Genomic DNA, 71,670 nt, shown 5'->3' on the forward strand with positions numbered 1-71,670 from the left:
ATATATATATACTAGTAAGTACGGTCTCATCTCAATTTATATGACATACTTTTATTTTTCTTTTTTAGCCAGTCCAAAAAAATGATACATGCATTTTTATATTCAGAAATAATTTAACTTTAAAATACCAATTTTATCCTAACTTATTTTAGACCGCAAATTTGAAAAATCTGCATGTCTTTCTTGAACTTTGTGCCAAGTCAAACAATTTGTGAAATGCATGTGACGATACCATATTGATTTTTTTTTTCATGCACTTTAATTATACTCTTTATCTTTTGTTATTTTAATTTGTTTCAGACGAGATAGTTTCATAACACACAGAGCATTCTGCGAGACTTTAGCTGTAGAGAGTGCAAGAGCAGGAAATGCAACAATTTTGTCATCTCAAATGAATCTCCACTTCCAACAACCTCAGTACTTTCATCATGAACAGATTCCAGCCATGAAAAAAGAGCAGCCAATTAGTGATCATTTCAGACATATTGAGATTCCTCCATGGCTAATGACTACTAATTCCCAACCATTTCAGCTTGGACCTGCTAATCCTGCTCCTTCACCACCCAATAATTTTAGCTCATCAGCTACTACTAGGTTAGATCAACAATACACGCAGAGCCATAAAGATTTAAATATTCATGATCACAACCCAAACCCTAATCTCACAGGTAATTATGAACTTCTTAACCATCTCATTTAAAAGTTCACGAGTCTTTTATTATCATGGGCTAAATATGTGATATGATATTACTAATATTTTGCTTTTTTAAGTGATGGTAAGAATTGAGCCCATGACCTCTTGCTTTTTTAAGTGGTTAATTGGGTGACAAGTTATACTGTGTGATTAGTAATGCAGAAATATTTACGTTTAATTAATTGTCTGTAAAAATGTAATTATATATTGGCCTCATGAGCAGGAACAGGAGAATCAGGTGCGGTCTCTCCAGTACACATTTCTGCAACCGCGTTGTTGCAGAAAGCAGATTTTGGTTCTACAATCTTTAACAAAGCAAGTGCTGTCTCTGCTTCTTACACAGGCCCAGGCTCAGCCAAACTACCCCACAATACTCACGTGTCTGTTACTAGTACTGATTCTGCTACCAAACAAACTGGTCAGAATTTGTCAGAGCTGATGACCACTGCAAATATAAGTGGAATGATGACATCTTTTTCTAATTTTGCTAATACTGGGTTCGAAGGGTCAACGTTTGAAGATGCGATATTATTTGGTGGATTTAGCAATTTGAATTCAAAGAAAGAAGAGGATGATCAGCAGCTCTACTTCAACGGAACTAATCTGAATGAGGAGGATCATATGACCAAAGATTTCTTGGGTTTAAGAACTCTCTCTCATACTGATGATATTTTCAACATTGCTGCTCTTGTTAATACTGAAACCCATAACTTTAATAATCATAAAACTTGGCAAAGTTAATTAGAATCATCTCTTTTTGAGCTAGTTAGAAAGTAATACTCCTATGTATTGTACGCACTTTTGAAGCAACTCTATCGGTCCGCGGATGAATTCAAATATTATTTTTTTATTTGGGAAAATGAGGAGTATTCTCACCAATAAGTTGAAAGTTCAGATAATCAATTAACTGAGCTACAGAATTCATGTGTCCAATCAACCCTCTCAACAACCAGGTACGAAAAGATTATTCTGTTAAGTATTTTTTTTCATTATATTAATTCAGTTTTATTATTGATGTGTGCGTTACACATTTGTTTTAGTTTTATAGTTGAAGGAGTTAGTTGGTGAGTATATAGTGACTTCCCCAACCTCAAATTAGAGCCCGTTTGGATGAGCTTAAAAAAAGTAATTTTTATGTATGAAGTGCTTTTAGAACTTTGAAGTGGTGAAAAGTTATTTTTATAAATAAACAGTTGAGTTTTTGGATAAAAGTGCTTAAATGAGAAAAATGATGTGAATTTTAGGATTAAAAGAATAAAAAAGTTAGTTTGAGAATTTAGTTAAAATATAAGAGATATAAAAATAATTTTCATGGTCAAAGAAAATGACTTTAAGCACTTAAAATGAAAAGTTAGAAATCCTAACTTTTCATTTTTGACTGACTTTAAGAACTTTATGGCTTAAAGTTAGCATTAGGTAAACACGTCCAAAAGCTAAAAATGGCTTTAAGTTGGTTTTGACCAATTTAAAACCCATCCAAACGGACTCTTAGTTGTCATGTTTTCATAATTTTTTTGATGTGAATATTTTAATCCATATTTTAATTGATTTTTTAAAATTAAATTGATATAAAACGTTAGTAATAGTATTATTTTTTTGTATAATCTTTAAATATTTAAATTTAAATTATAAAATGTTGATTTGGTATGTTAATCCTATTTAATTAATCAAATGCAATTATTAAGGTTGCCACTTCTAGAGTGATTTTTATGATAGCCATAGTAAAGTAAACGATTTTTATGTGACAAAATACAGAAAAGTAACTTTACATAAATGAATATAAATTTGAATGGCCATCCATAAAATTTACTTGAAAATTTAATAAGATCCATTTTTTTAAAGAATATATGTTGAACGATTTCTTCGATTCCTATTTTGTGTGCATAATAAGTATAGTATGCATCTCGCTCGACAGTTATTCGCAATTCGATTTAATTAGAACAAATCCATGCTATTACTAAAGATTAGTTTGCATCAACGGCAGAGCCATTTTAGGCTCCTTCATCAAAAAAAAAATATTATTTAGCTATATAAAAATTTAATTTTTATGTATTGTATATATGTTATATATTGACTCCACTTATTATTTACGTGTGTTATATTTTTATATTTTGACATCTTTTAATAAATTTTTTGACTCAAAAAAATATCTTTTAATTTTAATATGTATTCAATTATTCAACATCTTATACCAAAGTTAATCTCATATGTAAAACATTCTTTCTTATATTCGACTAGATAATTTACCCGCGCTTTGCGTGGGTGATGACCGCATTAAACTTACGAATTTAAATAATTAAAATAAAGAAAAAACTAAAGATATTAATATACTGGATTAAGTCAGCAATATAGAAATAATTCACCTAAATGCACAATTGCTATGCGGAAAAAGAACAATTCGCCTAAATGAATAATTGCTAGCAAAAAATTGTAATGCATAGGATTATATATATTTATAAGACTTGAGGGTGTATGAACACTGCATGAATAATGCTACAAAGAGCCCGTTTGGATTGGCAACCAACTTAAAGCCCCTTTTTAGCTTTTGGACGTGTTTGCCTAATGCTGACTTTAAGCCATAAGGTTCTTAAAGTCAGTCAAAAATGAAAAGTTAGGATTTCTAATTTTTTTTTTCCAAAGTGCTTAAAGTCATTTTCTTTGACCATGGAAATTACTTTTATATCCCTTGTATCTTAACTAAATTCTCAAACTACTTTTTTTTATTCTTTTAACCCTAAAATTCACATCATAAGCACTTTTATCCAAACACTCAACTGCTTATTTATAAAAATAACTTTCAGCACTTCAAAGTTCTAAAAACACTTCATACATAAAAGTTACTTTTTTAAAGCCAATCCAAACGGGCTCAAAATGCACTGTAAATTGTACTGAAGTGGCACTTAGAAATTCTCAATTCCTAAAATCTTTACATGTATATGTATGAACACAAGTTTTATAAAGTATTATTTGAGATATAATAATATATTTATAGGATTCATGTGAAAATAAGCAAATTTCAACAAAAATATGTTTTAACAGTAAGTTCCCTAGTATTAGATTTACAACAAACCTTCTCTGCATCACCTTCGATACTTGAAGCTCTAGTATTGCTAACTAGAGTTCTTTTTCTTTTTTCATTCATTAACCAGCAATATATATTGTACTACTATCTTGTGTTCTTGCTTTTTTTGGGGGGGTTAAATTGTAGTATTTTATTGATGAATTAATGAGTATAAAATACTATCTTATACCATCTCGTGCAAAACTCATTCCCTACATGGCACACTCGACAAGGAAGAAAATAAACAAACAGCCAAAAACAAAACACCTAATACTTTGAATTTTCCTGTCCCTTCTATCCCTTTGTTGGAGCTACTCTCAAATAGGAACATTTTAGTTTATCACTGTTAATGATCTTTCTTCCTGCTACTTTCAAATTGCTGAAATCTTGATAGTTGCACCCTCCTTTATCGATTGCAATATTTGCCAAGTAGTCTGCTAGTTGATTTCCTTCACTGAGAATGTGCTGGAATGTATGTTGTTTGTCCTGTAATGATGTTTTGATTTCTGTCACCATTTCTGTGATTATCTAGGGACATGACCATTTTCCTTCTAGAATCTTGTACAATAACATAAAGTCTATTTGAATGATTATATTATTGTGTTGTTCCTGCCTGCTATGTTTACATGTTTTAGAATCGTCTCGCCTCTGCTACAGTGTTAGTAGTGTTTTCAATAGTAGCTCTCTCTGCATACAGTAAATTCCCTTTTTCATTTCTCGTAATTTCAACATTCAATGTGTATTCTTGAATAATCTCATTTTTCAATTATTCAACCATTTCATTTTAGCAAGGCACTAACTAGAGTTTGTAACTAATGCCACATGTACATTGAAAATTTTAAATGCTTAAATACGAAGTACAATCTTTGACCAAATACTAGACTATAGGCTTCAAGTAGATGTCCTGTCGGATCACGTAGGATTTGCATCAAGTGTCATATTAATTTTCCTAAAATTGGAAAAATTGAATGGCCTTCTTTAAAAAAAAAAATAGAATAAAATTAATCAAGATTGTTCATATATTCCAAGTTCAAAAGGTGAAAACAAATAAACTAAAGTTATTGAGTAGTTAGTGGATTAATAACTATAAATTAACCTACAAATATTGTGCTAATTATGTTGTTTTTTGTGATAAATTTACTAGAAGTATTTTATTATTTTTCTGTCTAAATATATATGATGCATTCGGACCAGACCCTTTTTTTTAAAAAAAAAAAGGAAATTTGAAACTTAAAATATAAAATAAATTATAACTACTTGTATAAATAATTATACTTTTTTTCTTTATTAATTAACTTTTATTTTATTAACTATATTTTATACTGATTAACTACTCATTAGATTTTTTATATTTTTTTTCTTTTCTTTATTAATTAACTTTTCTTTTATTAACAATATTTTATACTAATTAACTCCTAATTAATTATTAACCACCCATCCAACCCCCGAACCCCAATCGTCTTCTCCACAAAAATGGCGAGAAGAATTCTTCTTCTTCTTAATGGATTTTGAAAGAAAAAAAATTAAGATTCAAAATGAGAAATAAATAGAGGTGGGTGTAAAGAAGAAGAGGGTAGGTGGTGTAAAGAAGAAAGGACGTGGGATGGGGTGATTTTATTTTTTAATGGGTTATGAAAGAAAAAAATCAAGATTCAAAATTAGAGTAAATGGAAGTGGGTGTAAAAAAGAAGAGAGTAGGTGAGTGTAAAGAAGAAGAGGGTAGGCGGGTGTTGAAGAAGAAATGATAGTTACACTGGTTTGCCTTCTGGCTTGACTGAATGGACTGAGATCGAGGAACAACTAATATTTGCTTTAAAAAAAAGAATTATTTTAGGCTATAGGTAGGCCTTTAGGGATCGGAAAGGTCGTCCGATCAAGATCAAAGAAACTTCAATCTTGAAGCATGGGAGCTTCTTAAGATGTGCATGAATAAATGCAGGCACGACTTGTCGTCGAGATTCCTGCCCAAATCATTTTTTTTAGTAAATAACACAAGACAGTGATTGACTGCCAAGTTTATTTCCTTGCCCCCTTTTTTTCTTGAAATAAGTTTATACACTAGAGTGCCCCTTTCCTAGGGTCTCGGTGTGGCGTCGTCTCCACCACGATGCAGTTACTTTTCCTAAGTATCCGAGACAAGACAGACTGGCCAACACTTTAGCCTCTCATTCTAGGACTTTCCTGTGCCAATCTCCTCTGGAGCAAGGAAAAGCAACTCTGCCTTGTATCGGTAACGATTAACATATTCTTTTTTTGCGGTCTTAGTAGTAGAAAAGGAATTAGCAGGGGTACATGCGAAGTCTTCAATGAATACCGAGGAATTGGCCAAGTATTACTTCACTTCCTCTTAAGGGTATATCAGGAAAGGTGAAATTCTTGCCTTAATGAGACCTTCTTATAGTGGAAAAATAACCAGTACCCTATGAAGAGATTTTCCGGTAATAATTTGACTTTTAACTAATTTAAATATGTAATACTGACTTTTAAAAAACCTAAACTTTACAAGGAATTTATGCGTTTTCCCTCTTGCCTAACGCACGGCACAAACGATCGAATTGACTCTAACTTTCAAGGGGATTTTAATTAAAAGAGACTTTTGAGTTATCTACTTGAGGATATAGGACACAAGTTTTAAAAATTAGGTAAAAGGAACTCTAGTATAATTAGGTATTAATGGGTTATGCTAATTTAAAAAAGAATATTTTTATACACCCCAAAGTTTTGTTATTTACAAATAGGTCCAATATATAAGAAGGTTGTAAAAAACACCTAAACAACTTAGGGTTGTTTAAATATCTTCTGGTTGTTTGAACTAAACAACTTTTGGTTGTTTAAACAACTTCTGGTTGTTTGAACTAAATAGCTTAGGGTTGTTTAAATATCTTCTGATTGTTTGAACTAAACAACTTTTGGTTGTTTAAATAATTTTGGTTGTTTAAACAACTTCTGTTGTTTGAACTAAACAATTTAGGGTTGTTTAAATATCTTTTGGTTGTTTGAACTAAACAACTTTTGATTGTTTAAATATCTTCTTGGTTGCTTGAACAACTCATGTTTATATAAATATTTACAACATATCCTCTCTTCTGTTCTCTTCTCTTTTCATCAATTTTTTAATATAATTTTCACAATTAAATCGGAGTGAAGAAAAAAATGAGAATGACAACATCCGAAGAAGAAGAAGATGAAAACACAAAAATTTTAAAAAGAAAGGGAAAAATGGAGAAGAAAAAAAGTAAAGAAGTTAAGGAAGAAGAAGATGAAAGAAAAAGAAACAAGAGCGTTTAAAAAAATGAAGAAAAGAGAAGAGGGAAATGAAGAACATAAGTTTTAAAAAATGGAGTAAAGAAAAGAGAAGAGAAGAGAAGAGAAGAGAGAAATAGAGAACATAAGTTTAAAAAAGTGGAGTAAATGAATGAAAATTAGGGTTTTATTAAAAGTTTTTGATCTTTTAATTTTTACCCTAAACTTTTAAATATTCTAATTCAACCCCATCTCTTCATAATTAACATCTAATTAAATATTTATAATAAAAAAATTAAAAAAAAAATACAAATCTCCTATTCTTCGTTTCAATCTCAAAGGTCCTTTTTACTTATTTTCCCAACTTTTCAATGACTACAACACTGAAGAAGAAAAAGGGCATTTCCAGTCTCCGAGCAGTAGGATTGAAATTCCGAGCGGTGGCAATGGCGAAAAAGCGACGCCTCGGAACGACGATCGTCATGCTCCTCTTAGCTCTCTTAGCTTTCGGAGCTTTTGCACCTGCCTTTGCTCCGCTTCCTTCTCTGTCTTCTTCCCGTTCCAACCTCCCAAGGCTTAATTCTATGGTATGATTGGGAAATTTTTTGCTTATTTTTACCTAAGTTTTTAGGAAAAAGTTAGAGAAGAACACCACTACTTTTGGATGAAATTTTGACTATATACAACATGAACTTGTATAGACTTATTAGGAGTAATTTTTATTTTCAGTTATAATCTATTATTCAGTGTAGTAGTAGGTTAAGGATCAGCATAAGAAAATAGTTTGATTCTAATGAATTTTATTGAGAATAAAGATACAAGGTCTGTGTGGAGTAGTTTAGGATTGAGGTGTAGCTGATTGATCAATTGCGCTTAATTTGTATATTTAGGTTAAAGATCAGCATAAAAATATTCTAATTCTGATGAATTTTATAGAGCAGAAAGTATACAAGGTCTATCTGGACTAGTTTAGGATTGAGGTGTAGCTGATTGATCAATTGCACTTAGTTTGTATATTTAGGTTAAGGATCAGCATAAAAATATTCTAATTCTGATGAATTTTATAGAGCAGAACGGATACAAGGTCTATCTGGACTAGTTTAGGATTGAAGTGTAGCTGATTGATCAATTGCACTTAATTTGTATATTCAGTGTGTTAAAGTAGGTTAAGGATCTGCATAGAAATAGCATAATTATGATGATTTTTTTATAGAGAAGAAAGGAACAAGGTCTATCTGGAGTAGTTTAGGATTGAGGTATAGCTGATGGATTAATTCTACTTCATTTGTATATTTTCTGGAATGCTCATTCAGAAGTCACGTGCTTCTTTGATTGGCAGGGTGATAAGAACAAATTTGAGATTGCGGATGACATGTTCTGGAAAGATGGAAAGCCTTTTCAGATTATTGGCGGGGACTTACACTATTTTCGGGTTCTTCCAGAGGTACTTCAGTCCATGGGTTTATATATTCATAGCTGAATACTTCTGATCATAGTGTATAATCTTGTTGAAACACGCACACACACACAGTGATGTAAAAGATAGAGTGCTCCTTTGAAGTGAAGCAAACTTAATTGATAGATAACTTCATATGGTCTTAGTGAACTCTATGTTAGGAAAATGATGATCAAAACGTAACACTAGTACTGAAGTAATCTGTCTAGATTAAATAATTTTGTATGGTGCAGATTTCGCATAAATCATAGTCTCTCCATTCCAAATTTAAAATATTCATGTGGCATGCTTTCCTTCTTAGTTTACCCTTAATGAGATGATTTATAGCCACACAAATGTCTAGGGCTTGTTTTAGACCACAAATTTCAAAAGCATTCTTTCTTAAACTCCATGCCATGTGAAATACTGCCACATAAATTGAGGCAGAGGGACGGCAGTCATGCATACAGAATTTCACTTGACAAGTTCTCTCGTCTAAAAGGAATTCTGTTCTTTCTATTAAATGTTCTTTGAAATCCATTATAGTGTGGTACAATTTACCTATAAAGACAACACCACAAATGCCTTTCTGAGTTGCTTCTGTTGTTGTACATCAAACGTGTCGACAGAAGTTGTAGTGATAGTTCATGGGCGTACATTAAGTTGAAAGTCAAACTTCCACTTTAAGTCCTTCAAAGAGTGGTGAAAGCTGACACATCTTTTTTCTTTTACTTTGTTTCTTTTTTCTGTAAGTTATGTTTTCTTTTGTAGTTTGGTAATATCAATTTTTAATTGAGATATTGATGTATAAATACTCGCTTTAGTACTGGGAAGATAGACTGCTGAGAGCAAAGGCATTGGGATTGAATACCATTCAAACATATGTGCCATGGAATTTGCATGAACCAAGGGAAGGCGAACTTGTTTTTGAAAGAATAGCAGATATCTTTTCATTCCTCAATCTTTGTCAGAAATTGGATCTCCTGGTGATGCTCCGAGTTGGGCCTTATATTTGTGCAGGTTAGCCACAACTTTGAAGATTTCTAGTCATTTGTAAATAAAATTTTTCCTAAAGTTCATTCGCCGTCAATTAATTTAATATAACCTCAGTTCTGATAAATTATAGTGAAATGTTGGAGGAAGGACTAAGATCCATAAAGTTCATTGGTAAAAAATAAACCTCTCCTGTGTGTAAGAGTGAATATCTCAGTAAGTCTATGTAAATTCGTAGACTGTTAACTTTTTTGAGTATAGGGGAAGTGTAAAATCTCTCTTTATCTACTGCTGCAGTAGGTCTAGGGAGTTCTTTTACCATTTTCTATACAATAACCCAGGAAAAAGCTTTACATGGCTATTTGCAAGTATCTTTAACTAAGCAGCAAAATTCTGTAGTACGCCTTTACAAATGAAAAAAAAAAGACAACCAAATCTGGATGAAGAAAAGATGAGGAAAACATAAACTCTAGATCTTCCAGAAAGGGTTCTCTAATCTGTCAAAGGGCCTCCAATCTCCTTAATTCATATAGACCATAAAAGGCTTACGTATAAATTACTTATAATCAAAAGGGTCAAGGAGAAATTATCCTTTGTATGGATGGACATCAAAACCATATCGTACCTGCTTCATTCTACAGGTGGATTGACAAATTGTCTTTTTTGTTTATTAGCTATTACAATTATCTCCACTGAACTTTCTAATCAAATGTGTGCATGTTCTCATGTATAAACTTCAATAAGCTTGTCCATATGTACTTACATAAATAAGGTAGGAAATTATTGGTTCTCACTGTTTTACTTTTTTCACTCCACGAGGCAGTGGAAAGGTCTGTGTACACTCTACCTTCTCCAGACCCCACTTAGTGGGATTTCACTGGGTATGTTGTTGTTGCTGCATAAGCTTATCAGGAAATCTTTTGGAAAAGTTTATGATATGATTATGCCAGAATATTTTTTACTTCTTGATGCAGAATGGGATTTTGGGGGTTTCCCTGCTTGGTTACTTGCAATTGAACCTCCTGTGAGGCTTAGATCATCAGATCCTGCTTTCATTGATTTGGTATGTTTTCTAATACGACTCATTTCAATTGATTTAGTTGCTTATGGATTTCTTTGTGGTCTTATATGCTGCACAAGCCTTGTAAAATCCCACATCCACAAGTCAGATGCTGACCAGATTAGGCCTATATAGGAGTTCACACTTTTGTTGGGATGAACTGTGCATTGTCCAAGGGATTCCAAGTGTACAATTGTGTCACCAGACAACTTCCATAATTGCTTTTGAGGCCTTTCTGCGATCAATATAGAGTAGCTTTTCATCAACATTTAGTAAGCTCGTAAACTAGGCCATGCACTTGCACTTTATCTTTCTTAGAAAAAAAGAGGAAAGAACAAAAAAGTACATGATCCTGAAGACCAACTGTTCCCTGCTAGTCTGGCTTGGTTATATTCTTGTATTGTCAAATATAAAATCGAATGAATCTTAATCCTGCGTCCAGAGATAATAGAATTAGCCCCTCTCCTATGTCTAGAAGAAAGGAGATAAAAAAGTAGCTTTCAAGCATAATTTTTTCTTTCTATGATTTTATGACTGAATTTTAAGAATTTGTAGATGGCATGAAGTGGTCACTAGTTTTCTGTTTCATACCTTTTTTTCTTTTATTAATGAGAGTCATGCAAGCCTATTCCACTCAACATCAGTGGTAACTTTTTTGCATTTTCAGCTTCATTTGCTCAATTTAGTGATATTATATATACTTATATATTGATACAGGTTGAAAGATGGTGGGGAATTTTGCTGCCGAAGATAGTCTCTTATGCTTACAAAAATGGCGGCCCTATTATAATGGTCCAGGTGAATTGAACTTCATAAAACTGACTTCAATATAACCTAGCCACTAATCCAGATATATGCAACTCCACATCTAGGATAATAGGTTATAGAAAAATGTAACAGTAAAGCTAGGCGCTGTAAGTTCTGACCAAATTTGATCTGTTATCTGCAATTGCTCTGATCTGCCCAGCGAAATATCTCACTTTGACATTGATCAAGGATCATTTGAGCCTGAATATGTTAATAGTCAAGCATAAATGGATATGGAATGTCTTTTACAGTCTAGGAATTGTGTTAGTCTCCTATAATGAAACAATTTTTTTGGCAAAGTTGGAATCTACAGAGCTAAAATATGACATGTATTCTGCCAAATATGTGAAACTCCGTGGCTTGTCTTAATAAGTGGTAGATTTGAAAACCCATCTGTCACACTGGACCTTAATTTTCGAGTAACAATATGAGTATATGATAGGTTTAAGTTTCATTATTCTAATCCACAGAGGAGATATGAAGGGTATGTACTTAAATTTTATCACATGACGAAGTACTTGGCATTCCATGATTTGCTTTCTACCATGTTTCAGCTTTTGTATAAGCCAATAGATGTAGATTACACTGAATGGTGAAAATGGGACAGATAGAAAATGAATTTGGTTCATACGGAGATGACAAGGCCTACCTGCATCACCTAGTGAGGATAGCCCGCAGACACCTTGGAGATGATGTTATTCTGTAAGTTTATATTATGCACTTGGTTGTTTCCTCTCTTTTTTTTTTTTTTGGAGAAAGGTAACATTATATTCATCAGCACCAACTTGGTGCTGCTATCAATATTTGCAATTACAGAAGGTCTTGTTTAACTTTAAAAAAATTCAAAAATGTTTCTGCATCCTCTACATAATTTTCCTTGCACAAGAAATGGAAAGACAAAAATCAACTCATCTTGGTTATTTCCTCTCTTTTGGCTTAAACCTTCTCAGAAGTGTTGTAAAGTTGCTTGGTTGCTAGTCTTTCAATGTTTTTCTTTCCATGTGTGTGCCCACGTACAATCTACCCTCCCTAGACCGCACTTGTGGGATTAAACTGGGTATGTTGTTGTTGCATGTGTGTGTGTGTCTGATTTCTCCCTGAATTTAATGTCACTTCTTCCCTGAACATGTTTGATACAGGAGTTATCTTTTACGGCTCGGTTTCTATATATTATACCTTACATCTATTTTTGTTCTGGAGTTTAGTATATGACTACCTGATGGTTAACAGATATACTACAGATGGAGGTGCAAGAGAAAATCTTAACAAAGGGACTATTCCTGGAGATGCTGTGTTTTCAGGTAGCAGTTAATAACAACCTGTAAAACTTACCGATTCGAACCAAGTAAAGGTGCTATCGTTTCTATCAATATGGTTTGTGCATGTGATATATCTACTTGAAAATTAAATTGATAAAAAAGTAGGATACTATGTAGCATCCTCAAACAACTATACGAGGACACTTTAATTGGTATATATATTAGAGAATTTGTCTGCCTTTATACTATGTTATATTTCTCTTCAGAAGTTTCTTGGTTGGTTGGCTGGCTCGGTTCTAATCACGGATTCTTAATTTCAGCTGTCGATTTTTCCACTGGAGATGATCCATGGCCCAATTTTATGTTGCAGAAAGAGTTCAATGCACCAGGGAAATCACCACCTCTTTCATCGTTAGTGTCTTTTTGTTTGTTCCTTTTCTATCTCACATCAGATGCTACAGATGATGTTGATAAGTTTGGTATCTAGGGAGTTCTACACTGGTTGGCTCACACATTGGGGAGAGCATATTGCAAATACTGATGCAACTGTTACCGCAGCTTACTTAGAAAAAATCTTGTCAAGAAATGGATCAGCTGTGCTCTACGTGAGTTTCTAATTCTTCTGTTACTATAATGACATACCATTTCTTGATACCAAGCTGAATTTACTTTTTCTCCTAGATGGCACATGGTGGAACTAATTTCGGGTTCTATAGTGGTGCAAATACTGGTGCAGATGATACTGATTACAAGCCTGATCTTACATCCTATGATTACGTGAGGAAGTTCCCAATATTTTTCGGTTAAAGCTTCTTGCTCTATCATAATCAAACTGAAAACCATCTTGTTCAGGATGCACCTATCAAAGAATCTGGAGATACAGACAATCCAAAATATCAAGGTATACTAATCTGAGTATATACGCGCACTCTTGCTTTAATTTGTCATGAGAAAGTTTTTCCTCTGTCATCTTTTAACTTAATATGGGAAGCGTTTCTCCGAAATTGTACCAATGGTTAAACCATTGGCCATTGGGTCATGGAGCAACCTGTATATAATATATTAGCAGTTCTTACTTTACTGCTAATTGACCTAATGTGTCTTTGAAGTTTTTGTTTTGTTTGTTTTTTGCTTGTCCCTTCCCATGGAATTAATTTTGCACTGGTGGATGGCTGCAATTTTACTAGATTAGAGGATTAAAGGGGTGTAAGAGACTTTTACTTTTCAGTTTGGGACTCCTTTTCTGTTCTTCTTTCCTTTTTCCTTAGTAAGGAAGAAAGACTTCTATTTTCATGGACAAAAAACTATCATGGAAAGTGAATGATGACTATCTTTGTTCTCTTGAATGATCAAATTGTTTTATATCTCATCAATTGTTTCCTCTTAGTACTGTTTCTTTGCATTCCATTCCCATGTTGTGCATTCCAGTGTAGGATAGGAGAAAGATGAAGAATCTGTTCTCGTTAGACCATGAATTTGCAGGAGAAATATGGCATATGTTCCTATTGCATACACTGCAACAGAGAACTGTCTGGCATGCGCATGTCACTTATGAGAAGACTCAAACAGTCTGAAGCAGAAGTTTCTTCTAACATGTTTAGAGCTATCAGTGAAAAAAAGGAATCAGATGTCTGTTTAGAATATTTGGGTCCATTGGCACCCAAGGGTATGGTCTAGTGATCAAATCCTAACATAGACAAAAAGTGTTGAGTGATATCTTCCCATCCACCTAAGCTACCTGTGTTGGTAGGAGGAAACAAGTACAACAACAACAACAACAACATACCCAGTGGAGGAAACAAGTACGTGGTGGAATAAACGAAGTATGTGTAAACTTGGTCCAGGCACCGCCATTATCTAAAAGAAGAGTTTTTGGGCTCATTGCAGCTTTGACTTTTGTTTGTTAAATTTGAAGTAAACACCAACTTAATATCCCTTATGCCAAGAAAGCATCACTTCAAGGAAATGCATTTTTAAATGTAAATAGTTTGCTGACCTTCTCATGAGATTTTTTTTCCCTTTCCAACTTTTTTTAAAAGAAAATGTCCTGTTAGCTACCTAATTATCTATCATTAATCAACTTTCAGCTCTTCGAAGGGTGATTGCTCGATATACTGCAGCGCCTCTTGCCTCAGTTCCTTCCAATAATGAAAAGAAAGCATATGGACTTATTAAGTTGCAGAGGACTAAATCGTTGTTTAACATAGTTGATACCACAGACTTTGATGGTGTCACTGAATCTGAAAACCCACTTGCGATGGAGTCTTTGGGCCAGGTATAAAACACTCCTGTCATTGTATGCATTTTTGATAGTTCTGAGTTTGTTAAGTGCCTGTAGGATATAATCCACATCTTTCAATGTTTTTGCTTGTTCAGATGTTTGGCTTCATGCTTTATGTTTCTGATTACATAGCAAAAGCTAATGGAAGTTTGTTATTCATACCAAAGGTAAGTGGTTTTGTCATATCACTGGATAGCTTTCTTTCATGTGTGTCTGTTTTCTTGAGCTGGGTTGAAAGTTCCCATTTAATTAGTACTGGTAAAGAGTTTTCACTTAAACAACTGTATTCTTTTCTACTTCTACTTGGAGATTCACTGATGAGAATAGAGCTATCCCTTTGTGTCTCGTTCGTGCAGATAGTACCTGAATTTCTCCTTACTAAGAAGCTGTATCTTTGTGCAATAAAATAATATGTTCAGTATACTTTGGCCATCGTGTAATATGACAGCTAGCTCATCATAGCCGACTGGTAGGGGCGGACTAAATGTGTGTGTTAACCTCTTTGGGTTTTGGTCTGAGCTTGTAAATTTTTTCTTTCAGAAGGAAAGGAAATTTTATGTACTTCTATATTTATTTTTTCATTGTCTCAACTCTATAAAGGAATGACTCAATATAATTTTGCAGGTGCATGACAGGGCACAAGTATTCATTTCATGCCCTTCAGATAACTATGAAGAAAATCCTAAATATGTAGGCACTGTAGCTAGATGGTCAACTACTTCAATCAGGCTTCCTCATACTCGATGTACTTCTGATAACAGAATTTATATACTGGTACATAGTACTCTTTGTTCTTCATTTCTAGCAACGCTTTTGAGTTATGCTGCGAACCTTTCTGGAGATAGACCTTAGTGTAAATTACAAAGACGGGATTTTTGTTGATTTTGGTAAAATTTAAACTTCTTTCAGAAAAATTAGAGCACCGATCCGCAACCAGTTCTGCGTTTTTAGAGGATTGTAATGAAATAGATTGAACTGGTTTACAATGGGTATACAATTGAAAGGACGTTAGACGGAGGAGTTCTTATCTGTAAATTTCCAATCATCACAATAATCTTTGTGGGCTTCATATATAGAACAAAACAATGACACAGTCCACAGGATTAGTAAGAATGTCGTTTGTGTACACATAAGAATTTCCTTTTCATACCAACCAGTAATCTTCTGCTGTTATATTCCCATATTATGAAGAAATATTAGGATTAGGAATAAACAAGATTAAAAATTCAAAAAGGTGGTGGAAAATTGTACCAGCATGCATATGGTGGAATACATGGAATGAGAGAAATAAAAGAATTTTTGAAGGTAGATAAACTCCATACAGAAGATCAAATGGAATTGTATTGCCTCTATGTTTTTGGTGTAAAGAACAAAGTATAGATGAAGAAGTACAGATAGTGGACTGCTTAGGAGTTTTGTAATTATTCCCTTCGTGTAATCACACTTTTCAAGGTGGCCAGCATACCCTTAATTCTGAGAAATACATGTTACCAGTTTGAAAAAAAAACAAAACTTTATCACTGACTGAAAATTCCTCATCCTAGCACCTTTCTCAGTGAATGTTTTTTCTTGAATCAATTTACCCCCCCTAAACACGTCGAACTAGCTTTAGCATGGCTCTCCTTAAGTTTTCAGTGAAGTAACTGATAGAAGAAAGCTCCTTCTTCATCTCTCCCTTTTCCTTCTTGGTGTCCTCAGCGTGTTCCCTAATGTGTCCTATTTATATTGTCAGAAAAACATAAAAGAAAATGATCGATTTTCATAAAATTCTATTGTTTTGTTGGAAACTTGTAAGATAAATATCTATGAGAGATCCTACCCCCAGTAGATTCCCTTTTTTCTTTAATAGTATATTTTCGTCCGAATTTACATATTGATCTCTTTTCTCCTTCTTTCGTGCTGTCTCTACAGTTTTTCCTCATGTGTAGTGGTTGTGAAGAAAAAATTAAGAATAAAAAGGAGAGTGGATGAACAAAGAAATTCCCCTAATTGTTGGTGGAAGGAGATTCTAGCCAGACTGGGGAGTGGGGAGTTTGAGAAGTGCTGATGTAGAAAGAAAAGGAGGGAAATCTCTTAAAAAAAGATGTAAAGGGGAGTTGGGGGCGGCATGGGTTAAAGAGGGAGGAAGAGTGGAAGGGAAGACGAAACAATGAAAAGGAAAAAGGAAAACAAGAGAAAGTAGAGTATGGGTGTAGGAAATGGGGAATGAGATAAAAGAGGAGGAAATATGGTCCATTGTGCCACTGTAACCTGGAAAGATACCATTAATTGTTCAACATGTACATGTAAGTGAACTTCAACGAAAAGGAGCAGCTGCATAGTTTATGTAACTGGGTCATTTCTCCAAAAAGGGAAAAGGAAAAAACAAAACTGAATGAACTGTATCATTTTCTAAAGCAATTGCCATGTCCAATAATTTATTCACATTTCAGTTTGCTACTAGTGAATGATGACAGCAAATCTCATCTTTCTAACTTATTTGATTATTTTCTCTGCTACTTTGTTATTCCCTTGTTTTACAGGTAGAAAATATGGGGCGTATAAATTATGGGCAATACATTTTTGACAAGAAGGTAAGTTCAGAATAGTTTGCATTTACTTCCATAGTCATCTGAGGTATTGGGGGCACATTTTACCCATGAATTCTGGGAACTTTCTAAAACTTGTACATTTGTATAAATGAACTATGAAGCAACTTATCTTATTAATGATCCAATCATGGTAGAAAGACAAAATATGGATCTTATAGTCTTGCTGGATTTGAGATTATGGTTCTGCATGATCAGGTATAAGCATCACCAAAGGGTGCTACTTGAGAAAAGTGAGTTATGTTAACTATTGCATGACTGAGTTATGAGAACACTTATTTTGGGTTCTATATGGTGAAGAAAATGGATGTCGACTTAACGCTGAAAGTCCCATGAAGTGAGAATTATCCTCGACTTTATATAGAGGTTACAACCCTTACCCTCCTCCAGTGGGATCTTACACCCTCCTTACTCCCAGGCCGAACATTTGTAGCATGTATAACATTAACATAGACCATGAATAAGTGAAGTACAAGATGATAGATGCAAATACCATTGGAAGACATGGAGAATGAGAAAGGTGCTGAAAAACACTTGGGTGCATTATCACTGATTAATTTTCTTAATATAATTACCAAATTGATTACAAATTTCAGCACAAAGGCCTTGAAAGATGGAAAAATAACCAACTGTAACAAAATCTATGTTGCTCGGATATGGGTGTAGGAACCTGACACAAGTGCGGATCTCAAAGTTGGATTCTTCATAACCTTAATCTTAAGATTTGGGGATATGGATAAGACCATGAGTATGAGTTTTAAGATGTATATTACTGCACATACAAGCATATGTTTTTAGGAAATTAATTGACATTATTAAATGAAAGCTCGTTTAAATTCTTTGTAATCTTTTATTCATAAATTATCTCGTAAAATTCTAAAGTATTTCTAGTATATATGTGGTGTGTGTGTGTGTGTGTGTCTGTATTTGACTCAAATCAAATACCCAAATAGCGTATACTTCTTGAGTATAGATGTAATCAAAGAACCTAATGTAGGCTGACCAAAGCCAGTGGGCATGCCACACCCACATCTAAATAATCCTTGACAAGAATAATGTAGTGCTTTTGTCATTCCTCTATAGGTAGTTAGGTACTGTTAATCTACTTCAGCACGTCTTTCTTTCATTTTTATAATTTTAACAAGTTGCTTTGCCTTTTTTTTTTTGTCCTTCCTCTCTTTTCTGACTTCTTCCTCATAATCACAAAGGTATAAATTTTGAACTTGATTTGCAGGGTATACTCTCTCCTGTTTATTTAGATGGTGAACCATTGCAGAAGTGGAAAATGTTGCCGATTCCTTTTCACAACCTGAATGAGGATCAAAAGAATAATTCTGTTATTTCAGATGCATACACTGACCTTGGAAAATCTGTGCAGATAAAACTGAAAAACAAAAGAAGTACGTCTGGATTTATTAATAAAAAATGTCGGCGAATAGTAGAGTTTTATGTGCAAGTTCTCATACAGTTGTAAGATTCAACACAGTGCAAGAGAATGCTGGATAGTGACAGTATTCATTCTTTTGCAGATTATCATCCAGAGCCAGCTTTCTACACTGGTCATCTTACAGTTGATGAAGTAAAAGACACGTTTTTGTCTTTTCGTGGCTGGAGTAAAGGGGTTGCATTTATCAATGGATTTAATTTAGGAAGGTTTTGGCCGGTAAATTTTCCTATAGTTTCATAGGTATTTCTTTTAGTGGTCAGATATAAAATCCTGAAATTACTTCATTTTTTAAAATGGAATTTTCTGTTTGGCTCAATTGCAGTCCTTTGGACCCCAGTGCAACCTTTATGTTCCTGCTCCAATCCTGCAAGAAGGGAAAAACCTCTTGGTATGTCATCAAGAATTACTGGAATTCATCTTGCATTTCTTCTCTCTATCTTGTATTAAAGGCGACACAAGAATAAGATGGCAAAAAATATTAGTAGTAAACTCCTGGATATTTTTTTTCGAGAATCAAATGAATTTCCAAATTGAACCTGCTTTGTTGTCCCACTTTAATATTTTTGTCTAGTTAAACTAATTTTTTCAGGCTCCTCTATTTTGTAGATGTTGTAAGATGAATAAACCTCTGAAAGTTCTCATACAATCTTGTCTTATATATAGATCATTCTCGAATTAGAGGCTCCAAATGCTGAGTTATTTGTGACCTCAGTTGACCATCCAGATTTCACATGTGGTTCTTCCGCAAATTCACAAGTGCATCAAATCTGACATCATCACGACTTAGTCAAACCTGGAATATTTCATCATCTTCATCTTATTAGCTGAATATTGTGTCCTTGCATTGGTTCCTAAACAAGACGAGGATGTGTACTGAAATAATGGAAAGGTGCAGCACCTAGTTTGGAGCAAGCATCTTTTGGCGTCGACTGTTATATGTGAGTAGTTTGTATTCTTTAACTTCCCGCCCGGCAATATTAGTCGTAAATTCCTTGAGATGATGTTGAAGAGCTCATAGAATCTTGTGGAGAAACATAAAACTTTCTCCTCCCCGAAATGTGGGTGGAGATGTTGAAGAGCTCAATGAGTTGAGATGATGAGTATTCACAAGTTTGAGTTAACATATGTGTATTTATTCACGATTACATATTGATCCGAACCAGTTTGAGTTCTCACCCGTTGGAAATTACTTTTTCTAATTTGTTAAGCACCTTTGCTTTGGTTAATACTGTTTGAGGAATGACTGACATACATGTTGAAAAGGCGAGTTAAAGTTTTCAACCTTGAGTTATAGAACCAATAAAGCCACAAATATTCTTTATTTGTAAACCAGATTTACACTCCCAGGATACTATTGTACAAAGTGATGACAAAAAGCTTACACTTCAACAATTTGCTACAATCATTTGTACAGAACGAGCAGCCAGGACTCGATTACGTAACCTACTTGATCAATTAGAGAAACCATCCAATTAACAACCCCTCTAACCAATAACTAGTTTGTGTTAATATATACATTATATTGAATGAAAAAAGATCACAAGCTGAAATGTGGATGACCAGCACTATGCCATTTGCATCATTTTGATGACTGCTGAGAAGCTGTTTTTGCTTCTTTCCTGGATCCTGAAATGACAGTTGCTGCAGCACTCATAGCAGCAGTAGCTGCGCCTACTTTTACACCTCTTACAGCTTTAGCAGCACCACCGATTTTGGAAAATGCAGCAATTCCTCCAACAAGGATTGCCCTCAAGACAACTGCTGGCTTTATCTTCATAGTCATTTCTCCTCCTATAAAAACAGGGAAGACTAGTAAAGCTCAAGATCAGAAACAAAACAATGAAGTCGAAAACATTATCACATCTTCAAAAGTTTCTTATTGCCAAACTAGAAGAGCTAAACATCATGAGTTAAACTATAAAGAAGGAAGCAGGTAAGGACGTATTGGATTGAATGTTTGTATGCATAGTTGAAAAATGTTTAATAATATCTGTTCGATCGGTACATGCTGCATCAGTAGTTTTTTTGATGTTTCCCTCTATTGCAACAATTTTCATAATTCAAACTTCAAACAACACCTGACAAATTCCAGGGGATTGGTGTACAATTTCAAAATGAACGTGAATAGGAATACTTGCAAAAATACGCTAATACTCGAGATCATTTTCTTGAGAATAAAGAATTGTATGTATATATTTTGGTTGACCATATATCATAAAGATACCTAGTTTTGACCTTTATGTAATTAAAAAAGTTTAGAATTTCAAACCTAAGCCTTCAACAATGAAGAATCTCCTATTTCAATCTCTCAAAGATTACACTTCCTAGTTTTTTTTGTTTTTTTTTTCAACCAAAAATGTTACTTAGTAGTATTATATATATGATTGTGGGGTGATCATGAGTTAATTCAAACAAAACCACTAGTGTAGAACGTCTTACAAACAACCTCCCTCAACGCCTCTCTTCCCCTTGCGCATGTCTCTCCACACTCTACATTTTTAACCTTTCTCTAAATAAATAAATGTTAAAGAGTATCATATTTAAATATATCTATACTATCTTAAAAACATGAACTTCTAAACTCAAAAGTTAAATTACCGAAATACTCTTTTAAATCCTAAAAGTACCCTACCAAAAGAAATAATGCCCATCGCTTATCAAAAAATTCAAAATAAAAAGCCACAACCTTTTCAACACTGCCAAACACCGATAACTTCTTATATGAAGGGTTGTGTCGATCCCATAAAAGTGGAACATATTCATTGACACACCAATATCGATTTCATGTCATGTCTTCTGGTTAAGACATTGTCAAGAGATCCAAAAACATTAAAGTAAGTGAAAAGAGATGATCCGATATCACGGCATAAGTTCATTCTAACATTCATGAAAGGTTCATACACCAATCAATTACCATAGTAAAGTTTTTATCTTTTCGTGTCTCTCTAAACATAACTACAAACTTTAATCTGTCATCAGTTGGACTATCGATTAAACTATTGGTTATATAGAACGGGTACATGTTATTTTTACAAAATTTAATTTTTTTTGGGATAGAATATATCTATTAGTTTGTTGGCATTCAACGGGAAAGGGAATACCCATTTTTGGTTTACTTTATTCTTTTTTTACTTTTTATGGTGATTGATGAGTGAAAATATTGTTATAGAATACTGATATTTGCAGGTTTCTCAAATAGATAAATTTATTGGGTTATAAAGGTCGATTTTTTATTTGATTTCAGTTAAATCAATGCACAAATTAAAATTATACTCAAAGAATTAAAAAATGTTTGCAATGTGAGCAAGTGACTGATTTCTACCTATTTATCTGTGATTTTTTTGCGCTGCATCTGCTCTAATCCAATTTGATTTTTCATAAAAAATTCTTTTTTTCTTTTCAAATAATATATGTTACTTCCTCTGTGAAATGTGAGCAGGTGAGTGATTTATACCTAGTTAAATGTGATTTTTTTGTGCTGCATCTGCTCTAATCCAGCTTGATTTTATGCTTTTTTTTTCCATGAAAACTTCCTTTTTTGCTTTTCAAATAAAAAATCTCGCTCTCTGTCTCAATTTACGTGATACTGAACAGAATTTTGAAAGTTAGTCAAATATTGTATATGTTTTTTTTAAAAAATATTTTGAATTGTTAATTATTGTAATTTATCGAACTTTTTTATGTAATTTTCAAATATATAACAAACTAAAAAGGAAAGTAAGACAAATAAATTGAAATGTTGAATTTTTCAGTTACCCTCGCCTAGAAATAGGCATGTCGATGAACAACTATCTACTTATAACCACTTATTAACGTAATTTTTGAAACTCATAAAAATAAAATATGTATCTATAAATTAAATTTTAATTCTTTATATTATATTTTTCAGACAATATTTACTTTTTTTGACCTCGACAAACAAGTCATCACACAACATCCATAATGATTATTGAGAGAAATTGAACTTGTACTTTTTCCATTCAAGTTCATTGTTTACTCAAAATATTATTTTACAATAGCGTACATTAATATCTCGACATACACATGTAACACACGTGTCGAGAAACTAGAATTTAAATCTTTTTGAATTGTGTGGTCTTAAATTTAAAATATATAGAATGTACCAAAATGTTATTTAGTATTATTGTCTTAAACATGTCATGTAGAAAGTTAAAATTGAAAAATTCTAAAAAAACAAATGAATATCCTGTTTAAAAGGGACTAAAAAGAAAATTAAGAAAAATAAATTAAAATGAAGGAAGTTTCTACAATCGATTGACGATAGTAGGATAGATATTACATTTTGTTAGCCGGACTTACTTGGCCCATCGACATGAAGTAAAAAACTTCAATGTATTTTGGCTTCTATGTTTAGGACTCTATGCTGGAATAGATGGTGAGGATGTAGAGACTTGAAAGAAATGAACACTAATAATAAGATAAAATAGTCAAAGATTTCAACGTATAAATAATTATATATCATATACTATATATTAGCACACGTACAACGCACGTACCGAAGAACTAGTATTAAAAAAAACCTTTTTCTATCTATAGGCACATAAAGGTAGTTTGTCTTTGGGCAAAATTAAGATTAAAACAAAAGTAGGAAGTATGTGCAATCGATCCATTAATTGGCTGTCAATTATTGAAAAGCGCCAATAGTCCTAAATTCTTCTCAACTATTTATTAAGGATTTTGATGCAAGTATAAATGTTCCACCTAGTAGTAATAAGGACTTCATTGTTTTCACTTACCTAACAAATACATAATGTATCTTCATTCTATTCACAAATGATCTATCTAACCTTAATCAAAATGGAATAACATTAACCCATGGTAATAAATAAAGGATTTTACAACAGTAATTTAATTGTTGTTATATTATTTTAGCGACAATAATATAATATGGTATTTATAACCAACACTCTATATAAATATCGCTAACAATTGTCACTAAAAAAAACTACTGCCACTAAATGTCTCTTTTGTTATAGGAACCTCGGAATAATTGCCTCCACAAAAAAGTACGTATCTTCTCTTCATACAAAAATTTTACAAGAGAAAAATAGGGACTTGTCATTGTTTCTTGAGCCGTTGAGCGTATGGTAATCCAATGAATATTCTTTGTAAGTTTGTAACTGGTCAAGAGAGGTTCTGGTTAGATACCAACTAGTATAAAGAAGAAAATAAACTCGTCTTAAAGGCTATTGACATGAAGGATAACCAAGCTTTTCGAATTAAAAAACTAACTTCATGATATGTATATAAAAAGAGGATTAATTTCATTGATGGTCATTAAACTTACTGTAATACTAAAGTTACATAACTTCTTTTTTTTTTGTAATAGTGAAGTCGCTAACCTAACTATTTGTAACATCAAAATCACAAAACTAATTTTTATATCAGTAAACTATGGGTAATTAGTCGTCTAAAAATACAAATCACTAAAAAGTCAAATGTCTTTTATCTCTTCATCACTATGTACGTGCATGCCACGCGAGAAATTTACTTTGTCATAAGTCATAACTTATCTTTTAATCATAAGCAATTAACGAAACATCAAGGGGCCGTTTAGTTACAGGTTAGAGTTATATAGATATTAGTTAGATAAGATTTAATTATACAAGTATTAGTTATGCAGGGTTTAGATATGTATATATTAGTTATGCAATGTTTAGTTATGTAGAGTTTAAAAAAAATTAGTGAGCTAATTCTTATTTCTTAATTTCAAAATGTTTCATGAGCTAATATTTATTATACTCATTACAATAAATAACTAATCTAAATAACACATTAAAATTTAAATAAATATCAATTGCTAAAACAATAAAGTAAATAACAAATAACTAAAAGCAGGTAAATGTTTAATTTATTATTTTAATATATGTATAACTAATACTTACTTCATTTATTTCACCTTTTATCCCGCATAACTTATACATAGATTCCCTCATAAGTTATTTAAGTATTAATTATGTAGGATTAAAAAAAGACAATCAAACATTGTATAAAAGTAATACGTGAATAACTTTTATCCTATTTATCAACCAAACATGACATAATATTAATACATGAATAACCAAAATTATTCATGCATTAGCTTTGTGTTTATTCCGTAACCAAACGGCGCCTAACAATTAAAAAGAAACAAAACAAAGAAGAGGGGACAAACAGGAAAATATAGCAGAAGAATAACCAAGTAGCAATGAAGGTTTGCCAAAAGAGAGTCCCAACTCCCAACAATTATGAAGAAGATATTATATGGCATAAATAAATGAGAATAGATTAGTCATCGAACCTTCAATAAACCTTATCAATTGGCCACGTGCAACGCATATATACTCATGGTGTAAAGAGAATTATATTTGCAAATATGGAATACTGTTTGTTGGAAATAATAAGGTATTTATGGCAAAAATAAACGAGAATAGAATAATCGTCAAACCTTCAATAAAGAAAAAAAAAGGGAAACTTACCCAAATTTCATTAGTTTAGGAGCTAATTACTTAAATATACATTAGTTTGCAATATGACGAATCTTATTAGATTTTGGTGGGTCCAAATACGTCCAGATACATGTATCTCGGGATACATATGGTCAAAATTAGGTGAAATTTGTTCTAGATGCGCTATATTTAAGTGGATTCGCATGTATCTTGGATATAAAGACAAACTCGCTCGCCACTCTCCAATGTATCTGGTATCCCAGATACATACGAATCACGCCACATACATACAGATACATATATTTAGTGTGATTCATATGTATCTAGGATACATGATCTGCTTGCCTCCCTCCCCATCTCTCGCGGCCTCTTCCTTATTTTTAATGTATCTGGTAGCAAAAAATATATGAATCTAGGTGTATCTTCCTCAATATATGATACGAAATTCTTAATTAGTGATAAAATACATAATTATTTAAAATATAGATAGAATTAATATATATGGTATGAATTTATGTATAAGGTAGTTTCAAAAAAAAAAAAACACACATTTTACCTTTATTATTATGTGTACACATATGGAGAGAGAGAGATTAAACGACATTATTATTATGTTGAAAATAAAGAAGATTTGTGAGCCTCTCATTTAGTGGGAGTTAGTTATATTGGCAAGGAGAAAAGAAGGGAGGGAACTCAAAAAGAAAACTCTCTAATCTAATCCTCTTTCTCCATCCCCGCCGGAGACGCAGCACAAATCTCCCTGACAAACTTATAATTACAATATGCAGAATGAAATGACATCCTTTACCACCCCCAATAATAATAATAACATTCCTATTCACCAAACTCCTCATACATTCATCACTGATCACAACAACCTCAATCATAATAAGTACACTAAACGCGTTCATAACAATAACAACGACAACAAGAAAGTCCTTCTTCGTGTCAGTGGGGCAGGCCAAGCTTGTGCTGCGTGCAAATACCAACGTCGAAAGTGTGCCCCTGACTGCGTTCTTGCCCCTTATTTTCCACACGATCGCCAACGACAGTTCCTAAACGCCCATAAATTGTTTGGTGTCAGCAATATCACCAAGACCATTCGCCCCCTTGATCAACCTTTCAAAGACGAGGCAATGCGGACCATCATCTTTCAATCTGACGTTCGCGCAAATGACCCTGTTGGTGGTTGTTACCGTATCATCAGAGACCTGCAACGCCACATTGATTATTGCAAAGCCGAGCTGGATATCGTTCTTCATCAACTCGCCTATTGCAGGGCACAGGCTGTTGCTGCATCTGAACAACAACAGATATTAACAGATCATCATGCAGCTGAGGAATCATTCAATGATAATAATTGTGATGGTGTTGTGAATCAAGCGGATGCTTTGGTGAACAACAACAATAATGCATCTTCGTATGATCAACAGCCAATAGATCAGTACCATCCTCATGATAGTTATTATAATCATCCTCGTTGTAATCAGCAAGCGGAAGATGATCAACAATATGATGATATTCAAGATGGCCAATTAGATTTCGCAGATATTAACTTCCCTTGGAGCTTGCATGAACAAGAATCCACGTCTACATCGGCTCCCAATTCTATGATGAAGCAACTATCTGTTAATGACCAATGTGACAATGTAAAGGAGCCTATTCTTGAGGGGATTTCAGGTTTCGGAAGTTTCGAACATGACCAAACATTTGATCAACACAGGTCAGTATTGCACTTTGTTCGATTTCTATTCTTTGATTATTTAATCGTGTGATGTTTTGAGTTTAAGCATTTAAAGGATTTCAAAGATCGAATGATAAATTTAAATAATTTATAAATCTTTGATTTTCATTTGTCTGCTAACATAGCTTGCTCAGCATTAGGGGAAAAGAATAGATTATGGCTTCAAGCCTTCGACAAAGATTTGTTTTCTTGAATGGATCTTCATGGCATTTCCAGAGTAGTTTTGCACATTGTAATATAGTCTACAATACATAGAGAAATGTTATTCACAAATATAGAACATAGAACTTAAATGCTGATCTCGCTTTTTAGTTTTTAAAAAAAAACTATTTCAATCTCAAAACCACTCAATATTTATTCCCCAATGAACCATCCATTAAGAAGAAAAGATAATGAAACAAAAAGGAAACAGGTTATAGCAGGGTAAGAGTTGCTCTTCTTTTTCTTTAATTCTTTCTATATTTCGACTATAAATTTGACACTTGTTCATTTCACAATGATGAAGCTATTCAACAAGGGAACAGACTCCAATTGAAGGAAGAGGGTGAATCCTTACACATGCTCGAAGATAAAGATCTAAAGGTGTTGCTACTCTGTTTACCTTCACAAACTGTACTTCACCGAATTTTTGTAGTCGAGATCCACAAGAGGAAATTTCTGAGAGTCAACTAACTTCACAATTCTGCCCAAACTCCCAACGAGCGGTGTGTGTTTTGTTCTTCCTTCCTTTTATGTGTCAACGATCAATCGGTATGCAAAACTAGCTTCCATTCGTCTGCTGAGGCCTTCGCTCATCGTAAAGCTCCAGACGGTTTTACTGGAAAAGCGAAGGTTCAGAATTGTAGACATGTAAGTAATAAATAGGCAGTAAACAAATTAGTTTACTTGTGATTTCATGAGTCACTATTAAAGTGATGGTGTACATTCACTATTCTGATTTCTTGATATAAGTTGGTTAACTAGAATAAAGGCTGAATGAACTTGATATACATTTCACATTCTTCCTTGTCTATGACAAAACCGTGATACATAGAAGGCCAAGCTTTCATCATCTTCACCATTTCCACTTTGTTAAAATCATCATTTCCTTTATGTACAGCTAAAATAAATGAGACTTCAGTTTCAATGGCATTCAATCACCAATTTGTATAAAAAACTAAGGAATCAGAACACTTGGAGCAACCATAAATGATTCCCTACCCAACTTTCCATTGCTTCTTTAATTTCCCAGTTTCTACAAGCTCATAGCTCCTTGCGGCATGGCAACTCAAGCCTGGATAAATCAAACTGTAAAATAGAAATGTATTGGTTCAATCTAATTATTCCTTCTTTTCTGTACAAAAATACAACTGAATCCTATCCATTATGCAGGCTCATCAGACTTCGACCCGATTCAGCAGATTAGCGAACAATTTGTACTTTAAAACATGCATTGAGACTTCAAAAAATAGTAAAAAAGAAATTCTAGCAAGTAAAAACATATCAAGACGTGACACCTTTTTCCTGGAAAATGAAATAGTACATACCTGAGTAATGAAGTGACTGGACAGCTAACTCGTATATGGCTGACCCGTGAAATATATAGATAGAAAGACTGGAAGGGAGGTCAGCTGTTTCACATAAGTTCTGCAAATGGCTTTGGGCAGATCTTTGATTATCGAAAAATGGCTTTGGGCGGGTTTAAAGATTAGATCATAGTTTTCCTGCATCGAGCATAGACACAGAATTCTTCATGATGTCAAATACAAATAATCTTCTTGTTCTTCTGCACATTGCAAAGCAAGGCTCTTTTGGGGTGTGCATCCTTCCTTAGCCATATGAAGGCTTAGAATATTAAGTATTGTATGAACATCTTCCATCTCTGAGTCCATAAATTGTCCAGCTAAGAACATGTACATCTTCTTTTTCACCTCAATCCAACTTTGTCCTGGAGCTTTTTTCAAACCCTGTGTCTTCGCTGATATCCTCACGTTTGCTGAATCCTTCCACCTTCCATTTACAGCATATAAATTACAGAGCAACATGTAACTCCCCATCATCCCAGACTCAAGGTTGAAAATCTGAGCAGCAGTTTCTTCTGCGACTTCCATGTTTTTATGCATTTTACAAGAGTTGAGTAGTGCTCCCCAGACACAAACATTGGGCCTCATTGGCATGTTTTGCACCATTTCACTAGCCCTCTGCAATAGACCAGCACGGCCAAGAAGATCTACCATACAAGCATAGTGCTCCATTTGTGGTTCAATTCCAAACACTTTCTTCATCTGATCGAAAACTTTATACCCCTCATCAACAAGGCCTGCATGACTACATGCAGAAAGAACTGCAACAAAAGTAACTTCATCTGGCTTAGTTCCTGCGCTAGTCATCTGTTCAAATTTTTTTAGTGCAGTAGCACCAAGACCATGCATTCCAAATCCAGAAATTATTGTGTTCCATGAAAATACATCTTTTTTTCCTATTCCCTCAAATACTATGTTTCCTTTCCACAAACTACCGCACTTCATGTACATATTAACCAGCCCATTTCCCACCAAAGTATTTTTATCCATTAGAAACCTTATTGAATAACCATGGATTTCCATACCAAGATGGAAGTTTGAAAGCTCAGCACAAACCGATAAAACACTAGAAATTGTAATATCATTGGCCAGTACTCTAGCAACTTGCATATTTCGAAAGATTTCCAAGGACTCCTCATGCCTCTCGGCCACAGCAAATGCCCCTAAAACAGCACTCCAACTTATGACATTAGGTTTCATCTTTGGATCATCTAACTCTTGCAACTGCAAAAATAAAGAATAGGCCTCGTTACATAAACCTGATTCTGCATAACAAGATATTAAAGAATTCCAGCTCACTGTAGTCTTTAATTGCAATCCGGAAAACAGACATTCAGCCTGTCTAACAGCACCACCTTTACCATACGTACACATTAATGAGTTTATCACAATAGAACTATTTTCAAAGCCCCCCTTGATAACAAATGCATGTACCGTCTCACACTTATCAATCGCATTGTCACCAACACAAACTGATACTACTACAGCAATTGCCTCAGCAGTAGCTTCAACTTGTTTCTTTCTCATCAAAGCATAAAGTTTCCATGTATCCTGATGACGTCTACACCTAGCAAAACTAGATAACAGCGATGTCCAAGTGACAGAATTTGGTTCAAACCCCTGAGGTTCCATCAGCAGAAACGTCTTGTAAGCAGCATCGTAGTCAAAATTCTGCGCAAAACCTGAAACTATAATGTTCCATGATATTTGAGTTCTCACGGACATTCTATCAAACACTTTACTTGCAATTTCCATACGCCCAATCTTCCCATACATATTCATCAATTCATTTCCAACATAAAGTTGATCTCTAAAACCCATTTGTATAGCGTGACAATGCACCACGCTGCAGAGATTACGGTCACCAAACATACCACATGCCCGAATAATCAACGGAAAACCAAACCCATCAGCCAAATTACCATATTCACGCATCTTAATATAAAGCTTTACAGCTTCTTCACATTTCCCATGGGATACGTTAGCCCTCAAGATCGAATTCCACAACAGCAAATTCGAGAAGCACTCAGTTGGGCAGGTTTCAAATACTTTTTGAGCTTCATTGACAAGCCCAAATTTAGAGTAAACGGATATGAGTCTGGCAGCTATAAAAGAAGAATTTGATGAACCAATGATTATGATCTTTTCATGGATTTGCTTCAGTTGTTGAAAATTAAGTCCGCAATGTTGAAGTAAGTGGTCCAAGAAGTCAAGAAGATCATTTTGGGTTTTGTGGGAATGATTGGCTGAGGAGTGACAGTAAAAATGGGTGAAAATTGATGGGAAACAAAGTCTAGTCGAAATTGAAAATGGAAGCTGGGAAATGAAACGCCTTGAACTTGAACAACAGCCTTGAAGCATATCCTCGTCGAAACAATTGCTAAAGATTTGGTCGTAGTAACAAGGTTTGTGGTGGAGCGAGATAGAATGACAAAGTATTTATAGAGCTCAGGTGGTTTACGAAAAGGAAAAAGGATGTTGCATCTAGTAAGAGTTTAAAAAAGAGAGTTTCCTCTATTTATTCATCCTTTAACATAGGTCTAAATTCCATTTGTTAGGAAACTTCACTGGGCAAATTCAAATTTAATCGGGTTTCGTACTGATTTTCGGACACCAAAAAGAAGAAAAATTGAACAGTGGGTGTTGATTTTTTGTGTGTGATTTGTTTACCTGCTTTAGTTATATATAAAAAAAATAACGGCAACTTTAACTTGTTTGTAATTTGATGTTTAACTTGACATGACAAAACTCACTATGGAACTACAAATATACGTTCTGCAAATTGGATTAAATTCGAGAAACAAGTTTTACATTGAAAAGAAAGAAGAGTGATAATCTGAGATGTGAAGTTAGACATCCTCTTATATAACAAGACTTCATATCCATTACTTATGGTAGCACACGTATAATAAAAAAACTTACTTTGCAACGGATGTTTACATGAACTCAATAAACATATGACATGAATCATGATAAACTGATGTAGTTACACCAAGGTACGGGTAAGTTTTTTCCGTCCTAATTACTCTTCTTTTTTGTGGCAAGCTAAACTCTGCAGACTACACAACTGCTTGCCAAAGAATTAAAATAACAAAACTCACACTTATGTCTCAGTTGCCCCTGTAAAAAGGAACTAAAAAAAATGGAGCAATAGAATCTTTACAAACCAGCTGCTCTTCCTAATCTCTCTCTTAAAATCTTTACTCCCATGTACCTGTATTAAAGAAATCAATTAGTATAATTTACTAGTCAATCCTCTTGAGAAAACTTGTAAGGTATGATTTTACCTGCCCATCATCATCACTGTGGCTTGAGGATTGGTGCCTGGCGACTCGTTGAATGTAGAACCATCAATGACCCGGAGCCTGTTGACATTAATAACCCTGTAATCAGGGGTTACCACCTTGCCTACTTGGCAACCGCCGTGATAGTGCCATATTGTGGTCACTGTGTCTTTGCAGAACTGTTCAAGTGACTCTGTATCATTAGTGTGTTTCGGTATAAGATTGATGTTAGCTTGGACACTCATGTTTAACAACTTGTCCAGTGTCTCTTTATCACACTCTGCGTAATTGGTGAAATGTTTTGATTTCACAATCTTCTCCACGATGCGTATGCCATCTACACATCTCTTCAGGTCTTGTGGATGGCTGAAGTAGTTGAAGGTGACGGAAGGACTATCATCAATCTTGGTGCTCTTCAGGCTAATATGCCCTGTTGATAAAGGTGTTGCTAACTTTTCTAAGATGAAACCTCCCCTGAATGCTTCTTGTGGAACATTTTTCTTGTTTCTTTTGTAGGCTTCAATTGCTTCCAGTGTTCTCTGATTTGGAGGAATTGCGGAGAGTTGCCCTATCTGGTTATTCCAAAACGTGTAACGTATGTCAGAAAAGGGCTTGAAGGTCTAGTGCCTTCCATTATGAAGTCACAAGGAGTTTAAGGGAGTGTCATGTGAAAAAACTCGAGCACATAAACTGAAGAGGATATTTCCAACAATACAGGAACTGATTGTTAAAATCTCAACTATGCTTGAAAGAAGTTGGAAGCTGTATGACTAACCTCAGCTGAAACGATACCATGATGGCAATGAATGCTATCTTCGGTTTGTCCATATCCACTACTAGCTTCAATGTAGACCCCCATCTTGGTAATTCCTACAGTCTGGATAAGTGACTGCTGAACAGGCCTATTTGTGGGAATAAATATGGCGTTTAAGGGGTTGTCTGACATGCCTTTACCGACGAATTTATTATCAAGTATCACCGAGATGTTCAATTTTTCCAATTCAGCCTTTGGTCCTATGCCACTGAGCAAAAGAATCTGAGGACTTCCAATTGCACCAGATGACACTATAATTTCACTTCCCTTTCTCTTTGAAAGAATTGCCTTGTGTTGGTTCCCCTTTTCGTCTTTGAAGATGACTCCAACTGCTCTTGGCTTTCTTCCTACACAATTGTAAAGTACTATCATCGTCTCATTAAAGATGGATAGGACTAAATGTATCAGATTTGTTTGACATATAATACCTGATGTGTCAAACTCAATCTTTTGAACTGTCGCGCGCACCAAAACATCAAGATTTTCAGGGTTGGCTGAGGTGAGTAGTTCAGCTGCAGTCTTACGATGACCAAATCTGTCGAAAAGGGTTCCTCCAAACTTGGTTCCATATATGTGATCATAGGTGAATCCATTAAAAGGTGATATACCAACTTCTAGAAGACCATCGCTTACTGCTTTTTGCCATGGTGCTAAGATTGGTCTATGAACAATTTGCTTCTCAATCCAGGGGAATGATTCATTTACCAGTTTAGAATCCCACCCTGCTTTCTTGATATAGCTACAAGTTCAAAGAATCATAGCATCAAATGATCTACCTGCCATCAATTTGTACCTCAATGCAGCAATATGTAGTAAATATGTACCTAGAGCATTTCTATAATCATACAAATAACAAGAATTTACAAGCATGTTAGCATAAGTGAAGACTTCAATTTAGATTCGAACCATGAGAATAGAAAAACTCCGAACAAGGAGCCTGTCCCCTTTAAGTGCGCTCTACGTGACAAAATCGAATCAATAGATTCTGAATACAAATTAAGGAAAAAAAGAACACTACTATTACTCATACACTTTCCTACTCCCCCGTGTCAAAATACTGGTCGCATTTTTCATTTATACGCCTTTTAACACAACATTAATTAGGAGAGGTGTTTGACTACTTTACCTTTATTTTTGTCTTAAGATATAATCTCTCTTCATTGAATATTTATTTTATTTAGGTGTTATAATTGAGTTATTTGTAGTTTTCAGGACAATTACTTATAAGGATAAAATGAGAAAACAAATAATAACTTCTAATATGACAAATATTTTGAGACGGAACGAGTATTTTTGTTTCAACAACCATTAATGATAAACAGTTAGATGATTTATAAAGTGACCATCATAAAGAGGAAAAATAAATTTATTGGCCTCAAATAGTAAATACAATAAATGAGGATAGAAGGCTGGTAGTTGGGATGTTTAGAGTATGCAGTAGGCTCAATTTCTTTGTGTATATATTTGGCTTGACAACCAACCATGTCTGGTTAGTCTTTAAATCATTTGTCCATTATTATATTCCCTGCCAAATCTTTTATTCAAGACAGGTTAAAAGGACCACAATATGGTGATAGATATGATCACTAGCTAGCACAACTATTCAAAGAGAAGCTTAATAAAGACAGTACCCTACAACAGTGGCGGAGCTACCCGTTCAAGAGAAATCAATAAGCACTCCTTTATTGAAAAATGACGTTGTATAAATAGATTAATTTTAGAATTTTTTGTATGCGTTTATACTGTACGTTGGAACACCCTTTTAGGTGTAAATTATACAACTCCATGTTTAGGAAACAAATGAAAGAAAACATACGTACGTTTTCTTAATAGCATATATCAAGATCATTAATGGGGTCTAGAGCCCGTTTAGATGGGCTTAAAAAAATTAATTTTTATGTATGAAGTGCTAAAAGTTATTTTTATAAATAAGCAGTTAAGTGTTTGGATAAAAGTACTTAAATGAGGAAAATAATGTGAATTTTAGGGTTAAATGAATAAAAAAAATAGTTTGAAAATTTAATTTAAAGCCCATCCAAACGGGCTCATAATCGTATAATCGTCCATAGAATCCTATTGATTTAGAAAGTTTATGTACGAATAGTTAGACTGCTAAATGAACAGTCACTATCAATGCCTTCATTAATATAATATACTTAAATTCCCACTTGTCCCTTTCAGTTACTAAAACTATTTTAAAAATTATGAAAACTTTTTTAAAAAAATTAAATGTTATTCCTAGTGAATTCAACTTTCCATTTCAAAAATTTGAATCTAGTCCTAAACAAGTGGCTAATTTTCTGTAAGTAATGGGGATAGACTAGAAAGTCCTACAATTTAAAGACTCTACAAAAAGACAGGTGGACAATTATAAATAAATTGGGATAAAAGAAAAAGTAGACAAAGTAGTATATGCAGTTTGTCAGCTTACTAACCCACACCCCCCTCCCGCCAAAAAATAGTCAAAGTCCTATCCTCTTACCTTCAATGACTTTTTGATTACTCATTTTAAACATGTTTAAGTAAATCATAGAGAAATAATTTATTTAATTATGAAAAGCCATATAGAAGAATTATTTCTTTGAAATCTAGATGACTAATTAATTGACCTTCCAAGAATTATAAGGAGATAAATTTCTCTGTCACAAGTCACAACAGAAGTAGGACAAACTCAATAACCTCGCATGTGATGGATTCACGGGTAGAAACAAAAAGGTTTTCCTACTGTTAATTAGTGGGAAATTTGTGTTATAAAATAAGATTTTTCCACTTAATTTTTATTGAATCAGCTCATTAAAAATATATAGTGGGAAATAGATTTTTATTGAAATAGTGAAAACTTCATAATTTTTTTTTTACGAAAACATTACTATTTTTTTCTTTTCCCACCAATTCAATCTAAATATTAATGAAAAAGTTGTTGAACATTTTTCCAGTGGAAAAATAATCACTTTTTATTAATGATCTAACTCTGATTCTAATACCATGATATAGAATGAATTTTAAGTCTAATTCAACCTCGAAAACTAATTCTCGATTTTTAGTATAAAGGTGGGGTAAAATGAAACGGAGGGAGTACAAATTAGGTACCTTTGGCTAGCGCGACTATAGAAGCCGGCATTGATGCAAGTGCCTCCACCCAAGACTCTAGCCCTTGCATTAAACACCCCATCAGTTGAGGCAAAAATTTGGGAAGCAGAAGCTGGCGAAGTGTCAGCCAAAGAGATATGGAAATTTTGCATCAAGGACACATTTGCATTGGCAAATGGGACTCCTCCTCTTTCCAGCAACAACACACTGAATTTCTGTGATAAAGTTGCTGCTAAAGGGCAGCCAGCTGTGCCTCCTCCCACTATTATGTAGTCATAATTATAACCCTTGCTGCTCCCTCTACTGCTCCAAGCATTTGATGATGAGAATGAACTTGCTGGTTTTATGAATGGGTATTTATCTTTCCATGACTCCCATTTTCTTGCTGATTTACACAAAACATTCCCCACTGTTAAAGAATTAATCTAAAACTTATATTAAGGGATAATTTTATTTTCTGAAAAATTTTACTTTGTGTCTCACATAACTGAATAAGTTACACTAAGATTTTTTTTGTTTTGCAAATTGACGGATCAGATCCAAAGTTTGTAGACGCAAAAGTGTAAGAATTGAATCCATTAATTTGTGAAACAAAAAGAAACTCACACAACATGTGTCAGTCATAAATTTTGTCTTTTTAGCCCATCAAAATAAACAAGGAATAATAGAGTGATGAGAAGAAAACTCTCAATTCTTTCTTCTCTTCATTTTATTATGCTTTCAACTGGATTTCCAAGAAATAAAGACAAGTGATGAAAAGCAAAATAAGTACCTTGAGTGAGAGTGAGAGAAGAGTTAAAGTTGAGGTATAGAAGCATCAAGGAGAGCTTGACAATCACAGGCAGAACTGCACCAGTTACTACTGCCATTGAGCTCAGAGAAGTAAAATTAAGCAGCTCGCTCTTAAATTTGATGTGGCTTTCTTTGGTTGGCCTAATTATATAGTCTGTGCGCTACTATAGCACTATCTACATTCATATGTATATATATATATATATATATACTCCCACTTGATTCGCTTACACCTTATAGAATTTCGCAACTATAACATTAAATGCTCGAAAAATAAATACATAATCCCTCTTGTTTCAAATAAGTCGTGTTTTTAATTTGCAGTAAGCGTTTTAATTAGTAAAACTACTCATTTTTTTACAAACTTATTATTAATAAAAATACCTTGAAAAAGATGCTTTCTTGATTATGAAAATTGAAAAACACTCTTATTTTCTTATTTTGAAATAAAAAAAATAAAAACACCACTTATTATTAAAATAGAGGGAGTAATACTAGTAAGGATTTGATTAATTCCCTCTAGCTCCCCATTTCCCCTACCCCCCCAAAAAAACTCAAGGATGAGGAGAAGATTCACTCTTTTATCCAATGGAATACTTCCTCCGTTTCAAAGTATTCGTCATGTTTTTTAAGAAAAACTTAATTAGAGGGCGGTTTTTTTTACTGATTCACCTTCATTTATGTCATAAGACATAACTTTTCTTTATATATTTATTATTTTGAAGTTTTTATAGTTTTCAAAAATAATTATTATTAAAGATAAATAGAAAAATAAATAATTTTATCTTAAACTTCTAATTAAAATGACAAATAATTTGAAACGGGTGAATTAATAAACATTAATAAGAAATAAATGTGAGGGAAAAATTAAACTCCAACAGGGAGAGTAAGAGTCATTTAAGGCGAAATGAATGCCTACGGTTGGGCTCTATTATAAATGCGTTATAATTTGTAATGAAAATTCTCTATCATCTTCATCTCTGTGTAGACTCTCTAATCAGGTAATTTGGACAACTCACTACTGATAAAGACACACATATAATACTATTATTACTCTACTATATAACCACCATGCACCTCCACAATTTAATAGAATGAATTTAACCCAACAAATCCAAATTGTGTACGACGAGTAACTAATAAATTAAATTTGTTATTCGTAACAAAAGCATAGCTTTCAGCTTAATGTGGAAATCCTGGTTCATTTACTCTATGCACGTTGCCCGCATGAGACAAGTGTAGTAAAACTATACAGTCCAAAAAAAACAAGTAAAGCTATAGTTGTTTCTCAAATTTTCTCCAGCTATAAACATTGGCTAATTTTAACACTATACTATTTTAATGCGATACTTGTAGCACTTTCACCAAACTACTTTTCAAGGTTACCTTCTTTCTTTTTCAATTCATTTGATATTTAGAATTTATGGGTTTGATCAATTAATTTAGATTCATATTGCGTAAAATCTGTTATGATTTTCTCTAATTTTGTAGCTTGAACTCAGGATATTTTTGTAAAGATGAAGTTAATATCATCCGCATAACTCTCTCACAGAAGCGAATCTAAGATTTTAACTTTATGAGTTCTAAATTTGATTCGAATGCAGGCTACTAGCTCCGCCCTTGCTCTCTCTCTCTTACACACATCCCTTTATACTAACCCTCCTTTCTTTTATCCTTATTCTTAAAGATAGATTTTTCTTTTTACTTGTAAGTAACGTAAACACATAAAATACTCATATAGTAATCAAAACTTTGATTTTTAAAACATAATTGATAAGAGAAATTTAATAAAATAAATCTTTAAGAAATAGCTTTTTAGGAAAAGTGTTAAGTCAATCAGTAAAAAGGAATAAGGAGTAATAAACATACATTATATCGAATAGAAATGATGGTACATATTTTGTGTGTCCTAATCAAGCTAGTTTTAGTACCTTCGAATCATTTCAACTTTGATCTTGGTAAGTGAATCCAAGAAATTATAAATTTAAATATCATAACATTCATTAACGTTAATTTATAAAGCAGTAGGAAAATGCATGTCATGCATGTGCATGTGTCCATAGCAGATTATGTTTATTTTCTTTTCTTTTTCGTGTTCACAACTTTAGGATAGTAATCCTCCTCCAACCTCCACTTTTTTTCCCTTCTTTTTTCTAAACGGGAAAGAGGAGGGTTACTCCTCATCGAATGAGCTTACAAAAAGGAAGTTCTAAAACAAAGAACTTCGAGCTATACAAAAGCTAAGAAGGCCAGGATCAAAAATGAAGTTGCCCTTCTTCACTCGGATTCTAATGTTAGGCTTGCCAACTACATCATTCTTCAACGTGGATATAATTTTAGGAGGAAGATTTGTAATCTCAGTGAAGAAGGTAGTCATTTTGGAATGTCACTCAACGTTAGCAAGCATGTCAGCCATGGTGTTACCTTCTCTGAAGAAATGGGTGAAAGTAAAATGGCCAATTGTGCTCATAGCTTGAATTTGTCCAATGTCATCTTTAATTTGCCAGAATGGATTAATCTCACCCGTAATCATCTGAATAACCAATAGCTTGAAAGTTGGATATGAATTGAATATGTTTGTTTGTTACTAGTTATTAGAAAGGAGTCAGAAAAACAAAACATATATAGTTGTACAATCATTGCAAAGAATATTTCTTGGCATTACTGGCCTGCAATAAACAAGAAAATAACTACACAAATAAATATTTTTTAAAAAAAAAGTGGAAAAGTGCATGTGCAGTAAATACGTCGCAGTTGGGAGATTGAGCCCCAACTTAGACTTGCTACATTCATTGTTTTCCCTTTTCTTCCATGTGAATATATTAAACATTTGCTAGCTCATATATAGCAAGATATGCAATATTATAAGGTGCGTTGATAATTGTGAGGTTTCAGATTTAAACTTAATAGCTAAGTCGGTAGGTTTGAACGTTGTTGCTAACGAATTTTTTACTGAACCAAAAAATACAACTAGATGATTTCTTTTCATTTGTCCAAATCTTGGTGGATAGAGTAACCTAATAAATATTTGGTGAGAGATAATAGGTATTTCAAGGAATTAGTCGAGATGCCTGCAAATTGACCTTGTTAACATGGTTATCAAAAACAATATATGCAGTCTTATATTCAAACTAAGCCAGCTAACCATCTGGAAATCAAATGAACCTTTGTGTGTTCTATTTTTCTTTTTTAGACAAAGGAAAGAAGAAAAAGACACTTGCAATCTTTTGCAATAAATGAGCAATATCTTTTAACATCTCAGGCTGGAAAAGTTGGCAATTGCCAATTTTAGACCACATAAGGTGTGACATCCACCAAATGAATTATGTACATCCTACAATAAGTAGTCTTTTTTTTTTTGGTAAAGTACATTATATAATAAAAAAGTAAAAGGTAAATGGCAATGTAACAGTAGAATAAAAGCTGGAGGAAATAGAGAAGAGAATTACAGAGGAATAGATGAAAAAGCAAAGTGCAAGAAACCCAAAATTAGCCTAGTTTGTTATGCCTATTGATAGCTACTTATAACAAACTCCACACTCTTCTCATGCTGCCCCCCACACATTTGCTATGGCACTAGTCCCCTCTTCCTTTTCACATAAGAAATCAGAAAAGCCTAATAGTATTGTCATCAGTCTCTAGTTTTCTTTCATATACTGATTTGCTCCATAGCACCATACAAACAGCAAACAACCTCACCTTTGGTAAGGAATTTACTTTGCTGCCTGAACCGAATAGCAGTAGCAAAAATACAACATAGCAACAGAAAATAATACTCCTGACAAGAAGAAATGAAAATTATGTCGCTTCCTGTTTGGTTTTTCTTGCTATGTCAATGTAATGTTCATGCAGAAACTTTAACATGTACAGGCATGAAGGTCAATAGAATATGACAGTAGAAAACAAGGGAAAACATTTCTGTAGCATCTCTTTAATCTTGAAACTTTGTCATATTTCATTAAAACACAGTTACTGTTAATTCCTTCAGACACACATGATATTAGGCATCACATAATACAAAACTGATGGTAAAACCAGATGGGGGGGGGGGGGGGGGCAAGTGATATATAACGAGGAAGCTATAGAAGGGGATAGAAGAAGGGAGAAAAAGAAAAAAAGAGGGAAAATTAAAACAAAATCTACTTAAAAGGCAACGTCATTCACCTCAAGTCCACCGCCTACTATACATGTCCTACACAAAAATTAGTGCCTTCAGAGTTTCTGAATCTTTACATGCTACCTCTAAGGTGAAAGCAAGAGCAGAGTTGCGCACCATACCACATGGTGTGAGCATGAAAACTTGCTCTCATGAAATATAAGAAGACTGATCTATAAACAGGATTTACTTTGTTTTATCATGTATAGAGGGGCTAGAGTATTCTGCTCTCTGAAGAATTCATGTTCGGGGAAGCACATGATGACACAGCACTATGATCATTGGGGCTACTGCTGAAACTCTTTGATGCAGGGACAGCATTTCGTTGAGGTTCACCATTTGCCAGCCCTTGTCCTTCTTCAGCTAGTCATCTAAGATTGTTTGTGACAGTAGGAAGGAATTTTGTGGATAATGACACAACTCCAGGAATCTGAAACACATATATAGAAAAGATCAGTTCCTTAAATTTTTGGATAAAGTTTTCCGCATTGCGAGTTGAACAATGAAATTAAGAAAATCAGGCTTGCTTCCAACTTCAACGGTAAATCGGTCAAATCGCTTGTGATACCTAGAAACTGAAACAATAGGAATTCAAATCTGATACTTACAGCACCATTGCGGAATTCACCAGAGATGTCCAATTGCACCCAAAGGGCTTTCAGTAGGAGAAAAACAGCAAGTATAACTCCCAAATACAAAGGATTTCTGGAGAAAAGGTAAATGCAAATATAAAAAGTTATGTGATCAACGGTGAATGCACTCTGCCATTGGGTACAAAACCTGAATGTATTCGAAATTAAGGGCATTCTGAATATTTATAAGCAGAAAAGGCAACTTAAAGTGTCATGAATTCATCAAAACCCAAAACAACTAAGGCAACAATTGCCCATGGAGGTGGTAACCAATTGTTACTTCTCCTGCTATCCCCCTGAAGAATAAATTACCACAAAATCAGAAGGATACAGCATAGGAGAAAACCGCAAATATTCAAATGCAGAAAATTCAATAGAATTTCTCAAGATATATTTCAAACAGAAAGTCAACATGGTCAGACCAACTGTGCACAGCAAAAACTGGACATATTTGTAAGTTATAACAGCTCAGAGAATGGTTCAAAACAAAGTAACAAGCACAGATAACATGAGTGAGAATCTTCACTTTCCAGGAATTTACGTTCTTAAACCAAACGATTACACCACTTATACAGTTTCATTCAAACAATTGCTTTGAAACCTCAACATCAACTGAAGGGGGTTAGGTTTTGTTCAGAAAGAGGATTTTAAAATAACTCTGGAGGTAGTCAGGTAGACTTCAATTATCACCACTTACAACCAGCAATATTACACCTAGCATGAAGAATAGTCGACTTTCAAGCACCAATAATGATTTCCTAGACATTAATCCAGACATATATAATTCAACAATGACAATCCGCTTTACTGGAAACCAAACCAAGTATAAAATAACTTCGCTTTCAAAAGAAGACTGAAGAGATGTACAAAATAGCATCCAAAAAGTCCATGCCTGAGCAGCAATGGCTTGTGTAACGGTATATTCAGTCTCAAACTTAAATTGCCTCCACAAAGGCTTGCACTGACAGGTGTGATCAAAGTTTCCGATGCAGGAACCTGCAATAAAAATTGGCTTATAGATGATCAGCTTTTCAGCTTGAAAGATAGCAGGTAAATCATTCATATAACATCAGAGTACAGTTTTGAAAGCTCAACATTCGTAGACATTTCTAGTCTTCTCAGGTCTAGGATCTAAAACAATAAAGATAAAATAAGTGCAAATCAGAAACTAAGTGGTGACATGTGAGGTTAGTTATACACATGAAGTATTGGACAGAGAAATTTCAGTTCAGAATTCAACAGTACATATTTTAGCCCCCAGAATTTGGTTCAGTTGTAAGGACGCAAAGGGGGTTGTGTGAATTGGGTGCATGTAACGAGTTCGAATCTTTCCTGGAAAACAGACTTCAAAAGATATACGAAAAAATATTTTCTTTCTACTTATACCTGGAAAACAGCCTTCAAAATAGGTTTATTAGCAGCTTGCTCACGGTCAATGTCTTGACACCACCTGAATGTTGAGAAATTTGATCTACTTGTCTGTTTGAACTTTTTTACTGGTTTTATTTTATCTCAAGTTCATAGACTTCACTTACTAATGGAAACTTACATGTTGACTAGCACTATATCAGAAACCACAAGTGCAAACAGGGCGCTCTGCTTTTCAAATGCAGTGTCATCCTAAGCAGAAAATAAAGTCTGAATGAAAACAATTGTTCAATGCTCAGTTATACCACTCCAGGACCAAGGATAGGCAGGAAGCATTCAATGTGCATACTGTATAGGTAGCTGAAATTTTGGTGGCTCGAAATTTATCACTTCCATATACATGATTGAATACAGATATGAGTACATAGACACAGCGAACATGAGAAGCAAAATAAAACACCTCATACACAAGCCAGATATTGAAACCTTATGTCAGGAGCATTGTCCAAGACAATGGCAAAGAGGAGGCTACCAAGTTTTGAATATTTTCCTTCGTAGGTCAAGGAGTCTAATCCATTAGAATCTAAAAGCAATACAGGATAACAAGGTTAATAAGGAATCAAACAAGTAATTGGTTGGCATCCTTTCTAATTAGTAACAAACACTGGTCCATATTAGTGGATGGATACAGATGCACCATACAGCAGTACATGAAAGATATGCACTGAGAGTAACGTATGTCTGGTCATAAGAATTACATTGAAAGTTGAAACATGCAATGGAGCAACAAGTAGGGAAGTCAATAATCTTTTATTACCAAAAGAAATAAAATTAGAAGATTTATTTGATAGAGACAAGATGGCACTATGTTAGTAGCTATTTATTTTTTTTTGGTAATAAAAGATTTATTTAATACGCATACTTTAGAGTCATTATAAAAAGAAACTAGTCCAAGCAACATAGTGTGTACCTAGCTTTTATTATTCCTTTATTTTATAGAGACTAAATGGGCACTATATTTCTCAGACTAGTTTCTTTTTATAATGACTCTTAAGTATGTTTATTAAATAAATTTTTTATTATAAAAAAATAGCATTTGGTTCATAATCATGGGAGCACTAAAGAACTCGAAATTAACGGGACTAAACTAAAAAGAGATGATTAAATTGGGGATATTGAAGAAGGAGAGTGTGAATTAGTGATATAAAACTGCAAGAATCAGAAAGATAAGGGGAAATACCCATATCAGAAAGCTCAAAGTTCGATCAATGCTGTGCTTCTTGTGTCTTCAAGTAAGAACAATTGTAATTTTGCAACTTAAAATAAAAAGGAATTCTAAACAAATTGAACAAAAATTAACCTTATTATTTATAATTTGATTTAAAAATATCCGTGCTTTTCTAAAATAAATATTTTTTCTTTTTTAATAATGATTTTTCTTATTAATAAATATTTATCCATACTCCAATGTAGAAAAGATTAACAAATTAACCTCTTTATTATTCTATTAGAAATTATATTTATCCTTATCTAAATGCGATTAAAAAAGAAAAAATAATATTTTTAAATCAGAATAAAATTCTTAAAGTAATATCTTATTAAGAATGAAATATGCTTAAAAAGAAAAACAAATGATTATTTATTTAGAAAAAAAAAACTTGACGCATTAAAGTAATAATAGAGGTGTGTCAAATCGAATTACTAACAAATGATATTTTTATTGGATTTTATATAGTTTTAAAATATTTTTAATCTTTTTTGGAAATGACAATAATAATTAGGTTAATACATGGGATAAACAAATTTTATGAATTATCTTCTCTTTTCTTTCTACTTTTCCATTTCCCCACATTGTATATATGCTTGTAACGTAAATATCAAATATTAGACCACTCTATTATCACTTGACACCGGTGTTTGGTCATAAAATTTGGTGTTTCAATTTAAAGGTTTATTTTAAAAATAATTTTGTTTATAATTATGTATAAAATTTTAATTTTAAATCTTTAAAAGTAAGAATTTTAAATTTTTAGGTGTGATTTCAATTTTTTTAAAATATAAATTTTAATTTATATACTTATAGTTATTGTAAAAAAATGAAAGAAAAAATCCATAATTTTAATTTTTGTAAAATAAGTCATGCTCAAAGCCTGTAGGTTGTTCAAATCATGAAGTACCATTATATTAAAGAATAGTCAGTTATTACTATCATTAATTGTCAGCCCGGAATAGCTGCATGCTATGAAAAAAAGCGGCAGACAAATTAACGTGGCCGATAATTCTTAATGAGTAGCTTTAGGAGAGAGAGGCCTTCTTATATTCTCCACCCATCTGCAAAGAATTTTCGTATCCGTCTCTACGGAGATCTCCAAATCCTAAGACATTATCGCATTTGCAGCACTGGACTATATTTCCGTCATTTCCAGAAAGTGCACCGACAACCGTCATTTCTCCCTTTCACAATGTTCTCGTGAAGTTGCTCATGAATCAAAGTGTGAATGTCCCTTCAAAATTTATCAAACCAATAAAAATTTATAAAATTGCGTGTATTTGAAAGTTTGTAATAACATATATTAATAACAAACATTTACTTATAAAAGAAAAACAGAGGTGCATGATTTATTAATTCTATGCCCTTGGGATATTCGGATACTTTATTTTATGAATTATGATTTGCTAAGATATATAAGAGTTGAAAAACTTTTGATAGTTTTCACAAATTGTGGATTTTTCATATTTATGAAAATAAATAATACAACTTAAAAAAATGCGTGATTTCGTACACAGATTTGAGAGATTTACCTAGCCTATATCTCCATCTCTGCTCTCAAACATATACAAATAAAAATTCAACTTCATTTCAATTACTAATTTAAAAAATTATGTCCAAACGATCTCGAAGTGTACATTTTCATGTTTAAATGGAAATAAATAATATTCGTATATTGTCTAATTTAATATATTCCCTTTTTGAAATGGGAGATAATGTAGAGATATTTTTAGAAATATGTACATATTATCAGTTTTGTTATTTATTTATGCAATTAGATTAGAATTTAGTTAGAATGACTATTGTAAAGTATGTAAAACTAACGATCATCAGTCCATCACCATTATCTCTATTGCGATATTAATAAAAGCCTTGATACCTAAGTTATATCCCTTGAAATCTCATATTAAAATATATATTTTATTTATATTATAGTTTTTTAAATTCACTTGAAAAAAATATATAAAAAACTTTTAATAGAACATTTATTAAAAGGAATTATCTTGATTCGAGGTAAAATAAACACTAGAAAAGAAAATTTACTTTATAAGTCACACAATAACTACTTTAAATTTCATTAATCACTTTAGGTGGCATTTGGCTGAAAATTTTACATGGGTAAGATTTAAGAAATACTTTATTTAAAATTTAAAACTATCAAAAATCAGCTTTTTTTTGCCATATATATTTTAAATATTTGTTATTTTTTAAAAAAATTATAAAGTTGGAATTGAAGATTAAGCTGGTTTGATTATATTTTTTTATAAATAACATTCGTTAAATACAATTTAAAAAAATCAAAAAAAAAATACCAATTTTTATGACTAAAAAGTTCTCCATTTCAAATAGTTTCTCCAAACTCGGACCAAATATTGACCAAAGGAACCTGGAAATAGCAATTGCTTGTTCTTTATATATGGAACTTTGTCTCCGATCAGAGACTCTTCAACCTTTTGGCTCTCTGTCTCTACAGAAAAGTTGAAGATGGATAGTGGAGTATCCGGCCGGCTCACCGTCTTCTGCCTCTCTCTTCTCTTATTCATCTCCTCAACCAACTCCTTCTATCTCCCTGGCGTCGCTCCTCGCGATTTTCAAACTGTAAACTCAAAACTTCCTCTTATCATTTACTCTTTCTTTTTTGATTTTCTAGTCGGTTGATAGGATCTTGTGGATCAAAATATTTCAATTCTGGATCTTCAGTAATTTTTTAAATTTCCCCATTTACTGAGTTCTTATAACGATAAATGATTGGATCTATGGTTTTATGAAGTGGGTTTCTGTAACCTGTTTGATCTGGTGTTTTGTTTAGTATCTGTAAAATTCTTTGACTTGCTTGATGGATGTGATCATTTTTCTCTCTTTGTTGATAGATTGATTCTAAATTAGTCAACTGAGGTAGACTCGTTAGGGAAAATTTAGTACTCTGTTTGTTTCAAAAAGAATGGTGGGGTTTTGGAATAGGAGGATCAAAAGATTTGTTAATTGCCAAATAGTAATAGTATCGAACAAATTGGGATTGAGGGAGTATGTGTCAAAGCTCGAAATCCTTTTTATTAAAGAGAAAAATAATCGTGAAGATCTTCCTATTTAATAGATCACTCCAAGTGTTGTTTCTCCAGTTGAGCTTGTATTACTTGAAGTCACCAGATATTTGTCTGTTGGGTTAAGCAGAATGTCTTGGACTATGCGATGAATACTGTGTTTTTAGTCCTTACAACTTCCTGAGTTTTATCATTCCATTCAGGACTTTGGACTATTTACTGGATAGAATCTGTTAAGAAAGAGAACAGTTGAATAAATCTGTGTTTTGAGTGTTATGTTTTGCTATATATGCTTTTATCTGTTTCTTTTGATTGCTCCTCCTTGATAAAAAATGTTTGTATTCTGTAGAAACTCCATGCATCCCACTGAAACCCTTGTAGTGTAATTGACTCTTAACTCTTCTTCTCTAACAGGGTGATCCACTTGATGTTAAAGTGAACAAGCTGTCATCTACTAAGACACAACTTCCCTATGACTATTACTACTTGAAGTACTGCAAACCTACTAAAGTTTTGAATAGTGCAGAGAATTTGGGGGAGGTTCTTCGAGGAGACCGCATAGAGAATTCAGTTTATACTGTAAGAATAAATGCTTTTGTAGTCTTATGGTTATATGTAATGTTGCACTAGTAGCTGAGTGTATCTTTTATTTATTCATCTGTTCACAGCTCTTAATGAGACAAGAAAAGTCATGCCAAGTGGTGTGTCGGCTAAAACTTGATGCTGAATCTGCAAAGAACTTCAAGGAAAAGATTGATGATGAATACAAAGTTAATATGTAAGAGTAATGTCTTTTCAGCATTGTTCTCTTTATATTTTGCTCACTCCTGCTATGCATGGTAGTTCTGCTCATGTTTTTGCATGAAAATGAAAATTTAATATTCAATCACATGGTGTTGCAGGATTTTGGACAATCTTCCTGTTGCTGTTCCTAGACAAGGGCGGGATGGAAGTCAGTCAACTAAATATGAACATGGTTTCCGTGTTGGGTTCAAGAGGAATTATGCTGGGGTTAGTGCTGTTCCTGACTTGTCAAATACTGATAGCTTAATCGTCTTAGAATAATAGAAATGTTTATGCACTCTACTTGCTTCTGCCAGAGCAAGGAGGAGAATTATTTTATAAACAACCACTTAAGCTTTCTAGTCAAGTACCACAAGGATCCTGAAACTGATACTGCTCGTATTGTTGGGTTTGAAGTCACTCCAAACAGGTTTAGATGCTCAACACTTATGGCTTGTGTATTTGTTTTAATTTCTCCCACCCCAGGGGGTGGGGAATTTTAGGTCTAGCCTATATGTTCTCTTCTGATAATTTTTTCAACAGCATTAATCACGAATACAAGGAATGGAATGACAAGAACCCTCAAGTGTCAACGTGCAATGAAAATACAAAAAAATTGATACTAGGTAGTGCTGCTCCCCAGGAAGTGGATACAGATAAGGAGGTTGTATTCACATATGACGTTGCTTTCAAGGTATTCTCTTATTGAATCTTTTTCCTTCCCTCTTTAGGCTTCAAGTTATTAGTCATATATTGTCATATCTTATTCGCTATTATCTATTTGTCTCCAGGAAAGTGATGTGAAGTGGGCTTCTCGTTGGGATACATACCTTCTCATGAATGATGATCAGATTCATTGGTTTTCCATCATAAATTCTCTTATGATCGTTCTCTTCCTCTCTGGTATGGTTGCCATGATCATGATGAGAACTTTGTACAGAGATATTGCGAACTATAATCAATTGGAAACACAAGATGAAGCTCAAGAAGAAACAGGATGGAAGCTTGTTCATGGAGATGTCTTCCGTCCTCCAATCAATTCTGGATTACTGTGTGTTTATGTCGGGACTGGTGTACAAATACTTGCAATGACACTAGTCACAATGATCTTTGCTCTGCTAGGTTTCTTGTCACCTTCCAATCGCGGTGGACTAATGACTGCCATGGTTCTGTTATGGGTTTTCATGGGCTTGTTGGCTGGGTATACTTCTGCACGTCTGTACAAAATGTTCAAGGGAACAGAGTGGAAAAGGATTACCTTGAAAACTGCTTTCATGTTCCCTGGTATACTTTTTGCTATCTTCTTTGTATTGAATGCTCTCATCTGGGAAGAGCGATCTTCTGGAGCAGTGCCATTTGGAACCATGTTTGCTCTTGTGTGCTTATGGTTTGGAATCTCGGTCCCCTTAGTGTTTGTTGGAAGCTACCTTGGATATAAAAAGCCAGCCATTGAAGACCCTGTTAAGACAAATAAAATTCCTAGGCAAATACCTGAGCAGGCATGGTACATGACACCGTCTTTTTCTATACTTATTGGGGGTATTCTCCCATTTGGAGCTGTTTTCATTGAACTCTTCTTCATCCTGACCTCTATATGGCTGAACCAGTACTACTACATCTTTGGCTTCCTTTTCATCGTTTTCCTGATCTTGATAATAACATGTGCGGAGATATCTGTTGTGCTCTGTTACTTCCAGTTGTGCAGTGAAGACTATCATTGGTGGTGGAGAGCTTATCTGACTGCTGGATCCTCTGCTTTATACCTGTTTCTTTACTCTGTCTTCTATTTCTTCACCAAGTTGGAAATCACAAAGTTGGTTTCAGGAATCTTGTATTTTGGCTATATGTTGATTGCATCATATGCCTTCTTTGTTGTAACGGGGACAATCGGATTCTATGCTTCCTTCTGGTTTGTTAGGAAAATCTACTCATCTGTGAAGATCGACTGATCAAAAGGGAGCCTCGTTGATTTGTTGCTATCATAGTGAAAATGATCTAGGTTCTTATGTGCCAAGACTCGGTAAAAGGTAGAATTGGTTCTTGCTTCATCGGACAAGAACTAAAGAGAGGAAGTTCGCAGGCTACCAATGACCAATCAGTTTTCTGGTACTAGCATAGGCTTAGCTGTATCTTGTGGCCATACTTTTCCTTAACGATTACCCTGCATTCTTGATTGTACTTTCTAGCTATACAATTATGTGGAACTTGATAAAATTTTGATCTTCTTGAAATCATATGATGTTGGACCCATGAATGTGTGAGAGATCGTACTAACGTGGAATATATGGCTTAATTGCTTGTAGCTTTGTTGAAATAGAAGTCTCTTTATATATATGAACAGGTGGATGGATATATGCCAAGAACTTCTACTGGAGATCAAATAAACAAATTTGAAATTCTTTAAGCCTTGTGGAGTAATTATTTGTTGCAATTGATTGTTGTAATATTGGTAATATTTGGCAACTTTTCTTTCTTTTGTTGCCCCCCTTTGCTCTTCATTCTTAATATCTGTAGTAGACAACAGTCTGCCCAAAATTGATGTGTCTGCAGAATAAATGCCAGAAATATGGGATTAGAATCCAAAAATCCTCATAAAGGCTAGGGGAGCAACAAAAAGGTCTAAGCAAGATATCAATTTAACAAATTAACGTAAATGGGATTTGACACCAAACTAAAGTTACAAATACTTGGATTGCAAGAATTATATTGACTACTGGCCATTTATGCCTTGTTTATTGATAAATGCACCTTTTGGCTCTCAACCAAATTTCTATTTAATATTACTTTTGTTAATATCACGAAAAGAAGAAAGATATCTGCATTGTGTTTATTGATTCAGAGAAGGTATATGATAAAGTATCACACAAGGTCCTCTGGTAGGTGATGGAGAAGAAAGGAATTAATATTTTAAGTATATAAATGTCACAAAGGACACGTATGAAAGAGCTGTCATTAGCTTGAAAACAGCGATAGATGATATAGAGGAGTTTCTCACAGCAGAGTGGGTTTAATTCAGGGACTAGTATTGAGTACCTAATTATTTACCCTAGTTATGGATAAGTTAACCAATACAATATAAGAGGTCTCGTGGTGCATGTTATTTATTGATGATATTATGTTAATTGGACGTAATTAACGAGGGTATCAACCAAAAGCTTGAACTATAAAGTACATTAGATAGTAAGGGTTCTCAGATAAGTAGAAGTAAGACTGAATACAGGCATTGAAGGTTTAGTCTGCACGAGAGGAGAGAAATTGAGGTGATGTTGGATGGGATTGCAGTGCCAATATACAAACAATTTAGATATCTACACTCGTTATTTCAAGATAATGGAATATTAGATAAAGATGTTACTCATAGGAATAAAATTAGACGGTCGAAATGGAGATGTGCTACTGGAGTGTTGCAAAGTAAAACTAAGTACTATCGAACAACGATAAGACTGACTATATTATATGGTAGTGAATGTTGGGCTCTTAAAGTCCAACACATTCACAAGATGAGTGTTGCAAAGATGTGAATACTAAGATGGATGTGCAGTCATATCAAACTAGAAATGACCACATTTGCTAGAAGATTGCAAGTAGCACAGGTTGAGGATAAAATACAAGGTCGCTTGAGATGGTTACATGTTTTGCATATGCACTGGTGGATAGGTGTGAAACTATGATAAATGAAAGTGTTAAAAGGGGACGGACCTGCCATTTTTTTTTGAGGAAAGGGGGGGAAAGGGAAAAGAGAAAAGGTTGTTTGTTACCACTTTGCTATCAGCAGACTATAGATGTTTGGCTGCCGTCCAACGACCAGAGAGCTCGATGTTATTGCAATGTCATAAGAACATTTCTATAAAGTGCAAAGCAATGAATGATTGCTTCTTATTTAGATATTACAATGTTGAAATTCCTCAAAGACAGAAGGCCTTTTAGATACTAACACTAAAAATATCTGCACACAGCACACGGCCTCATCAAGAATCAGGTAGATGTTCATTTCAGTCAAGATGAACACCAATATTATAAGTAGTAACTAACATAATATACAGAATCTTTCCCCCAGTTTCTTTTCCAATACATGTGAGCTTTTGCCCAAAAGGGTGTGTAGCATATCTGTACAACTTCACCCGCGGTGAAGCCAAAGAATGATTGTGGTGATTCTTGGATTTGTAGCTGCTTCCTTGAAAATAATTAGAAGAAGAATACTTAAATATTGCTAGCGTATGTAATAGTAACTAGCTGAAACCTTCCTTGTCTGCTTGTTCTCAGTGTCATCAACTGCAGAGAGCTTCAACTGAGAGTTTCTTCATAACACCTGGACATGGATCACCACCAAAAATTTCTGGTGTCACAGGTACTGAACACGACTCTTGCCCAATGCAATACTGCAAAAAATTGAAAAGAAAAGAAAATGCAATTGGTTTAGTCAGGGGAAAAAAATCCTTCAGATAGGTGCTGCTTATATAATTCAGAAGAAACAGGTCAGAATGATTCTTAAAAGAACTTCGCGTGATTAGGTCCAAGTGACTAATGCAATAGAACGTTATTTTCTAAGGAGTATAAAAGAAACTGGCATATATACCACTCAGTCTCTCCTGCTTAGACAAATTCAATTTCGATTCAGTCGTAACTGTGAATTTTCACCAAGTTTAGTACCTTTTCAAAGGCATCGTATGAGTGGTGGGCATGACAGCTTCCTTCACTGAAGCTTCCACAGACCCCCACTGGTGTTCCAAAGCTTGCAAATTTGATTGAAGTGATCTTTTGACCAGGAGCACAACGGAGGTGCGCCTTAGGCCTGAGTGGTCTCTCAACTTCCCCAGATGCTTGCATCTTAAAATTCACCAACTGTGGTTGCCATTCATTTATGTCTGCACAGACACTTGCTAATTCTCTCTTGACCAAAGAGATTGCGTTGGGATCTCCTCCCCATTCCTCAAATACAACTAACAAGTTTCCAGTAGGATGCAGCCAAGAACGTGGCACGTGATACCTGAATCATGATTCTCAGTTAATAGGAGCTTCTTGTTACATCAGAAGAAAATTTCAGCAAAGTTTGTCGTTACTTACCATCTCTGTGAGGCCTCTCCGCAGTTACATAAGCACTTATTCTCATTAAAGAAGCCTGCATAGTTACAGGCACTACAAGTACCAGATGATTTATACCCAGGCCAGTAACGTCCAAGGCTTTGTCCATTTATCCACATTTGACCTTTGCCCATGGTATTCATATCTAAAGCCAAAGGCTCATTACCAGCTGGAGCATTGAAAGTGGTCTGGAAACACAACAAAAGGATTTAATGCTTGCGATGGAAATCGTAGTGGTAAAGTAGATCACTTCACCATACAGCTTACTCTAATGCACTGAACTTAAGATAAAAAATATTCACTAATGAAGAAGGCATATATATTAGTTATGCACCTTGAACCATGTGAGAGGCTGTCTCTGAGTCACCAAAGAGCCCTCAACCCACTCAACAGAAGAGCTGCCACTGAGCGAATGAAGATTCAAGGCTTCTCCTTTTAGACCAACCTGGTCAAGAAAGTTAAAATGTAAAATAAACTGGTAGTCAAAGCAACCAAATTTTCTGTCGAACATTTTAAAAAACAAACCTTGTAAGACCATTTCTGCCATGCTAAATCTCTTTTCCCCTCGTTAAGACCACTGAGTGAAACTGGTCCAAGAACACCAGCATTCCATGTCTCAAAATGTGGGCCAATATTCTGAGCTCAAGCACAATTAAAACCAAACCAAGTGAATATGTGTCTTCAAAGTACCAAAAGTGTGACAGTGAAAATAAGTTTTATGCGTGGATATACATATATGGACGACAATAGAGAAAGAGGGGGAAAGTGGGAGAGGACAAACCGGAAGACCAACAGCAATGCTTAGCAGTGAAATCTTGTTTACACCAGCTCTTAGATTTACTGCTTTATTAAAAGTAATTTTCTGGCTTTTTAAACTTCCATATACAGTTCCTGCAGAAAAAAAAAATTAACCAACCGAGACACATTTATTATCACATAAATTATTTAGTTTCTTGAGGGGTTCTGATGACACCAAATGGTGCTCACCTTTCGGATTATAGAAAAATTTTCATTGCAAACAGATTTTTTTTCAATAGACATAAACCAAACAGAAATGTGATAGTGTTTCATCTCTTTTCGTATTTCCTTAAAAGATATTGTTTGAAGGTTCGGTGCAGAACTAAAGATGAAAGTGTAAAGCTCATGAAAAACAAAAAGATCATGTGATGCACCTGCTAATTGACCATTCACGAAAACTTGGAAAGCAGGACCAGCTGAAGAGACTCTAAGCCATGGCCATTGTCCGCTTCTCAAGAACCCTTCACTTGGATCAATCTTGACACTGAAGATAGACATAAATGATCATAAACTTGTGCGGAAGCTAAAGTAATTGAATTGTCATTAGTTTTCCTACTTTTGACGTTTGAAGCAGCAATCAGAAATTAACAGAAACCACAACCACTTACTCGGTCATGTACCACAAATAATCAGACACGTCTCTTGTGGTATTTATCTGCTCCAGTAACCCAACAACCGTGAAAGTACTGTCTTCATAAGATGCTGGCTCGCCATTGTATGACTGCCAAGAAAATCCTCTATCTGCTGGAGTCATCTTCATCACAGCACTTTGAGCACCAACCTTCACATAAAATTAAGAGAGCCGTCAGTCACACTGCGCGTATGAGGTAAGGCATTCTCTATTTCATAAGTCATTAATGTTTATTCAAACTTGAGATGCAATTTCATTGTTATGCATCAAACAGCATAAACGCTTAATGGAGAAAGTCTACTTCTCACCCTTGCAGTATTATATACGGTGTTCTTGCAGTCAGGTAGAATGCTGATAGACCAAGGTGGCAAGTTATAATGCTTGTTCCCAAAGGCCACTGTAGCAAAAGAATGTTGGTTGTAGTTTGCAAGGAATGCAACACACACTCCAGACTTTGACGTAAAAACATGAGCCTGTGGAAGAAAGCATTGTTAATTTCGCTTCAGATTTAGTCCTATATGTAGACTGTTCAAGAATTGCAACGAATCTTACTTCTTGAAAATTTCCAAGGGATGTCACAGTTGGATCTCCAGATACTAAAGCTGGTTCACAAAGCTTTATTGCTCTATGCAGATCTTTCAGATGACCCCACTTAGGTTGCCGTAATAATCCTAAAGATCAAAAGGATAAAAACTTCACATTAGCTAAACAATCTATCTCTTCTTCATCTCTTCGTTTCTTTGCTCTTTCTTATCTTATTTCAAGTGGTAAATCATGGAATTAAGAAACCTCATCAGCAAGGAGTCATTTTTTTGCATAAATAACCTATCTTGAAAGTGTGATATCATAACTGTTGCATAACTAGACTCGTCAACGCAATCACATTAGATGCTATAATTAATATCAACTAAGAGAACAAAAGTTACTGAAATTTCAAGCTTTGGGAAACCAGGAAGCTTTTCAAAGAAGCAGTAAATACTTTCGTCACCAGCTTTTGCTTCAAATGTAGCTGGCATGACTTACTACACAATCGTATATCTCTTGGTTGGCTTTTCTATTAGATTAATAACAGGTGATAACCTCAAAGCATTCAACCTCAACTACAGCAATGAAAATTGTTACTCTAATCAAACAAAACACCTTTGTCGAAGAGTCCACTTTTCCATGGTTGTGAAATCATAGGAATGATCATCATACAAAGTTATACAAAACGGGATAATCAAAATGTTGGCAAAAAAGAAAAGAAAAGGAAAAGACCAAACAAAATAAAGAGTTGACATAGATACACAACACACTCGGTGTAATTTCACAAGTGGGGTATGGGAAGGTAGAGTGTATGCTAACCGTACCCCTACCTTGGGAGGTAGAGAAGTTGTTTCTGATAGACCCTAGGCTCAAGTAAAAGCATTTCCATCGAAAACAATTCAAATATAAGCAATTATATAACATAGGATTTTGCTATCCTTGCATGAATATATTTCGTCCCAAACTCAAATTTAAAGAAGTGCATACCAAATTCATCAAGTGGTGCATCATAATCATAACTAGTAGCAATAAATGGGCCACCAGCAGTCCTGCCAAAGTTTGTTCCTCCATGATACTGAGCCAAGAAAAAAAAAACATTATAAAACAATGTTCTTTGATTCAGAAGCTATAATAACTCTTGAAAAATAAATAAAAACACTCAATGTACCATGTAATAATTGATGAATGAGCCCCCTTTCTGTATGAAATTAGCAACTCCAAATGCCAAGTCCTCAACAGGACGATAAGGAACTGGACCTCCAAATTCAGTGAACCTGCAAAAATTATTAAATAAAGAAAATTATTCCACCACGTACTGTTGCTTATGTAAAATAAGGAACTGACCATTTATTGCTTCTTAAAGATGTATTTGCAAATTTACCAGGCAGTCCAGGCTTCAGTCCAAATCTTGGGTTTATAAGCCTTGTTTGGTGAGAAGTAGTCACAGTAGAAACCATTGCAAGTGTTTATCTAAACAAGGGAAAGGCATACATTGGAGTAAGATAACAAGGGAAGAAGCATTAGAAATAGTACAAATTACTTAACAAAAAGTATGACACTGTTAATATTTAGAAGATCTAACAAATTTTCTGTGACCATGATCTTTTCAAGATTTTTTTTATTTTTTTATTTATAAGGTTGTGATGTAGAGTACTTTCTTATAAACATCCATATATAATTAGATTTTATTTTTGCAAATAATAAAGATTTAGATGTCAAAATTCACACACAAAAAAAAATTACATGCATTTGCTCTGCCTCAACTTTGTTTATTTATTGTTATCTGCTACTCGGTCGGATGTTTGTTTCTTTTTCCTTTGGTAACTATTTAATTCTAACTTTCCACATGACATGTTTAAGACCACAAAATTAAAGACATTTTGCTACATTCTACATATCTTTAGATTAAGACCACACGATCAAAAAATATTCGTTATTTTGTTAAATTCTGTGTAAAGTCAAAACTAAATAAACATATTAAATGGATGGAGTAATTAAATGCAGAACAAAATTTACATTTATACTGTAAAAATAAGAAAACAAATTGCTAAACAGAATTTACTTCCTAGTAATTTTACACTATAAATAAATTAGAAATCTGAGCAGACTGTTAGAAGAGGTTTGTGTTCATATTTCATTAAAAGACAAAGTGACATGGACAGACAGGATTTTTGGAAAACAAAAGACACCCCATGTGCAGATATTAATATATTCTATCAATTCTTGATGTTGAAATTTTTTAACGGTAATACCGCTTCCATTCCATATTAAGTGAATTTTTGAGGGATTTTTCATTGTTCAAAATAATTGAATTATTCAAAATTCAAGATAAATGTTTAAAACTTTTTTCATATTTGCACTTTCATTTATTGAGGTTTTATATTTTCTAGGACATAAATTACACTACTTGCAAAGTTATATTTATGATCTTGCAAATGGCAATAGTGAAAAGTGTGATTCAACTTATGTCCTTAAATATTTTTCTTAATATGTATGCAATGCCTCACAGATTCACTAATATGGAACGGAAAAAGTAATGAAAAACGACAACAAGATTCAAGAAAGAGCAAAATAAAGGAGTTGGTGACATAGGGGCAAAACTTACAACAGGATCTGGAGCATCATCTTGCTTGCACATGACCCAAGGTACACCAGTACCAAGATCCAATGCCATTTTTGCTGCCCAGTCTGAGTAAGATTTACCTGGTTCACCCAGTCTCTTCTCAATTGGCCCATATTCATTCTCAATCTGTCAAACAAGTTATCAAGAAAGATAGAAACGTTCATCAATTTACCTCACATTTTAGCTGTAGGGGCCAAAAAACATAGTTTTTCTCCTACAAATAAGCTGCTGTACCAGAATTAGGAAAATAGGATAAATTGGAAAAATTCCAGCAACCTGGGATAGTATTATAGGGCCACCCTGAGATTCGTACAGTCGTTCTGCTTTCATCATATTAACAATCTTGGTAGTGAACTTTTGCATTGCAGCCTTCATTAGCAAGAAAAGAATAACAAGCAAAATTAGAAAACAATGACATTAAAGTAATACCAGTTAAGAAGTAATGACATAAAGGGTTTTTTTTTTTGTAATCTAACCTTGAAAGGCTCATTATCTGTTCTGAAACTGATACCTGGAACATACTTCAACCAAACAGGAAAACCCCTAAAATTGAAACAGGTAAAACAAAGCAAGAATTTAACTTTATGCCAAAATGAGTATCACATTTTTTAGCAGATAGGATAAGAAATTTGAGCCATTACCCAAAATTCCATTCAGCACAAGCATAAGGCCCAACCCTGAGATGCACATAAAGACCTGCTTGGTGCACAATCTTAATGAACTTCACTAGATCATACCTCTCTTCAAAGTAATACTGTAAAAAGATAAACATAAGCAATTGAATACCAGTAAATCATGAAAATTACGCCAAAGGTCTCGACTTTTACTCACAACAATAAGAACATAGCCAATGAAATTCCACAAGTGAGGTCCGGGGAGAGTAGTGTATACACAGAGCTTACCCCTACCTTGCGAGGTAGAGAGACCATTTCCGATAGACCTTAGTCTCATTTTACTCACAATATATTGAACATCAGTAAATTTATGAAAATTACGAGCAAAGGTCTAAACTTTTACTCACTTTGCCTTGTTCAGGCTCATGCCCATTCCAGAAAACATAGGTCTGAATCACATCCACCCCTCCATCTTTCGCCTTCTGAATAAGATCCGGCCACATCTATACAAAAAAATCAAGAAAATACCTTATAAGAAAACTCATTTTGCCAAAAAGAACAGAACTTTAATGTTCAGACAACCAATATTGAAGTGCATTTTACAATAATATACCTCAGGAGTGCTTCTTGGGTAGTGAATAGATCCAGAAACAAGAATTCTCCTTTGGCCATTCACAATGATAGCATTACGGTCATATGACACAGAACACATCCCAGAAAAAACCCATGAACTCAATAATGCTAACAACATCAACAACACATTCCACCTCACTAGCCTTGAAACCATTTTCTTTAGAATCAAGAACTCAGCTCCAAGTCTCAAGATTGTGCCTTTACAAGAAAAGGAAGAAAAAAAAAAGGGACCTTTATCCCCACCCCACCCACCTTATCCCTTCTCTTTAATTTGCAACTTTATTCTTCTACTAGGAAATATGAAGACAGAAAGAACATTTAGGAGCGGGAAGGGAAAAACAGCTGTGTTTTTAACTTGAAAATTTTCTTTTCCTCTTTTATTAGTTGTTCCGTTACTTTTTATAGTTCAGGCCTCAGGGAGAGTGAAGAAATGAGGACTTTTGTGGGGGAAAATGGTGCTTTGCAGCTGCTTTTTAAGAGCCTGTTTGGTTTTTTTAAAATCCAAAAACAGGCTCTAAACACCTTAATTACTGTTCTCTTTTTCAAAAGATGATGGAGCATAACTATTAAAATTAATTGAAACTGTCCCAGAGCCAATTTAAAATTAATAAAATTAAAATAACTTAACAAACTAATCCATTTCATAAAAAAAATAAATCAAAATAAGTAAATTTAATCTTAAAAATTTAAGCAACTTATTAGGTTAAATAATTAGGCATTAAGTTTCGACCCTTCTGCGGAATCAAATCCTGTTCCACAAGATCCTATATCAGGTATACATCCTCCTTTATTTCAAAGTGGTAGGGGAGTTATGGGCCCCATTTTTTGGCGTTTCCTACGCTTTTCCTAAAGTTCATCCAACTGCAAAAATTAATTATAGATCTGAATTCTGATGTATATGGAAAACAAAAATTATTTTTGTCCACTGGAAGGCTCCTCTGCTTGCAATTCTGGCAAATACTAATAGGTAAACTGGATTTTAAAATGTATCTTAGTCATTTCTTGTAAAAAAAAATTGATATTTAGTTGGTAAGTGAAAAGTGTTTCTTGAATAAATTATATTAGATTGATGATAATATTAGCAATTTGGATAGATTTAAACTTTTAATAGCAAAAGGGTGCCCGACACAGTGGAATGATTCAATGTAATTTTGAGATTCTAGAAAACCTTAAACAAGGAGCAACAAAGATTCTAAATTTAAATATTGTAAAATTGGAAGAGATTGCATAAAATTAGTCTAATAAAATAAGGTGGCGTGTTGTTCCGATTTTCTTTTATAATAAAACGACTATGAATCTTTTCTACTTTCTTTTTTCTTAAAGAGATTCAAATATTTTGGCTAAGTATGAAAATTGTGTTTAGAAACTTCCAATTAGTATATGTTTTTGTAAAAAAAACTTAAAAAATAATTCCACGGATTCGACTTTTGCAAAACATGAAACATTCACCTGAGGAAAATTACCTAAATATACAATTTATTTTACTATATTTTATAAAAGAAATTATCATTTAAAAAAATTACAAAAATTCCTACTCTTTCCTATTTACTGGTACATCACTGTACGCAATGTATCAGTCGGATACATTACTTTACGTGATGTATTAGGACGTCAAATACATCACTTTACACGATGAATTGATCTGATACATCACTTTACAGGACGTACGCGATGTATCAGAATTCCACCCAAAAAAAAGGAATTTCGGATAATTTTTTTAAAAAGTACAATACTATAGAATTTAGGTAAAATTAACATAAATTAATCAGCCATAATTATACTTGGAGAAAGGTTCATGTGATATTAACTAATTCCCCCATTTTCAGGTGACTGGTTCCCCTTACACTTTGTTTGGATGGTGGTTTCTCATTGTTTTATAATATACGGTACTGTATGATATGGTATGATATTATACTGTACAGTATAATACTATGTTTGGATAGACTATATGATATTATATTGTAACTGATAAATTTACGAAAATGCACTTAATTAAGGGTAAATTAGAATTATTTAAAATTAAGTAAGGGTACAATTGAAAAAAAATAAGTAAACAATGGGATACCACCAAATTGGTGGTTTCAAAAAGTGAGAGTGAGAGTCTTCATGGTTACAAAACCATGAAATCAAACCATATCATACCATGTAATTAAATATACAATCAAAATAAACATGGTTCTCTTACTAACCATACCATGAAAAACCACCATCCAAATAAGTTGTTAAACTTAGTCTCCCTCCGTTCTCCTTTAGTCTCGTTATTTTAGCAAAAAAAATTGTCTCAAAATAAGTGTTGTTGCTTTTAGAAATTTAACACAAAAAAATATATATTTTCTATTTCATTTATTTGTCTTACTTTCTCTTTTAGTGTTAAATTTTCAAATAACATTTATAAACAAAGATTGCTTAATAAATTAGTAATATGGTGTATTTATTATTTTGCTAGGTGAAATTAGCTAAAACATCTTATTTTTGGACAGAGGGGGGAGTAATACTTTTGTGTCAGCTTGTTGTGGGGAAGTACGTGCATGATTTATGGAATTGTACTGTGATAACTCTATTAAAAAAAAAAAGTTTAATGTTGTTAAGTTGTTTGGTATTTTAATGCAAGTAGATAGGCCTATCAGTTGTCTTCAATGTCGATGTACACGCATTTTATTTTAATTTAAAGCAATTTATTGTTATCCCTTTAAATTTAAACACATCAATCAATCTAGTATTATCCCTTTTGAATTCAAACACGACCAAATATAGCTTATGATGCATTATGTTCTAAAAGTTCAACAAAATTTCCTTCTTTTTTTCCTTTTCTTTACGATATATCTCACAGCAATTCATACGGGGAGAAGTGATTTATTTCACTTGATCAAGTTGAGACAAATTAAAACCGAATTAATAATAATAAAACTATTGTTAATGATGTACGTAGTATCCGTTATTGATCGGATCATGAGAATTAAGAATACTTTTAATGTAGGTTCCGATCAAGTACAGGCTAACTTATTAATTAATTGGATCCGAAAAATGATGTTGTAATTTTTCAATTTAGGGTATGTTTGGTATGAAAGATTTAGATTTTTTCATTTTTGGTTAGTCAAACAATTTTGAGAAACATTTCTTTTTATAATTTTTTTAAAATGAAAAAATAAGTTTTCTAACGAAAGTATGAAAAACAAGTTTTATAAGTAAAATTTCTAGTTATTTACCTAAAAGTATGAAAAATTACACTATATATATAAGATAAAAATTTTAATTTATGAGTATATATTTAACATTGAACCCCCTGAACATAAGCCAAGGGACTAGCTCAGTGGCAAAGGGGGTTCAATATTTTGTCGTAGCTTGTCTTAGCTCGCGGGTTTGAATTCGAATAAACACATTTTTTTTCCTGATTTTAGGTAATAAAATGCTGAACCCCCTTCATAAAATTTCTGGTTCCGCCACTGTACCTAAGGTCGAACGGATAGAACAGATGGTTCAACTACATAACTTTTTCTTTTTCATTACTTCCATGGTCGTGCCTCGTGGCACGGCAGCACCCGTACTATTGAAATGGTTCGTCAGTAGAGATGTTCCCACAGGTGCCCTTTTTTCCAATGATCACCCACCCAATCCCTTAATCGTCCCACCCCCGCCACTATCAAACTTTATTCTCTCAGAAAGAATATATTAATTAGAACATGATTTTAATTTAATTACATTTTATTGTATTTTTACATTTTGAAATAAATAATATTTTTATCTTTTTATTTTATTTTAAAATAAATCATGTTTTACATAATTAAGAAGACTTGAAAAAAAAATTCTTTCAAAATATCCTTGTTTTAATACATAGAGTTTTACACCATTAAAGAACGTACCAATTCTTCAATTATGGGTACCATTAAAGAACGTACCAATTCTTCAATTATGGGTAAGATATCAAAACACTTCTTATTTAATTTGTTTTAGAAGTGAGTAATTTTTTCAAAGAGTGTTTGTTCAATATTAAAACACCACGTGTTTTGAAAGGATGTAGTAGTATTTTGCATGTTTCACTAAATAAGTATGAACTTTACATGAAAATTTTAAAAAGATCGACGTTTAATTCCCATTGAAAAATGAAAAGAATAATGTAAATTTACTAGAGATTGAATCAGCCAGTGTGGTCCTCTCATGAAACTAAGGAGTTTTGGCAGCTTTTATGGAGAAAAGCTACATTCCCACCAGCTTTTTCTACCCCTTGACTTATTATTAACTTCTTCTTTTTTTTTTACAATGGTTGGCACAGTAGATTCCAGGAGAAAATTGTTCAAAATATTTTTTATAATTTAAATACAAGAAATAATTCTATAAAAAAATATATTTAATTTTTTAGATCTTCTACAGACTACATGTAAAGATAAAGATTAGAGAGCAAGTATATATAATATCATACACATCCAATTGATGATGAATTTTGAAACACCTAAATACTAAATTAATCTCTAAGTCTTGTGTTTAGGAGATTCAAAATCTATATAAATACACTAAAATTAAAATATCTTATATTTTTTATTGAAAACTCAGGTGAACACCCTCGCCTCCTCCTAGATCCACCTTTGCATGTACGAATGTATGAAGTTACGAACCAATCAATAATCAAGAAAATGAACAAACTGATTTCTTATATTAGGTAGTTAATGGTCAATAACACATTCAAAATAGCATTCTTCGCAAGGTTCATATCTTAACTATTTATTATTTTATTTACACACTTAAATTATCACTCTATTTGTATTTAAACACAGTTCAATGTTGAGTTACATAAATATTTATTCTCAATCGATAATAGGCGTGTGTAGGTAAACTCAGAATTGAAGTATGTTTTAATATATAGGGAGTGATGGTTTAGCTAGGTAAATAGAACAATGAATAGCTGATGTATGAAACTCGTAAAAAGATGATAGTTTAGATATATTTGTGGCCGTTGACTCTATATTAGGAGATAAGTTTAAAATAATTCCTGAAATAATATACTTTGGAGAATTTTTCGAAATATTTAACAAATTTTGATTATTTTAACAGGAATAATAAAACAGAAACATTTATTAGTACTATTTGAAAACATCAGGAAATCCTGTCAAATAAAGGATACTGTAGCACTGGAAATTGCACCAAATACAAATTACAAATTGAAAAACTTAGGGTTGTTTGATACGCGGGGGCAAAGTGGGATATCATAAGATTAAGTTTGTGATTAGAATTTATATTTTGTTTAATTGACCATATAAATCTAATTTCAAAGTTATTAATCATGCATCCAACTTGAGTTATTTTATTTCATCTTTCAAGTGAGATAAATTAATCCGAAGATTATAATCTCAAAATAATTTAATTTGCATGTTAAATAATTTACCCTTCAAATAAATGCAATAGAGACACCGGCAATAAACCAAAATAATAAAAAGAGATAAGTGTCAAAAACACATCTAAACTATACATCTTTTGATATCTAAATTATCACTTCTCAGTTTGAGTTTCATACCTAAACTATTGGGAGTGTAAGTTTATGTATAAAACTCATACTCCCAATAATTTAAGTATGACATTCAAAAAAAAAATAGTTTAAATGTGTTTTTGACACTTTATCTCTAATAAAAAAAAAGGCTGAACTAGGACATCTAAATAAATGAAGCCTAGCTAAAAACAGCTGGAAGAAAAATCATGTTTGTTTCATAGACATTTGATTGATGACTGATATACATAGAAATAATACAACTCCCAAGTCCCACCTAGAAACCCAAAAGAAAGAAAAACAAAACAATACACAGATATTAATAAGGCCAATTTATTCCCTTTTTTTATTTTCATAAATTAAGGTATAAATGTCAAAGCCATAGACAAAATATTATCATTACCCCCACTCCATCCGCTAATCACTATATTTGTTTTCTCATAACAAATTAATTATATAGAATTTGAATTATCCTTTTCCTCCAGGAAAATGAATGTATCTTTTAATTTATATATGTTTAAACAAAATTATTGATTTCACGTAAATTCATATATTCATATGAGATATTGTAGATCCGCGTCTTGCACCTATCTAACTACTACATCATACTCGAACGATATATATTTATTTATTTACGCACAAAATTATAACAAGTATGCTACAAAATCTTAGTGAGTGAAATGATACTTCACACTTTTTTTTATCTTCTTGGCAAAACCCCCACATGAAAGACTAATTAAAAAATAACCATTAGATCTAGATTGGACTTAATTAAGTGTTTGTTAGCCGTCAAAAATAAAACAAAATTGATAGATGAGATTGATGTATTTGGATTGAGTCAAATATTTCATCAAGTAGCTGAGAAAAAGAGATGATGCAACATTGGTACCACATGTGCATGCCATTAAAATTTTAATTAAATAAAAGCACCGTCTCTTGTTGAAATGTTCCTTTCGTGCTTTATTGGTTTCAACTATATAAATTATGATAATATCTTCACTAATATAATCTCAAGTCTTTACATAATCCATCGCCTTCTCATTTGCTTCTTCAAAATGCAGGTATAAATTACCTCGTCACTTTCATCTTATCATTCATTTCTAATTATTATGCCAGCAGTATTGATTATGAACTAAAACTCTACGTATATATATATATATATATAGTAAAATACGATCATCAATGAAGCAGTGTCGAATGACACCCGTAATAATTCCTCATGAACGTGTGTGTCGCGATCAAATACTAGAAGGTAAGCAGTAGTTATCATCCTGCTGGGCTATTGGCTAAGTGGGCTTCTTAGGCTTATTGGAGCTTAGAAAGAGGTCTATAAGGATGCATTTAGGGCCCAAATGTTGGACACTTTTTCAGATATTGGAGCTTAGAAAGAGGTGTCAGATTGGTTCTTTTTAATTGAGTTTGTATTTATTAGACAAAATATAAAAGGGAAAATAACATGAATTAACAAACATATATTAGTTAATTATAGATATAGTTTAAGTTAATTTTTACTCGCGGTAAATTTTTTCCAGTAATTAATATACATAGCTGTAGTTGTGCAGAATTTGTATAAATAAGCTCCCAACTGTATAAATTCAGAATTTTCTAATTGAATAAATTCAGATTTTGTATATACTTACCCTACCATCTATACTTACCCTGTTTGTATATTGCCAGCGAATTATACAAACGGATTTTGTATATTCGCATGGAATTGTACAAACTGGTAAGCGAATTATACATACAACTGTTATAGTTATAGTTACAGAATGTAATTACCTAAATTGTTGTTATTTTGGCCTATTAAATTTTTTATAGTAGCTATTTGTGAAATTTTCACAATATAAAAGTATAAAGTTTTCGGTAGACTTTTTTATATTCAAAAATTATTTTTTTTATAATTATTTTAAATAAAAATGCCATGTGTCTTCATTTGATTTGTTATTTTGCTATGTGTATTACACACACTTTCTCTTTGACTAGGTGTCAGAAAAATGTTTGATGGATATTTATTTTTTAAGGTTGGAGTGCCTAATAGGAAAAGGGGTCTGTTGAGCTGTCTAAGTGAAATATGAGGACAATTTTTAAGGGGCCGCATATGACTTAAGCCTATTAGATTTAAATTTTGTGATTTTTGTATTATTAGATTCAATTTTAAAAATCTTAGTTAAGTGATTTTGGGCTAGTCTAATGATTTGGGTTTTGATTGATCCAATGATGGGCTTAATTTGCTAACCGAAGATGTCATCTTATCCTAGAAGCCTAGTTTGGTGTCATATGTCAAATAGTATGGCTTATGAAGTTAAATAAAAGAGTCAATAGAATCATGTTACATGTCGTCAAAATCAAATGCTAATGAAAATGTGTCATGTGTATTGATGACGTGTTAAACTCAATCAAATCCATGTTACTTAAATCTATTGGTCAAAAGAGTTTGTCTTCATCACAACTCTCCCATTCTAGAACATAAATAGAGATCCTCATGATTTCGAAAAGAAATCAAAATTCTAACAAGAAGTCAGAAAGAATACACGGATCAAACGTATTAAATTTCTCTACAAGCTACAAGCATTCAAACACTCAAGTATTTTTCTAGAAGTTGTGGAGATTAAGACGAAAATTCAAGATTAAGCTTAAATTCTCTTGAATTCAGATACAAATCAAGCTCAAGCTCAAAGACCCTTAAATTTACTTTTGAAAAGAAAAATCCAAAAATTTGAGATTGTAACACTCATAATATTGAACTAAAATACTATAATTATTGTAATATTTTTTTGTCTTGATTATTCTCTAGACACCAATTTCTATTGTCTGCACTATTCCATTAAAAAGTTATCAAACACTCAATAATTTTGAACCATTGACCAAAATTTAATTTAAAATGACTATTTGTCAATTTAAAAACAGATTTTAATCTTCTCAAAAGGTCAAACTAATCCAACTAAGTGAATTTTTGAATGGGAAAAATTATATTCTGAGTGAGTAAACTAACAATAGTTTGTTCTGTTTGTGTCTCAGAAGCATAATTTTATTAATTTATTTTCCTTAAATTTGAAGTAAGATAAGACATAAATCATGTACTACCTAGAAAAAATAGCATTAATTGTCAGTCAACAGATTTTTATATGTTAAACTAAACAAGTTAGCAACCACATGTAAATTTTATTTCTAAAGTGACGAAACGAAATATTGAGTTAGTTTTTAAAAGAATCATGGTTGAATTCAATAAATTAGGGATGGACATGCATAATTTGGGCAAATCGAAACTCAAGTCATTTTTTAAAATATCTGGTTTGGATTTTTAAATTGGAGTTCAAATTTAACTTCTAATATTTTTGAATTTCACATTGAATTCTGAATTTGCTTGTTCGAAATTTTTGCGGTTTATATTTATCTTTATCTATAAGACTCATGTCCAAATACTCAAAACATGAACTATTAGTATTATAATTTTGAATATGATTATACTACGTTTGAATTTGTTAATTTTCAAAATAACTATTTTATAGTTTTTCTTCATGACTGTTAGGATATTTTCTATTTGTTATGGTTTTATTATGTTTGAACTTGTTAATTCTCTGGTTTTAATGCTTCTATGGTTAGATATTTCCTTCATACTGGTTTTATTAATTCTTGCATGAATATCTTATTCGAATTATTATGGTAGAAATAAGAAATTACTAAAGCAGGTTGACACATATTATAATCTGATGTTCTATTTGTAGTCCCAAAAATTGAAAATATGAAATAACTAAATTAAGTTATTTTCTAAAAAAAATAGATCCAACCTGAACATATTTTAATTAAATTTGAATTATAATTTCTTAAATTCAAACGGAGATTTTTGTATCCCTTCCAAACGGCATAAACCTGTCGGTAACTATTTATAAGAAGTTCATGAAACAAATCAGGCAATAGCCAACCGCCAGCCCACCTGTTTGTTAGTGTTTTTTTCTTGTCGATTAAAATCTGTCAATTATTTTGCCTTTTATTTTATTAGTATCAGAAGTATCAACTATCAGGTTTTTAGGGTGAATTGGGTACGAAGGGAAGTGTTCTTTCTTAAAAGATAAGTGGATTTTTTTGAAAAAAAATATTCTAGTGTTTGATAAATAACTAAAAATAAATTATAGTAAAAACACTATATGGTGGATTGTGGAAAGAGGTGGGGAGTGGGGTTTTGGGTTTTGGGGTTGGGAGGGGTGGTGGTGGTGTTGAGATGGTCAAAGGATGGGGATATTGGGATGTGGAGATGAAACAATGAACTACTTGAAAGTGAAAATTGTTTTTATATTTCAATTAGAGAAGTCATTTTCCTCATTTTTAAGAAACTTGTAAAAATATTATAATCAACCAAATTAAATATGAAAAAATTTAAAAATATTATTCAGTAATGGGAATCTTAGTAGTTCATTTAGTTGACTACTTGAACTTTCACCTAGCGGGTGAGAGATTGATTCCCCACATGTAATTTCTTCACAATTTCTCCTACCCTACCTCATTAAAAAAATAAAAATAAAAATATTTTTCACTAATGATAAACCTTAAAATGTTTTTAGTTTTCATAAAATATTCAATTCAAATAGTTATTATCACATAATTTGTATGTTCTAATTGGATTTATGACACCTTAAACTCGTCCAATTCACACAAAAGATAGTACTAACATGATATATATTTCACTGTTTCAGTTTATGTGGTAATATTTGTTGGGGGTAGGAAGCACCACAACTAAAGTTTGATATGATGAAAATATTGAAAATAAATTGGACACGAGAATTTTACGTGGAAACCCCTCTAAATGATAGAAGGGAAAAAACCACGGGGTAGAAGGATCTCACTATAAAATATATGGAGTACACAACTCTCAAATACAAGGAGAAAACAACAATTAACACTTCTCTCTTGTAAAAGGAACAACTACTAAAAAGGACACTCAAGACTAAAAATATTTATCTTGGTGTATAACTCTCTTTGTATTCTTACTCTCTCTTTCTGGGATGATTTGAATGAGGGCAAGAGGCCCTCTATTTATAGGAGAATGAAAACGCGTAAAATTATTTTACGCATTTTCAAAACGCGTATGTTTAATTCAACACAACAAAGTCATTGCTGGAGGCAGCCTTTTTTGACTTTGTTGGCCTCCCTTTTTGACTCTGTTGGCCCTCCTTTATTGACTATCTTTCAATATTTTTTTAGTTCAATTAAAAAAAATAGCATAATATTTTTCTTTTTAAAAAATCAATTTTTAGAGGCCCATTTTACCGATCAGGACTTTACTAAGTTTAGATTTTAAAAATTTGGATCGATTTTTGGAAATTTGTTCAGTAATTCATACATCACATTGAAATCATTATCGATAACATCTCATGAGCAACGCTAGTATAATAGTCTTCATTATTTCCCCATCATGTTAGACGAAAGACGTTATTTTCTTGAAAATCTTCGTAAGATAAATAGAGATTGTACCTTAAAAATCCTGATAGCTCGCTTATTTAGATCCATTTGTGATAAGATATAGTCTTTGATTCTTTACAAAGTATAGCTTTTTAGATACAATGTGGATGCAATTTCTCTTTTGTTTAGCTACTGCTAGAGTTCTTTTGAGGTGTGGTATGCACCTTTTTGGTTCTTTCAATCCAATTAGTATTACACTATCAAATACTTTATCATTTCAATTTTTGAGAACCTAGGGAGTTTTCTAACTAGCTCTCAGTTTGCAAATTGTTTCTATTGGGAGATGCTTCCTTCTTTTTGGTGTGGCTACGTTGAATTCGTTGTACATCTATGACACGACGAGTTCATAACAGATATGAGTTAATCTAACAACATTACAATGACAAGCCGAAGTTTATCATGTCAGTGAACTTTATGTTAAAGGCTCTTTCTTTCCTTTTTAAACAACTTCCTCAGTTAATAATTTAATTGGTATAATAAATACTCGTCGTGTCTATGTGTTCTTTCCTCTTAGATTGTGATTGTCCTATTGAAGTTTAGGTGCATATCATTAGATTTACTCTTGCTGACTTTGATCGTTTGTACTTTTTTTGAGATAAGAAATGGCAGGCTGAATAAGCTCAAAGGAGTGCCCTCCAAAAGAAGCTACATTCCCACGCTAAAGCAAGCATAATGTCGACGTTCTATTTTCCACTAATAGTTATGTACATCTAATTAAGAATAGGTCAATGTTGATTCCTTCTATTTGTTTTGCTTTCTCCTTTTATCCTTGAATTCAATTCATTCTAAAATTTCTCCATTCCCAATCGTCCATTGGATCGTTATGCTTTCAAAACATATCTCGTACTGCACAATTATTGTTGTAAAAATCCTAACATTGATCCTCTTTTATATACCAGTATCCACATTAAGAAAACAAAAATGTGATATCATAACACACTAGCTTTGCTCCAACAAAACGAAAGGTGTCAGCTTTAATGTGCTAACATTAACTTCTGGCACATACCTCTGCATCTGACAGTTTGCTTTCACAAAGAACTGAAAATGCCATCCATTAAGACACTTTTAACTTATTATTGTGCAACAGTTCACAATAGTGGAAAGTCACACTCAATACATCTCTAAAGTTTTATAAGCTCCACTTCTTAATTTTGACATACTTTCTTTGTATAAAGACGTTTGTTAACTTTTTTCAATTTTACATGAGCAATGTGGTTTCTGACCTTAATATTTTCTTATTTCTAGTAATCCATCTTGAGTTATGTTTTTATATTTTTTTTCGTAACTTGGTTTTCATCTTCTCCTGATCACTTAATCTGCATATGAGAAATGATAAACAAAATCAGCACCTCCTGCAAATATGATAATTGTGTATTCCCACTCCCATTTATTGATTATGAGGAGGATTTTTCTCAGAAGGAAGTAAATTTTTTTATTGTTATACACCATGTTGAGTGCCTTGCAATCTTGTCAAGATCTTTGGAACTTCCAAGTGAAGTGGGAGAGGTCAGCAATATCACCCGTCTCTTTTGTCTTTTTCATTTCAAGGACCATGTTTCACTTATAATTTTGAACGGAGCATATCTTTCATGATAATTAAAACTATACTTGCAACTTCTAAATTTGGCTAGATAGTTTCATTTGATGAATTAGGTAGTTGTAGGAGTACAATGATACGTTACTTGTATATCACTCTAAAATAGAAGTTTGTTGAGATTACTCTAAAATACTATATGTAAAGTAGATATTATAATAAGAAAAATAATGTGAGATATGTTTCCTTGCATAACAAAACTTTTATGGTTGCAAAGAACTACATCTATTTTATGCAGGTTATACAGCTTTATAATTGTTGCAGTTGCGTTGTGACTTTCTTTGTAAATAATGAAATACTATTACAGACTAATTTTCTTTGAGCTCTGGCACTTCGTTAACCGACTAACTCAAAGGGAGCTTAAGTAAATCTCAGTGTGTTTTG

The 71,670-nt window shown here is 33.1% G+C and overlaps 7 protein-coding genes across 9 annotated transcripts in view; 4 read left to right on the forward strand and 3 right to left on the reverse strand.

Annotated features, from left to right (window-relative positions):
* The window catches only part of LOC129900511 (protein indeterminate-domain 11-like), a 3,496-nt gene extending 1,960 nt beyond the window's left edge, over positions 1-1,536 (forward strand). For both annotated transcript variants that reach the window (XM_055975498.1, XM_055975497.1), the window contains exons 4-5: positions 301-668; positions 918-1,536. In XM_055975498.1, coding sequence (XP_055831473.1) covers positions 301-668; positions 918-1,435 — 886 coding nt within the window. In that variant the 3' untranslated portion in view covers positions 1,436-1,536. The remainder of the gene's footprint in view (positions 1-300; positions 669-917) is intronic.
* Positions 1,537-7,369: 5,833 nt separating this feature from the next.
* Positions 7,370-20,149, forward strand: LOC129898772 (beta-galactosidase 17). Its single transcript, XM_055973442.1, has 19 exons — positions 7,370-7,585; positions 8,338-8,442; positions 9,258-9,453; positions 10,401-10,489; positions 11,204-11,284; positions 11,901-11,995; positions 12,524-12,594; positions 12,873-12,963; positions 13,040-13,157; positions 13,234-13,329; positions 13,405-13,453; positions 14,640-14,827; positions 14,929-15,000; positions 15,458-15,607; positions 17,356-17,406; positions 18,656-18,821; positions 18,951-19,084; positions 19,191-19,256; positions 19,532-20,149. The coding sequence occupies exons 1-19, from the start codon at positions 7,370-7,372 to the stop codon at positions 19,637-19,639; spliced, it is 2,142 nt and encodes a 713-aa protein (XP_055829417.1). The 3' UTR covers positions 19,640-20,149.
* A 5,787-nt stretch (positions 20,150-25,936) lies between these two features.
* LOC129901367 (LOB domain-containing protein 22-like) lies at positions 25,937-27,665 on the forward strand. Its single transcript, XM_055976518.1, has one exon. The coding sequence runs from the start codon at positions 26,100-26,102 to the stop codon at positions 27,090-27,092; it is 993 nt and encodes a 330-aa protein (XP_055832493.1). The 5' UTR covers positions 25,937-26,099; the 3' UTR covers positions 27,093-27,665.
* A 96-nt stretch (positions 27,666-27,761) lies between these two features.
* LOC129901366 (putative pentatricopeptide repeat-containing protein At1g17630) lies at positions 27,762-31,162 on the reverse strand. Of its 2 annotated transcripts, XM_055976515.1 has the most exons (3): positions 28,588-31,162; positions 28,262-28,348; positions 27,762-27,878 (listed from the first exon to the last, which is right to left on the reverse strand). In XM_055976515.1, exon 1 carries the CDS (start codon positions 30,982-30,984, stop codon positions 28,792-28,794), a length of 2,193 nt encoding a protein of 730 aa, XP_055832490.1. In that variant the 5' UTR covers positions 30,985-31,162; the 3' UTR covers positions 27,762-27,878; positions 28,262-28,348; positions 28,588-28,791. The 2 variants fall into 2 exon arrangements, with proteins under 2 accessions (XP_055832490.1, XP_055832492.1); XM_055976517.1 differs by lacking the exon at positions 28,262-28,348 and having other exon boundaries at positions 27,772-27,878.
* A 364-nt stretch (positions 31,163-31,526) lies between these two features.
* Positions 31,527-36,796, reverse strand: LOC129899607 (protein HOTHEAD-like). Its single transcript, XM_055974618.1, has 6 exons — positions 36,584-36,796; positions 35,812-36,196; positions 33,150-33,460; positions 32,683-33,068; positions 31,911-32,479; positions 31,527-31,837 (listed from the first exon to the last, which is right to left on the reverse strand). Exons 1-6 carry the CDS (start codon positions 36,678-36,680, stop codon positions 31,783-31,785), a joined length of 1,803 nt encoding a protein of 600 aa, XP_055830593.1. The 5' UTR covers positions 36,681-36,796; the 3' UTR covers positions 31,527-31,782.
* Positions 36,797-46,411: 9,615 nt separating this feature from the next.
* LOC129899633 (transmembrane 9 superfamily member 7-like) lies at positions 46,412-50,107 on the forward strand. Its single transcript, XM_055974645.1, has 7 exons — positions 46,412-46,627; positions 47,485-47,649; positions 47,739-47,848; positions 47,973-48,081; positions 48,171-48,283; positions 48,397-48,547; positions 48,645-50,107. Exons 1-7 carry the CDS (start codon positions 46,514-46,516, stop codon positions 49,800-49,802), a joined length of 1,920 nt encoding a protein of 639 aa, XP_055830620.1. The 5' UTR covers positions 46,412-46,513; the 3' UTR covers positions 49,803-50,107.
* Positions 50,108-51,672: 1,565 nt separating this feature from the next.
* Positions 51,673-59,305, reverse strand: LOC129899345 (beta-galactosidase-like). Its single transcript, XM_055974284.1, has 19 exons — positions 58,740-59,305; positions 58,534-58,629; positions 58,154-58,266; positions 57,989-58,055; positions 57,789-57,881; positions 57,495-57,638; positions 56,271-56,359; positions 56,058-56,163; positions 55,877-55,964; positions 54,917-55,035; positions 54,673-54,837; positions 54,342-54,514; positions 54,108-54,217; positions 53,717-53,826; positions 53,461-53,571; positions 53,270-53,380; positions 52,918-53,123; positions 52,504-52,840; positions 51,673-52,232 (listed from the first exon to the last, which is right to left on the reverse strand). Exons 1-19 carry the CDS (start codon positions 58,911-58,913, stop codon positions 52,122-52,124), a joined length of 2,523 nt encoding a protein of 840 aa, XP_055830259.1. The 5' UTR covers positions 58,914-59,305; the 3' UTR covers positions 51,673-52,121.
* Positions 59,306-71,670: the final 12,365 nt, after the last annotated feature.

The sequence above is a fragment of the Solanum dulcamara genome, chromosome 8, assembly GCF_947179165.1.
Source record: "Solanum dulcamara chromosome 8, daSolDulc1.2, whole genome shotgun sequence".
NCBI lineage: Eukaryota > Viridiplantae > Streptophyta > Magnoliopsida > Solanales > Solanaceae > Solanum > Solanum dulcamara.

Excerpts from the sequence above, each read along its gene's own strand:
- LOC129898772 (XM_055973442.1), top strand. The coding sequence starts at position 7,370 with ATGACTACAACACTGAAGAAGAAAAAGGGCATTTCCAGTCTCCGAGCA. Across the intron at positions 12,595-12,872 it reads TGGAGATGCTGTGTTTTCAG|CTGTCGATTTTTCCACTGGA; the intron begins GTAGCAGTTAAT and ends TCTTAATTTCAG. Across the intron at positions 18,822-18,950 it reads AAAACTGAAAAACAAAAGAA|ATTATCATCCAGAGCCAGCT; the intron begins GTACGTCTGGAT and ends ATTCTTTTGCAG.
- LOC129901367 (XM_055976518.1), top strand. The coding sequence starts at position 26,100 with ATGCAGAATGAAATGACATCCTTTACCACCCCCAATAATAATAATAAC.
- LOC129901366 (XM_055976515.1), bottom strand. The coding sequence starts at position 30,984 with ATGCTTCAAGGCTGTTGTTCAAGTTCAAGGCGTTTCATTTCCCAGCTT.
- LOC129899607 (XM_055974618.1), bottom strand. The coding sequence starts at position 36,680 with ATGGCAGTAGTAACTGGTGCAGTTCTGCCTGTGATTGTCAAGCTCTCC. Across the intron at positions 36,197-36,583 it reads TTCTCTCACTCTCACTCAAG|CAAGAAAATGGGAGTCATGG; the intron begins GTACTTATTTTG and ends TGTGTAAATCAG. Across the intron at positions 33,461-35,811 it reads TATAGTCGCGCTAGCCAAAG|CTATATCAAGAAAGCAGGGT; the intron begins GTACCTAATTTG and ends TTGAACTTGTAG.
- LOC129899633 (XM_055974645.1), top strand. The coding sequence starts at position 46,514 with ATGGATAGTGGAGTATCCGGCCGGCTCACCGTCTTCTGCCTCTCTCTT. Across the intron at positions 46,628-47,484 it reads CTCCTCGCGATTTTCAAACT|GGTGATCCACTTGATGTTAA; the intron begins GTAAACTCAAAA and ends CTTCTCTAACAG. Across the intron at positions 47,650-47,738 it reads TAGAGAATTCAGTTTATACT|CTCTTAATGAGACAAGAAAA; the intron begins GTAAGAATAAAT and ends ATCTGTTCACAG.
- LOC129899345 (XM_055974284.1), bottom strand. The coding sequence starts at position 58,913 with ATGGTTTCAAGGCTAGTGAGGTGGAATGTGTTGTTGATGTTGTTAGCA. Across the intron at positions 56,360-57,494 it reads ATGATGCTCCAGATCCTGTT|ATAAACACTTGCAATGGTTT; the intron begins GTAAGTTTTGCC and ends TCCCTTGTTTAG. Across the intron at positions 55,036-55,876 it reads TGCACCACTTGATGAATTTG|GATTATTACGGCAACCTAAG; the intron begins GTATGCACTTCT and ends TTTGATCTTTAG.